Source organism: Aythya fuligula, chromosome 1 (assembly GCF_009819795.1).
Source record: "Aythya fuligula isolate bAytFul2 chromosome 1, bAytFul2.pri, whole genome shotgun sequence".
NCBI lineage: Eukaryota > Metazoa > Chordata > Aves > Anseriformes > Anatidae > Aythya > Aythya fuligula.
In genome coordinates this window covers 97,373,132-97,443,510 of record NC_045559.1, presented here as the reverse complement: position 1 = coordinate 97,443,510, position 70,379 = coordinate 97,373,132, and the positions used below count along the sequence as shown (strand labels likewise).

Here is a 70,379-nt window from a genome sequence, read left to right as displayed (position 1 = left end):
CCAAGCACAGAGGCCAACATCTATCTGCGGGAGATATCACCAGAGACAAAGCAGAATCAATGTTTAAAAGAAAACGTATGGGCTCTAAACAAGGGAAACATAATTCCCCAACAAGAAGTGTCCCTTGTTCCGACCTCTGTGCGGTGCAGACATACAGCCACACCTCTGGAAACCAGCAAGCCTGCCTTTGTCAAGCTACCATCACAATGTAAGCAGACTTCTCCGTGTTCAGGATCCCACGCCCCTGATTCCACCAGACCCGCAATCAGAATACAGGTAGTGTGGTCTCAGTGAGCACATTTTTGAAAGAGATTTTATTTTTTCCAGCAAGTTTTCAATGTGTGAACGTCTTAAATTGCTGGGAACAAAAAAGGAGGAGGGTAATCACAGGCACGATTACAATGTCTATCTGAGAGGTTGCATACTAGGCTTCCAGATCTCTTGCAAGACATGCCACCACTTGAACTCCAGGAGTAATTATCTTTTATGGAGCTTGGCGAGGAGAGAGGGCCTCGACTCATAGTTTGTAACCAAATGGCAAAGTATCTGCGCTACAGGAAAATGATAAAACTCAGGGATCCCAAGCTCCACTTTTAACTTCAGGACCTAGAGATTACAATAAGAGAGGGGCCAACCAAGTCACAGATTGGGCACACCCAGACTAAAGTTTCCTTATCCCTTCAGCTACGCTGCCTTTCCTGGTCTCAAATGATGTGATAGAGCACAGCCTTTTCTTTCTGTTTGCACTGCAGGAGGGTTAGGTGTGCAGGGGGCCACAAAAGGAAGCCTCACTCAGCAAACATTAGGAAATGCCCCAAAATACAAGTGAAACAGCAAGAGGAGAAGAACAGCAAGGTTTTCTAGGTGTGCTCCCTCAGTGCAGCCTTCCTTACTCTGCAGGAAATTCGGCGTGGGACTCTTGCTTGGTGTACCTGATTCAGCTGAAAAAGCAGAAGCCTGGTACAGTTAAGAGCACTTGATAGAAACAACGATAAGAGGGAGCAAAGAAAAAGGAACAATTGATTTAATGCCTTCATTTGTATTTAAATAAATAAAGATGCCAATATAAGGCTCTAGGCACCTTAAGACACAATTAAGGCTACCAAAGAGAAACCAAACTATGTACGGCTCCCAAGCAGCGTGAAATAATTATCCAGAATGTGCTCTGCCACCTCCCAGGGGAAAAGAGACTTGTTCCAGCCCTCCCCGCCTCCCTCCCCAAATGATGCCATTTAACAGTGCGCTTGTCCTGAGGACTTCTGCTGGGAAAGGGGGACAGCACACCCCCGAGTGCCACTGCTGCCCTGCCTGGGACACCCTCGCACCCTCTGCCTACCCGCTGACCGGGGAGGCAGGCAGGAGCTGCTCCTGGTGAGTGCCACTGCTGCCGTGCCGCGTGGGAAGGGGATGCAGCGTGCTGCTGCTTCCCTTTCCCTGGTAGCGCTTAGCAGAAAAAATGTTGGCTCGCCCAAGACCCTGTTGACACTGAAGAATATTGTTGGCCCCAGTAGAACAAGCTGGAGAACTTCTGTGTCCAAACCAAGAAGAGAAAAAAAACCTCAAAGCGATTTCACTAGCAGTTATTTCACTAGCAAGACTGTTACAAGCTCCCAGCTCGTAACATTGTTAGCGTTTCCCCCACCACATTGGGCTTGAACTGTTTCTGTTTCCTATTAACATCCCTTGCCCAAGGCTGCAGCTGCACACACAGCTCTCCTCCCCGGGGCAGGGGCTGGAGCTGGCAGTCCTCGGCGGGACAGCAGCCGCCTTTCCCAGGGAGCAGCCAGCACTCGCAGCGGGGCACCAGCACCACTGCCCGCACCACTCCTTGCAAAAGCAGCTCCAGTAATCACAGAACGGGTTGGGCTGGAAGGGGCCTTAAAGCCCCCCCAGTTCCACCCCCCTGCCATGGGCAGGGACACCTCCCACCAGCCCAGGCTGCCCAAAGCCCCATCCAGCCTGGCCTTGAGCACCTCCAGGAATGGGGCATCCACAGCTTCTCTGGGCAGCCTGGGACAGGGCCTCACCACCCTCAGAGCAAAGAATTTCTTCCCTGTACCTGACCTAAATCTACCCTCTTTTTAACAATTAAAAAAAAAAATCATTACTTTTGTGGAAGAAAAAGCTGTGCCACAGTTCTGGCTCTCTGCTCTAGTTTACGTGTTCCAAACTCATCATGAGCTGGTCCTGTACGAGCCGTGCAGGTGAGGCTGCCATCACCACCTGCCTTGGTAGCCTGGCAGAACTTGAAGGTACAAGGGCAGCTCCTCGGTCTTGAACCACAAGCAGTGGTTTGCCAGGCTAATTCCTACATTGCTTCCACTTTGGCTCTGCCCTCACTCACAGTTTACCTCTGACCACTTGCTCTGCTTTGTCTTGCAGGATGGAGCTACAAAGACAGGATTCTCAACGCTGCAGTTACCTCCGCTTGTCTTCAGATTCTCTGCAGGTTCCCCTCACTCACCGACCACAGCAATACTGGAGCAATCCTCAGGAAGCACGGCAGGGTTCACGAACTAAGACAGTCCTTATCAAAACTGCACGTCACCCAGATGGCAGGTCAGCTGGTGCCCTGAGGAGCCTGTCTGCATGGCCCTGCAGGGTCTGCTACCCCAGTGACGCTGACACCTATGTGACAGTTAGCTCCGCTGCTGCCAACTCTGCACCAGAGCACACAGGCATAGCAGGGCTGGTGGGACGTGAGTCATTTTAGGTCCTAGTCCTGCTTCCTCAATCAGGCAGCATGATTTATGTAGCGAGCCTTATCCTTACTACTTTGTGCACAGCTTCAAAAAGTAAGTATGAATCCCACGGGATCAAGACCTGAGCTAGGGGTTCTGCAGGGCTTCATGGCGTTGCATGGGTATAGAAGCTGAGATCTTCACTGGCACATCCATTCACCCTTTGTGTCACGGTGCCAAGATGCCTCCAATATGCAGAGGGAGCAGGAGGAGGAATGAGTGCCATCCGGAGTTTTGTTTCTGAGGGGGGAATCCGGAGGGCTCACCCTGAAATGGTCTCAGGTACACTTTGCCACCTGTCCCAGAGCGGGGCATGCCTCAGCACACACACTGACATGCTCCCAGCCTGGCAGTCGCCGTGGTGTGTCCCTTCCCTGAGCGCTGACTGACTCCGAGCCTTCTCCTCAAGTTTCCATCAACTGTCAGAAAAGCTCCCACGCCGTTGTCCCTGGTGGCCGGAACTCGCATTCAGCGCTCACAGCCTAGCAGTCCTGCAGGAAGGCAAGCCTCAGTAAAGGAGCTGAATATATTTCCTCCTCACCCAGCAACTATTCTGCTTCCCCTTCTCCTTCTAGGTCCCCAGCCTGACTGCCTCTGCACGCACTGGATATGGGCCCAGCAACGCTCATGTCAGCTGGGAGCACGTGCAGCCGTGACACCAGGAGGCATGATCCCTGATCCCAAACAGCACCAGCTGTCACCACCTCCATCCACTGGGACGCAGCAAAACCGAGTTTTCCTGCTGTGCGTTTTCTGGCTGCCCCTTCCCCACTGGAGCGCTCACAGCCAGCCGGGTCATGTTTGCTCAGCAAGCCCCAGTGCTAATTGGCATCCCAGTGAGGACAAGCTGCAGGCACTGCTCGGCAGCAGCAAGGAAGCAGCAGCCCTCCCGAGCGCCGGGGGAGCTCCTGGCAGCCTCCCCGCAGTCCTCTGGGGAGCAGGCTCAACCCTGCCACGCTCTGCCGGCAGCCGTGGCACAGGTGCCCAGCAGAGCTCCCTAGGGAGCCCCAGCTGCAAGCAGGGGAGGAGGAAAACAAGCCCACACAAAGCAGAGCAGTCAGTGTGGACACACCGGGCCTCCGTGGGAACACGCACCGCAGGAAGCCTTTCCTATCAAACATCTAGCCTTGAAACGGCATGGGCGGCCTTGCCTGGCTCCCTCTGTTCTCTAAACACCGACGGTCCTGATGTCAAAGCTGTGCTTCTTGCCTTGGAAGAGCCCGGTCCATTTCCAGGGTATTTCAGCAGGAATCTTTTCACTGGCTTCAGGGAGGACTGGGATGAGGAGAGAAGCAGAGATGCGGCGCTGCTAGGGAGGAAGCAAGTTCCCTGCAACAAATCCGTTCTGGAAACGGAGATAAAGGAAAAAATCCAGAACGGAACAAACTAACATCTGTAGCTACCTGGCTCCATAATTTTGTCCTTCTATTGTCTCTTTGTGTAACAGTAACCATCAGTGCCCCCGCCAAGGTCAAGGCCTCCCCATACAAGACGCTAAATAGGCATAACAAGCAGCAGTTCCTGCCCTGAGAACTCGACTAAAGAGTGAGGACACGGGGAAGAGAAGCAGGGATGTGACACGACTTGACTTATGGTCACAGGGGCCAGAGGAAGAGCTGGGATGCCAGCACAGGTCTGCCCACCTCCCTTCTCCCTCTCCCAGCAATAAAACCAGCCTGACACTCCTCCACCGCTCCGTGCGGCTGCAAAGTTAATTAGTTAGGTCTGAGAATTAGTTAATTTCCAGGAACGGTTCTTCCATTACAAGCACCACGCAGCAGGCATTTTACATCCACAGCTACAAGAGCAGCCTCTAAGCCCACAGCCCTTTGTCGAGAGCAAAAATAGAAAACAGTCACAGTAAATGGGAAGAGAGTCAGGAACAGAGCGAGGGCAGGGAAAGATGGCTCTGCGAAAGAATGGATGCTTAAAAAATGCCCAATTATCTCCAGAGCCTGCATATACCGCACTTGTTTTGGCACAGCAAGACGATAAGAGGGTGGCTCAGGGCTACACAAAGACAGCTCCAGCAGTTATTTGGATTCAAGCACCTTAGAGTCATTCCTCGGCAATTAGGAGCCCATCCTACCCCACAAGTCACATTGTCCCGTGTTACTTGAGCTGAAGAAGGCCCTCATTGCTCCCATCCCAGCAGGGCTCAGAGGCCCAGCAGAGCAGTCCCATGTTTGCACCTGCTGGGGGGCTGCTGCTGCTGCCCTGAGCTTGTGGACCTTGGGCCTTGGACATGCAGGTGTCCTGCCAGCCAAGAGCCAGGGCACTGAAAACATGGGGCTGCTTCGGGCAGTGAGGGCCTTCGTCTCCTCACCTCAGCTGCTCGGCCTTCCACCTGAGTGCTCGAAACAGCTGCAGGGAGACGACACAAACACCACCCACGGGCTGCCTGGAGTCCTCAGGATAAACACCAGGCTGGCGCAGCCAGATAAAGAAAGAAATCCAAACATGTCCAAGGTCCCTGCTCCCATACGCCTGAGAAGATGCTGAAAACAATCTCCCCACACGATTCTCCTTTTAACGCTGCTAGCTGTTTTGACTGGAAAACGTAACTTGGGAAGAATCTGGGGACATCTTGCTGAACAGAGAGGAGAGCAGCAAAACATCAGAGGATAGAAATCACTTCCCTTGTCACGCAGCCAACACCCAGGAAGACCAGCCTACTGCTGCTCCGGAGGAGGGCTTGGACGGAGAGGAGAGTTTGCATGCTCCGCCACAGGCAGCGGGTTGCTTCGCTAAGGGGATCAAACGCATCATTTACAGCCCTGATTAACAAAGCCAATCTTTTGGTTTCATTGGTCAGGCAGGGGAAATCTCCCAAGTACTCGCACTGCTAAAATAAGATCTTGTTCGCTGGAGATTATGCAGAGCCTTCTCTTTCCAGGCATATTTTGTTAGCAAGGGATTAACTAGGAATGTTGACATTTAAGTTGTTGTCACTGAGCGTTTGAGGCTAAGCGCACATTAATTACAGGGCAGCACAGCTCCCAGCCTCAAAGCTGCTTTTTATGAGGAGGGCACAGGGCTGCGCATCCCCGTGCAGGAGGGGGGACGGACCTACCGGGCACTCCAACAGGGATTTCAGGGGGGCAGAGCCGAGTCCCGTGCTGCAGAGGCAGCCTCGGTTAACACCATATTTAGCTGAACAGGGCAGCTTACACTGATCATGGCCACTGTCTTTTCAGCTGCCCTGGCAGGCAGCAACTGTTCATGTTTGAGGAACTGAGTGTTATTAGAGGTGCTTTTATTGAAGAACCATATTTGTTTCCAAAAGAAAAGGAAAGGGGGGTGAGGGGGAAGGGGGAAAGGAGGATGATACCACTTCAGTGACTTGGTATGTCGCCGTGGTGCTCAGATGATGGGTAACATTCGGGGCGTGCTCTCCTCTCCTCCTGAGAGGTCCTCCCGTCAGTAGCAGGGCCGGGCATCTGAGATAACTCTGAATTAAATCAGCTCAGAATATCAGTACAACCATCCATCACGTCTCATTCACGTTCTCCTTTAAATCTCATCACAATCCAGAAAGGCAGAGGCAGAAATCCCCAGTTTTGTTATCGCCCTGGTGTCTCCAGCACGACCGCATTCAAAAACACCACAAGAGAAATGGTGCCTCGGCGCACAGACATATGGCAGGAACAGAAAGAGCTGCTCCGGTGCAATTGTTCAGCTCCATTTCATGGAGAGAGCTGCACAGAGGGAGGGCTGCGTGGCAGGGAGAGAAACAGAGAAACACGCCGGGCTACACAAGTCTGACAGGGGCAGCGGGGAGGGCAGCGAGCGGGGGGCGCAGGCGAAAGGCGAGCCTCGGGGGCACCGGGGAGTAGGGGATGCAACAGCGTCCCCCCCTCCTAGAAGAAAAATGAAGAAATTAGGAAGGGAAAAAGGCAGGCGAACAGCAGGCGCCCTCCTCCAGCCCCTGGCCGCCCCCGCGGTGGGCACAAGCCCCGGGCCGGGCACCCCCGGGCTGAGAGCGGGGCCGAGCCGCGCCTGCCCCCTGGCGGCCCCGGCCCTGCTGTGGGGCGCCCCGCCGGGAGGACGGGACCCGGAGGCGAGGGACATGGAAAGGGAGCTCTGCTGGAGGAGGAGAGGTGCCACAGCCCTGGCCCCGGGCAGGCAGCAATGCGGCACCGCCACCGGAGAGCGAAGAAGGGGTGCCCGTGTGAGGCAGACATGGGGTTGTGGACATCACCCGCACCGCGCCTCCGCTCTCAGCGGGGGTAAGACGAGGACAACTCATGGGAGCATCCCCTGGGATAAGGGACCAGGGCACTGCGATGGGAGAGGCCACAAGAACCGAACAGGTCTGGCTCTTACCGCAGCAGAGAGGGGCATCTTCCCTCACAGGGACAAGGAGAGGTGGCCACGGCACCCTGAACCATCAGGCAAGCAGTGCGAGCTTCACACCAATTTTTTTTCCTGAAACCTGAAGGTAGGAGAAACTAGATCAAATAGAAGAGAAGCAAAACCATGGCTAACAGAGTTATATTCCACCATCACCCCCCAACTCAGCGGGTTTATAGCACATTAGCATAAGACATATTATCCCTGTGATAAAGCAGGAAGATTAGTTTGGGCAAAGCCAGCCCCCAAAGTGATCTCCTGTCCACGAGGGACTTCCTCACTCCTCCTCCAGGCAACGCGAGCAATTTGAGGGGCAGGTCCATCCCCACAGGGCAAAAAATCACCCTGGGCCCAGGGCTGGGAGTGCTCGTGCCAAACCCAGGCACAGAAGCTCACTGCATCCCAGGGCCTTCCCGCCTGGGTGCAAAGCAGAGAAAGGACGGCGTGTTCGCAGCGGGAGGGTGCAAATTGCCCTTCTGGGAGAGCTGCTCTGCTGATTTCCCTGCAGCTCTGGGGTGGGGGGAAAGACCTCCAGCTGGGGAAGCAGCCAGGAAGGCGAGTATCTGCAATTTCCTAGGGGGAAAGGATTCGGAGTTGAACTGTCTGAGCCTATTAACTGATGCTGGTTCCTGTGGATAGAGACTGGCGCGCTGGTTTGCTGCAAATCGTCTGCTCCCATCCCTAATGTCGCCTTCAGACGCTCGAGCCCAGCCACACGAAACTCCCTTCCTGCTACTCTCTACGGCGTCTGTCTCACTGGCAATTTTATTTTCATAAAGGGAGACCTGAAGGGCGGTTCGCAGCAAATGGAGAGAGCTGTGTCCATTTGCATGGTTGCATAATCATGTTATACATGGATCTTTCAAACACAGGAGAGCAGAGAGAGAGGAGAGAGAGAAAGAGAGAGAGAGAGAGAGAGAGAGAGAGAGAGAAAATCGGAGCATTGCGAGCAGGAGCTAAAAGCCAGATTTCTCGATGAGATCAAGGAATAGATGTAAAGTCAGTCAGATGGAGAAATGCCTGAATAGCTCTTCCAAACAGCTCGGAACATAAACAAAGCAAGATGTTTCTGGGGGTTGGGCTAGGTTTTGTATAAACTCTATTTCCTCTTCCATCATTGAAACCGGATGAGAAGAACAGCCTGTAGCTTGCATCTTTTGCCTCTCCGCCGAGGGCTTACACAGGGCTCATTTTCCAGGGCTGTCAGAGCAGGACCTCTCACAAACACCATATTTACTACGCAGTGAAGGAAAAATCACTCGCATCCACGCTGCTGAATGTGAAACTGAAGCTGAGAATCACTGAGAAGCAGCATTATGCATTCTGGATTACTAAATCATGATTTTACCAGCGTCGGAAACTCTCCCTTTCGGATTTGCCAGTGACCTTTGATTAGCCCAAGCCTCAGCGCAGGGTCACCAGAAACACAGCCCTCGGACAGAAAGCATCACTCGAAACATAAATGTGATTAAACAGAGATGGCAAATTTTCACAGAAATGAAGTATTCTCTCTGAAACAAGGGAAACTGAAAACAGCAAGTGTACTATGTCCTTTCTAAGGATAAGAAATTCGCTTTGAAACACCCAGCTTCCTCCCTGTTGCCCTAAAATTGCACCTCCCCCAGTAACACCGGAACGAATAACAGGGTAACAGAAGGGTAGGAACACTTCCACAAACATTTTGTGGTCCACTTTGTAACTCAAGCACTTCTGCAGAATTTTTTAAAAATCTAGGACATTTACACATCCAAACTGTTTGAAATGTTTAAACATCTGAAGGATTTCTCAGCTGCTTCCTCAAGTGTGAAGTCAAACATAGCCTATCCTGCGGAAGAGGGAGAGTGGGAGGACATGTTTTTTACATGTTGTACCTCCTCGCCTCCTTTGCAGTCTGATTTCTTGCTCAGGGAGTAGGTAATAAATACAGCATTCAAAGGAGCTGTATCCTCAGCCCGAGAGGACGAGGGAACAACAGGTGCCCAATCTGAACGAACCATCTTACCCCTAGGTGCAGAGCTGTCATCGCCAACCCCGAACCCGTTACGCAGAATAAAAGGCTAACGGGAGAGGCACGAGGGCGCCTTCCCTCCCCAAACAACCTGCAGCATATGGCAGCAAGAGCCTGCAGGATTTCCAGTGGCACAAAGCACGACTGCAAGGGGCTGCCTTCCCTTTTACACTTGGGCCTTTTTGCAGCATTCTGGAAGTGTGAAGAGGCACCAGGCGAAATGCAAACCTGGCCCGCTGTACTCACACTAAATTCCTCGACATGTGGCGCCTCATGCGAGTGGGATAGCTGTCAGACATTGCCTCTGAGGACACGTTCCTCAGTGAGCTCACGCTGCTCAGAAAATCCCGGATGTCTCCCAAGCCAGGCAGCTCCCAGTTGCTTCTCTCTGCACCACAGTTGCCTGCTGCAACTGCACCGGGAAAATGTGGGCATTTATCTGTAGCTCCGCGCTCAACGTAGACACAGCTTAGCTAAATGCATCTCTTCACACCCTCACCACAGCCGCACACTCCCAAGAGAAACACTTAAACCTCTCAAAGATTGCAAACAGCCCCTAGAGAGGGACTGGGAAGTAAGCAGAGAGGGATATGTCCACAGCACACACTGCGTGGAGGGGACGGATACCTTGAGTTACCTGTAAACAAAGATGTTCACATTCTGGAAGCAGGCTAGCAGGCACACACAAACGCAGCAAGACAGCTGCAAGCTACTTCACATAAAACTTAATTCATTTGACTCTGAGAAGAATGGTTCTTACAGATTTTGCAGGAAGCAATATATTGCAGAAACATTGCTTAAGGTGAGAGGGACCAACTTACCTGCAACACAAAGATGAACAGGACATTTGCACCAAATTTCCTACTAGTTTTCTGGTTGGGATGTTGGGGGAAGAACGTGATGGAATTTTTTAGTGCAAGAATCTTCCTCTGTGGCCTGGACTGTGCCACATATACCCTGTATGCTGAAACAGGGATCAGGTACTAAGCTTAGGTAAGGTCTGAGCACATGAGGAGAGTACGTACCAAGGAATTCATCACACCAACCAGCCATAGGAATTGTTTCCACTGCAAACTAGCCATCCTGTTGTTCATGATGCATAAGTAGCATAAACACCAGCAGAGAGCTACAAAATCAGCATAAGCCTTGACAGCCAGCAGGGCAGACTCCATGCCAGGATAACTCGGTGAGACAGAGTTGCATGATGCATCCAGCGGAGGAAATGGTTTTCCTGTTTCGAAAAAGTTCACCAGTGTAGATGGAACAGAGGTAGACAAATAGCAAACATCTACGAGACAAACTGCCAGGGGAGTAACGCTGGGTGTAGTGGATCAGCTCTAAAACCAAGCACCTTCAGTCATCTTTCAGTGACACTGATGAGGAAAACACCAAGAGGAGTAACATGGAAGGGCAGGTGGCGTGAAAAGCCTAGGAAAGTGAATACCATTGTCAAGATCTGAATTCCCATTTACGCAATAATTATTTGTTTAATCTACTAGCAAAAAGGACAAAAAAATAATCAGTTTGCAGACACTGGGAACACCCTGTGGAAAAAAAAAAAAAAAAAAAGCACTTCTCAAAAGAAGTTTCCAAACTATGGGCCAGATCTCGTTCAAAGTGACATTTAATCAGAAGAAATAAATGGAACTACTCAGATTTAGTAAGGAAGGGATCCTATTGTTCTGATGTTATTTTGTTTCACTGATGTTACGAGAAATTGGCTCCCTCGGGTTTGGATTTTTAAAGACTGGCACAGGGTAGATATGACAAATAAAGAAAGCCAGTAGGACTATAAATGGAATAGAACTGTAGTTTCCACACTTAGTTATGCATGTATCTTACATTCTTACATACCAGAACAAAAAAAAAAAAAAAGGAAAGGGGGGGGAGAATGCTGTGTTAACAAGGAGTTAGGGCTGAGAGTATGTTAGTAAATCTAGGGTAAGACACATCCCAGAGCACTGTAAACCCTCAGAGCTTAGCATTAAGTTGAAAAAAAAATCTGAAATACAACAGCTCTGGAAATGTACAGCTAAGGGCACCTAGAAGAATGTAATTTTGTTCTACCATGTAACTCGTGACCAAGCATGTGATTACAGTTTATGTTTAAGGCAAGGATTCTACCCTCTCCTGCCAGTGCCCATGGTAGTTCCCCAAGGCAGTGGGAATCCACCTCTGCAATTTCAGATACCTCCATCTTTGGATGCCTCTTCGGTTTAACCTTGAGCCTGAATTGCAAAATTTCCATTCCTAGCACATAAATTAGTCACTTCCATCCATCCACAACATTTTTCTATCAAGTCTACATTTCCATCTGTATCAATGTTTTCCAAATTTCTTCCCTTATTTCACCATTTGAATATTCCAAAGATGTACGCTTCACAAGAGACAAGCTCTGCCATGTCAAAGATCTCACGCTCACCAACCTGTCTCAATAAATACCCGCATGAGTATTTATTTTACTTAACCTTAAACCAAGGCAGCTCAGCTTTGTTGTGTAGACGGTCCCTATATTTTCTTGTTTTTGTGAATTTGTATACAGATAAACAACATTCAGGATCTGACATTTCACTTTGATTGCAAGTTGCTGTAATTAAGAACCAAAGCTTTATGAATTTTAATCATCAGCTGTAAGTGGTACATTATCTCTAGTTCACAATGAAAGCAATCAAGTGGACAAGATATTTTTAGAGACATTACTGTGGTAATATTACATTAAGTAGCGGTTAGTACACTATTTTCACACCCAGTGATTTCACACATTAATGCGGCTATAGATCAGCGTTAATGACAACAGAAAGTTATTTTTCAAGTAGTATGAGAAGGCTGGTTAAAAGAGCTACTGGGGATTTACACTTCAGCAGCAGGAGGGGCACCTCAGCGGGGCTGCAGATGAAGACACTCCAGCAGCAGGGATTGCTTCCACTTCTCCTGGAGACAGAGGCAAAAGCCCCAATTGTCCTGAACGGATGTGGGTTAACAACAGGGGCAGCGTTTTCTTCCTGCTTCTGAACAGCAAAAGCAAGACGGGAGAGGAGAGGAAGGCAAAGTACCCTGATGCTGGCACTTAACCCCAGAGCTGGTGAGAAATCATATACCACATCTCGCCCAAGGCTGCCTCTTAAGCAACACAATACTCCTCCGTTCAAGGAGGGTGCAGTGAAGAGCAAATTAGAAACACCCTAAGGCTTGAAGAAAAAAGGCAGGGAGTCTGGCACATTTTAAAGTTTCAGTGTATGCTACTCCACATGGATATGATACCACTCTCTAGATAAACCTGTAAATATACAGGCCTTGCCTGTCAAGGCAGGAGGGACTAAGGGACGAGGCCCATGGTCCCTGAAGGAGCACATTTATGATAGCACCTTGCTGAAGGACACCAGCTCATCTGAAAACTGTTTGCCTGAAACTAGTGCTAATGAGAAACACTGTTTTCGGAAGACTTTCTTCCTTCTTCCTGGAGTCTCAGATCTGGGATGACAGAAGCAGCTCCAGAAGCCTCACCCCAGACCTGCAGGCCATTTTGTTTTACTACAGAGGTCCTGCGAGGATGGCAGTGCTGGGTTGCAGAGAGCTCAGGAGCTAACTCCACCAGAGAGTATGCTACGTTGTCTGGGTGCCACGGGGCCAGACAACCTGCCACAGCATCTCGGATTCTGTTGAAAAAGCCCTTGTGACCAACCAGTTAATCTCCACAAGCCGTGGCACTTGAGACTGACACCACCCCGGGCAGAACTTGCTGATACCAGCACTGTGACAGAACCTTGCAGTTCAAACCACCTGGTTACACATGCCCGCTGCTGACCACAGGTCGCTTGGTGACTTTATATGGGATCCAGATGCAGTAACATAGTGCCATCTTCTGCCTCTCTCCCTCACACAGCATCTATTACAACCAAATAACTGGCCAGCCCTCAAAATCAGTCCAAAAATTATTGGTCATTGGTGTAGAAAGACTGAACCACCAATGCTTCGGGATATAGAGGAGCATTACAGAAACACTGATTACACTTCATGTACGCAAAAAAAAAAAAAGCATCACTTACATTGTTTGCCTTACCTTTGCTAGCCTTGTACATGCTATTTGTTCTATCGCAACTCAAGCAGCTCTGTCACAAAACAATCTGAAGTCTGAGCATGACCAGAGCTTCAGATCATGTACTGGAAGAGGAATCCTGTATGCTTGAGCAATAGGTAATGTTCTCTGACCTACTCATATGCTACAGAGTTATTTTTTTTTCCTCAAGACCCTATAGAAGCCTTCAGAAAGCAGCATTTAACTATGTAACAGGGGCCTATAGGACATGCTATATTCCCAAACATCTCTGTAGTACATACAAAGATTCTACAACTAAGAAAAAAGGATGTTGAATAGGAAAAGGTCTACCTGAGAAGCTGAGAAAAATACATGCTATTAATATAACTCTACAGAAAAATCTAATATGCTGTTTGCTCATTGTCTAGCTGTTGAGACTCCGCCAGCTTATTTCCATGTGGAAAAGAAAATCAGTATCAGCAAAGTGTTTCTTGACACAGTCTTTAGTTTAAGTCCTGTTTCACTACACACTGTGGGAACACAGACAGGCGGTTTCCCAGTACAGACATCTGAGTCTGCCTTTGGAGCAAGCCCTCTTTTCTCTGCCAAGGCCACGCTCCCAACCTTTTCCCACTGCCCTTGCTGGCCGCAGCTCACCGGCTCCCTGTCCACTGTTCTTCAAACAGATCATTTGAAACAAATGGCTTACCTTGTGCTCAGGCCTGTGGCTTGGGGAGTCTGCTTCATCTGTATCCTCTCCCAGAACAGGAAAGAAAATGCAATTGCTCCTTCATTAGGTCAGAGTAGAGATGATTTACATTTCCATCTATGCCTGTAATTAAAAAGAGATAATGATGATAATAGGAAAACATTAACAATAATAGCATAGACAGGATAAAGTCCATATCTGAGCGAGAGCATTCTTAATAATGTATCTAGACCTGTACACATAGGTCTACACTTACAGCACACGGGGCTTTCTTTAACACTTGCCTTTGGCTTTCCAGAGTCAGTTGTGCGTAAAATGCTAATTTGTTGTCAGCTGGCACACGTAGAGGTGCCTCTGCTAAGTGACAGGGACATGGGGAACAGACACCTTCCTCTCATTCACTTACATCGAAACAAATTCTTCCTCTGTACCTCATATAAATTGGGAATCAAGTCAGTGCCCTGCTTCTAATAGTGCCACACGTGGATGTATCAGAAGATGTGTAAGAATTTTCCCAAGAATCACAAAACCAGTGAGGTGAGAAGTGACCACTCCAAATTGCGTAGTCCAACCCTGCCCAAAGAAGGGTCAACTTAAAGCAGGTCTCACAGGGCTGTACCCAGCCAGATTTTGAATTTTTGTGGATGGAGACTCCATCCCTGTTCCAGTGTTCAACACATACAGTATAAAAAGCATTTCCTTATGTTCAGATGGAGTCTCCTCTTGCCTTTCACCCTTTCACTGCATGCCACATGGAAGTGTCTGCCTGTCTTTACTCCCTTCATGAAGTATTTACACACATTCATGAGATCCCCAAGCCTCCTTTTCTCCAGGCCACACAGTCCCAGCTCTCTCAGCCTTTCCTCATATAAGCACTTCAACTTCTTAACCACCTTTGTGGCCCTTTGGTGGACTCTTTCCAGTACACTCATGTCTGCCTTGTACTGCAGAGCCCAGAGCTAGACACACCACTCCAGATGTCTCAACAGCACTGACTAGATAGGAAAAATCACCTCCCTTGACCTGCTGGTGATGCTCTTCCTAAAGCAGCCCAGGAGCTGTTGGCCTTCTTTGCTGCCAGAAAAATAGTACACTAGGTGATCTTCAAGGTCCATTCCAACCCAAATCATTCTATGGGTGTGTGATGTCAGCTCATGTTTAACACGGTGTCCAAAAAGACCTTCACATCCTTCTCTGCAAAGCTGTTTTCCAGCCTCCTGGCACCCTACCCATACTAGTGGCTTGGGGTTATTCCTGCCCGAGGATAGAGCTTGGTGTTTCAAGCTTTGTTGAACTTCACTCCTGTTAACTCCTGTTGGCCCATTTTCCAGCCAGCAGTGGTCTCTTTGAATGGCAGCACAACCATTTGAATAATCTGCCTTCTGCAGACAGCTCTTCCTGATACCAAAGAGTCAGAGGCTGGCTTAAATCTTGAAGGTACAAGGCATCATTATCTTGAAAACTTCAAGTACTCCTCTTGGCCATTTGAAGGTCTAAGCAGCTTTAGAAGTATGTCTGAGAAGCTCTTAGCTACAAGATCACCATACCATCAGTATGAGATCACTGTATGACTCCAGAGGAAAAAGGAATAATCATGAGAGGTTTTTTTTTTTGTTTTTTTTTTTTTGAAACAAAGCCTTTACAGAATTGCCAAGCTTTCTGTAGAGTTCCAAAAGGCAGGAATTAACAGGGTTTTTTCAACAACCTACCAAGACTATTTTTGTAAAACTCCAGCTTCAAGGCCAGAAGGTGTCTTTGCCTGGTCGTTTTCCAGCAGGGTGACAAAAATAAAGAATTTTCTTGAGCAAGTCATCTTCCTCCTAATGGTTATGGATTTTGCAGCTAGAACACTGATCTTCTACAATCTAGGAGTACGTTTTGCTGTTAGGACTACTCTACGCTTCCCCCAGTCTTTGGATACTTTTCTTCATAACAAACTTTAAACTTGGGACATTTCAAACTCTGAAAGCAAATTGTTCTTGATCAAGTTAGTTGGGGAAGGGGAAAATTTCGTAACCAACTGGTAGTTGCTGCTAGCTCTCTATCATGCTGCAGAGGTGCATCAAGCTAGATTTTTGTAGAGAGCTCTCCCAGAATTTATATTATTGAATATTTTCATTAACGACTAGAATGAAGGAACAGAGACTGAGCTTATTAAACTTTTAGGTGGCACCTTGCTGGGAGTGGCTGCAAATATGCTGGAAAACAGAATTAGTATTCAAAACAGCTTTGATTATCTGAGAAAGTCTGGAAAAAAATGTTATTCAAAAAAAAAAAAGAAGACAAGCAAAATTCTACAGTTGCTTAGGAAAAGTCAGCTATTCAAATGTAGTTGGGGTAGGACTAGCTACACATGAGCTATAATGCCAGCACTGGCATACAGGATGTGCTTACTGTGTAGCCTCTACTACCACCGCATGTCTTCAAGAACAGGGCAAGTGTTGGTCAGGAATGACAAATACAGCTAACCATGCTATTGGAGAGCAGGATGGACAAGAAGGCATCCCAGTGGATCCTTCAGCCCTATTTTCTGAGCTTTCAGTGACACTGTATTTGACGAGAAGTTTCACTGCTTGTTTGGAATGGTGGGCATCCAAACCATGTCCTACCATCACTGACAGACCATCTCCACATCCCTTGAAGCTCTGTGATGACAGGAGGTAAGAAGATAACCAAAAGCTTTTGGAAGTCTCTTCCAGAATCTCTGATCATTAAAAGCCTCTCTCAAATTTTCCCCCTAAATATACTCAAGCTCAGTTTGTAACTTTTCTGTTTTAAGCCTTTTACTTTAATTAGCACTTTCCCCTCACGCTTCCAACTTCCCCAGTCTCAAAATACTTCAGCAACTAACAATGCTGTCAGCCTCGGGATTCATCTTGCGGGAGGACAGAATGAGACAAGTGCTTTTATAGTCTTGTGGCTGCCCTGCACAACACAGCTGCTTGCAGCACATCATTCAAGGGCCTGGATTCCCAGCCCAAGGAGATCCCGCCTGGTCCTGTTACAAGATGCCGTCCCAGCTTCTGCAGAGGAGCCCAGGCCATCTGGCAAACTCTGTGCCAACTGCTTCACATCTCTTCTGGATGCGTATCTCTCTTGTTCCTCAGATTTTCCAGAGCTGGTCATTTTTTACCCTTTATAAATTGTAGGGTTTTCCTGACAGGTGAAGTACAACTATTATTTTTGTAGCACAGGCAGTGTAGGGGTACTCTGATGACGTGCGTTCAAAGTATAACTTATTGCCCACTACAAACTGGTGATTAATCTACAGCAGAACAAAAACAATAACAAATATAGCTTATGGTCTGCAAACAGCCTTAAAAGCTTCTGGGATCTCTGGTGTTTGATGACCTTCTAAAAATTCATATCCTTTCCCAGTCTCCCCTCCACATCTCACATTTTATTTTTCCACATGCAGATACAACTTTTTCTAAACCCACCTCCCTTTCTCTTGGTGGCAGCTCATCCAAGCTGGTCAAGTCCCTGAACTGCTCTCTAATCATCTGTTTTAAAAGAACGTCATAAGATGTGATGCTCTGGTCTTACAACCATTTGAATAGCGTAACGGGATGCAAAGCTACAGTGGAAGACTTGATCTCTAGAAGAGGAATTCCTCTCTGATAACTGTTTAATGCAATGGAACTGCATTAACTGGATTAAGTCAGCCTAGAGTTTCCTCACAGCAAGTTGTTTTCAGAAAGCAGGTTGCTTTCCCCTCTACTCATGTAGACATGGGTACTGAAGAATCCAGCTGGTTCACAGACAAAAAGGTGTGCCAGACCCAAAAGATGCCTACCACAACCAAAGGGCTCAGTGAGATGACAGATTTTTTTAAAACCCCAAAGAAATTCGGACTCCAATTTGCTTCTCCCTGACTTTAACCCAGCTTTGTATGAACCAGACAGAACATTCTAGATGTCCAACTATGAGGGGCATTGCTGTGAACAGGAGATCCTACCCCTGGGAAGGCATAGTAACACCTCGGAGACCTTCCTATCTTGTTAGATATAAAATAAGTTGTCCATCCTACTGCCATTTGAGACTCATCTCTTACAAAGTTTGAGGAAACTAAACTAATCACCATTAGAAAACAAGGGTCAGTTAGTGATAATTAAGTAGCACGGGGATCTATTAAAAAAACTTCGGAAATCAATGTTTACACTATGTAGTTACAAATTAGCTGCAATGGGCATTGTTAAGGAACCATTTTTATAAGACAAACACCGAATGTGTGCACATTAGAAGAGTTCTCCCATGATTAGAAATCACAGCACAACTCATTTTATCCCATCCCTAAATTAGAAACTTAATGCCTCATTTTATTAGCAGAAGGAAATTCTATTACATCCAAGCAACGTTAAGATAGAGAAATGCACTATTTTTTGCAGAGCTGAAAAAAAAAAAAAAAAAAAAAAAAAAAAAAGCAGTTGAAACAAAGCTAGTCAATTACAGTTCAATGCTTCAATGATTTAACAACTTGAATGAATTAACATCTCTGGAGTCACAACCATCTAGGAATTCTCCAGCGACAACGGTTTGCAGGAAGGAAAGGAGTGGAAGCAGCAATGGCAGTGGGAGCGACAAGTGCTGGGGCCTGAGGAGGAAGGGCAGCCCTCTGAACTGTTCCTGTGCAGGAACACGCCGCTTGCTGTCAGTGAGCTAGCAGGCAAGAGGTCCCACAGTCCACACTGTTATGGATTTACTCCGAGCCAGAACCCTGAAGAGCTTCGCATTAATCACTGTCTGATCTCGAGCTATCAGTGCTGGTCTGCACAACGGCACCTCCTGGGAGAGCTTCTGAATATTGCAGCTCCCCGGGCTTGAACTCGCATTCAGCTGCGCTCACCTAATGGGCAATGCCAAGTACATACAAGCTGCCTACTCCTTCAAACAGCCCTGTCCCAGATGTCTGGAGCCACCTCCTGCGTCCTCTGGAAATCCCACAGCATGGCCAGTTAGCAGAAAGCCCACTGTTTCAAGTTGTTTGCTTCTCTGGACTACAGCCACCCTAACCTGATGCATTTATCACCCGAGACCACCACCATGAAAGGCAGCAATTTACACCCTCCCACTGCCCTCTGGGGTTTGGGAAATGAGAATCTATTTCTCCACAGTACACGCTGTCTGCAACAACCTCCTCACACGAGCATGAGGCCTCCACAGAGCACACCTTGTCTGTAATTGCTGCCTCTCGCTGTCACACAAACCATCTGTGAAGCAGCGGCAGTCCCAAGCTACAAAACCCCATGAAGTTTTTCGCTCGACTTTCTGTTTACTCATCTCAGCAAACCCACACAGATGAGATCAGTTTCTGCTAACACAGGCGTGACAACCCATTGCAACTGAGTAGTGATGGAAGTGCAACAGATAGATGGACACTGCCCCCTTTCTGGTGTTTTTTTTTTGACATGGTTTTCCACCAGCGTGGTACATAAAGGCACTGGGACCAGCTGCCATAAACCTCAGCTTGTACTAAACTGTGGTCCACTGATATATACATATTTAATTGCACACCCACACATATATAAAATCCATTGTTAGCAGATACAAGAGTCCCGCTCCCTTATAGTGCCTTCCGAGAAAGGCTTCCCAGAGATATGAAAATGGCTGGGGAGAACTTTCACATCGAGCTGACATGAGACAAAGTCACCTTCCTTCTGGAGGATGAGAGTTTTCCACCAGCATATGCTCCTCCATCTACCCTCACCTGTATTTCTGACCACGGAGGGAGGCAGAGATGGCTCGCATTGCCTTCAGGCTCTAAATGGCTTTCTGTGCCTTTAAACTATTTTCCTGCAGTGGGATCAGTTTTCTTCATGCCTCAAAGAAGTGGTATCTAAATCGTTTTAAACTGAAACAGGGACAGAATAAGCTGTGCAAATCATTTTCTAGCAGAACCTTAATTACATCCTGCAGTGTCTCGTCCTCAGCAAACCACTGGCAATAAAAGTCTGCATTTCATTTGAGAACCGACAGGGCTGGGTTTTTTTGTTTTGTTTTCCCCAATTGACATATACATAATATAGCCTGGGACTTTGTTCCACAGCATTTTTGTCAAAGGCACTAGAGAGTACGCCTGCAACTACTAAATCTTTCTCAGGTTCGCATTCAATTTGCAAGTTATACAACTCTAGCTAAAGAAAGAGACGTTCTGTTTGCAGGAAGGTGTTTGCCAGATCCCCACTGGCAATGGCAAAAAGTGATTTATGATCAGCTTTAGTTAACATGGCCTCTCAAACAGATCTTAAAAAGTCTTTACAGCCATGGCCTAACGCCAAGGCCTTTTCTATAGGAATATAGTCGATTTTAGTTTGTGTCGGTGCCATGCGATGCAAAGGCAAATGGGTTCAATATTGAATGCATCCTTTTGATGAGGGGAAGGACCCGATACCTTCTGAATCTACCACATCTCTCCCCATGCCCTGCCATTACACACCCATACCTTTTCCAGTCTGTTGTTCATTCAGGAATGATTTAATCCCTCATCCATCCCTTGTACAAAATAAATAATAATAACGAAGTCCTAAATTCTTTCTACTCAAAGTAAAGTGGATTTCCTTGTTACCTCTTTAGGGGTACAAATAAAAAGGCTCCAATATATGCCTGACCCCACATTTATAAGTGCACTTACACATACAGTTCACACTAACCAGGTGTCTCCCTTCCTTTTGGGGGCTGCTGTAATCTGTTGCCATTGTGAGAAATTCTTTATAATACTGTCATCGCTGTCACAAGCACCCCCTGGCACATACAAATTCAAGGGGTGAAACCACTGAAGCTCTTGCACCTTCTCTCAAGCAAGAGATGTAGCTGGTTTATTGCTCCCAGCGCATACACAAGCCCTTAGATTGACCCCAGGCTTGAGCTGCTGATGCCTCGCTTTTTCTTGGATCCCCCATCATTTCCATTCCTAAAGCCTGGCCTCTCTTCACAGGCCCTTGGGCTAGCTGAGGGCTGAGTTAATGACTCTCTTTGCTGGCAGATTCAGACAGGGCTTCACCAAGACTGAACTCTGGGTTCTCCTGTGCTTGTTTTGCCCCATCCAGCTCAGTAGCTCTGCAGCCCCTGCAGAACTTCTGAATCCTAGTTTAAGAGCCCAGCCTTTACTGGGTCTCACTCTGGTACTACATTTCTCATGCAGTATGCTCCAGTTGCTCTAACGCTTCCATAATTAGCCTCCTTCGCTTAAAATAATTGAATATTCAGTAGCAAACATCCCAAAGCCAGGTACTGCAGATGTGACCAGATTTCCTGAACCTTACCAGCCACAGGGTGGAGTGTTACAGGACACAGCTCAGAGCCAAGGGGAAAATAAGCTCCACGAGCAGCTCTCCAACAGGAAGCAGTCTTAACTATGTAGAAGCCACATGGCTTCTTATGGTAACGGCTGAGCTCAGCCCCAGAGGCCCCACTAATGCCAATCACAAATTCTGAACCTCAGCAGCTTGCAGAGCTTACTCCCTCCTCCACTGAAGCCACATAACATTTGTGCCTGACTAGCCCCACTGATGGTACATGGGTAAAAGCTATAGGAAGAACCATACCTTAGCTACTTCACATCTACTGGAAGCTTCATTTATAACACCTGGAGATTTTCCCTTTAACTAGCACCACCTTTACTATCTGCACATAAACCTCCTTTAGTTCTCCATACTTCTGGAGACCTTCAATGCAGGTAGGATGACCAGCCTTCACTCATCATTGTCCTGCTCTGAGCAAAACTTCCTGCACTAAAATTGTCCTGCACTAAACAAAACTTGCTCACAGCAAATTAGTGAGTATGGCACAGCACAAACTAGTGCGTAGCACAGCCAGGTCCAGGCAGCTACAGAAAGTCTTGTAAAGGTACCCGGCCCAGATGCTGGGGCTCAAAGATCCTCTTAGAGCACACCACCTTGACAACACAGGAGGAGAGGGGAAGGTAGATTCAAAAGCTCACACTCTCAGAGTCAGAAGAGGTGGTAGTGATGGAATTTGTCTCAACTAATGAGCTTTGGAAGCTGGTAACGCTCTGCCACTTCAAAAGCACTTTGACAGCAAGTGGAATAGGACTGATAAAAAAAACTCACCGTTTTTCAAGGAGTTCAGAAAACCTAGGACTTCCACTTAGCACAAAAGGATGAATTGAGAAAATCCTCCACCAACAGCCCTGCACACACAGGGAGTAGCAAGTAGAAAAGCCTGACTATAGCTTTGAGAGAAACTCAAGATCAAGAAAGAGTGCTTTCCTGAGCTCAGTCTTAGAGCCAGCTTAGAGAACCAAACTCTTTCCCAAGCACCCTTCTTCTAACCTATGTTGAATATGTAAAGCAAGGACACCAGACTTACAGCCAAGTGATTTTCCACTCCAGGCACATGGAACACGATGAAAGTAAATTTGTGGGTGTTTGTGCTTGATTTGGCAGGGAAAAAAAATGAGGGAGGGACTGTGATTGAGGGAAGGTATCAAAGATCAGAGCCAGATGCTCCTTCACAGAGCTCTGGATTTGCAGGAAATTAAGAAGGTAGAGAAGGTGAGGCAAAAGGTGTGTTTGAAGTGAGAGTCAAGGGGTTCTGAAGCCTACAACCATCCAACGTGCTTGGGGGAAACTGCAGCACATGCCAAAACCACACCACAGTAGCCTGGGGTGCTTTCATTATACAAAGCCTGGGAGAGCAGAGACTGTAAATGTAGCTTCAAAAGGAGCTTCATCTTAAAGTCTTAGCTCTCAGGGCCTATTAAACATTTATGCTGACTACCACTCCTACTCTTTGCCTCAGAGAAAGCACCCGAAATAACCTTTGCTACAGAGCAAACTACAACAGTCCTACTGGCTGTGTAACAGACTAGCAGGGAGCTGTGAGAAACAACCAGAAAGAGTGTTGGAACAGCACGCTGATGTCTCCATCAGTGAGCCGGGGAAGAAGCAGGAAAATCTGGTCTGGAACTTGAGGGAGACAGAAAACGATGCTAGAAATAACGGCTGGATTAGTTTTTGTAGAAATGGCTAAGAGTGAGTGAGACCATCAAATACATCAGGCAAATACACGTATTTTGGCAATTTTTGTATCGTGTTACTTACTGAAGGTTCATACTTTTGGGCAAGTCTTAAGGCTAGCCTCCAGTTTGGGATCTACAACTGCTGTAGCTGTAGAAGGGCCAGTAGAGGGAAAAAGTAAGTCCTGTGCAGAAAGGAAAACAGAGGGACCCTAGCAGAAAACAAATTTCCTCTTTCACTCAAAAACTCTTTGGCTATGCAACACAAGTTTGGGATGAGATAGCCAGAAATACTCAAGTTTTTCACTCTAGGAAGCTATTAGTACCGACAGCAGATAATACAACATGCACTTATTCCCTTATACTTCACTCATACAGTCACCCAGCTGGAGCAACTCTCGGAGGACAATGCCAGCTGTACACTCAGGGGTTGTGGTGACCCACAGGTGTCCATGCAGCTGTTCAGAAAGTCCCTCAAAGTCATTTATTTCAATGGATGCACATACAAGCCACTAGTCTTAGCCTGCAAATAGGATCCCCTGTCCTCTAATCATGCAACCATCTGTTGATAATAGCATCTACTGGCCTTGCACAGATTTAGGCAATGCTTGGTGCCCATGTTTATCAGCTCTTGCAGATTCAGCAGAACTACTAATCTCCAGAAATCATCAGTCCTGGGGGAACCTTCAATATTCTTCCTCAGCACATGCTTTTTCTCTTGGGTCTGCTTTCTGGTAACTACATCTCCACCCAAACCTACAGTTACCTACATAACCATTTCAGTCTCACAAAAAAAAAAAAAAAAGCCTTCATACCCAGTTGGTGGCTTGTGTGGCTAATCACTCAGCCTTCACATTATAGATACCAGCTTAATGTAAATGTGTCTCCTTCCTCTTAATGAGGGGCCACAGCACCTCCTCCTGGCATCAAAGAACACCAAAATAAATCTGGACCAGGAAAGATGAAGGTTTAGCATTCACAGTTTGATACAGAGAGACAATGAAGATGGGACAGGCCTTCCCACACTTAACCTGGGAAGAAAGATCAATCAAATGGCCTGGATTCATGTTAGGATAGCGTCTGCTTAGCCCAAAGCACTATAACCTATATTAATTTGGCTGCTTATCAACATGGTTATTATATCCAGCAGTGGATTAATGAGCCTGTCTCCTGAAGGCTGGATAAATACGACTGAGCTGACCGAAACATTAAGCAGGAGGTAGTTCTGAAGACTGTATTCTTAGAAACCATTCTGAATAGAGCAGGTCCTACATAGTACACTGGTGGCACTCAGTCCTATTGTTTCCCTCTTTTCTTTTAGTCCACTTTCCCAAAGCTGCAGAAAAGTTTACACAAACCAATCTCAACTATTATCCCTAAGCAGTAACAGCCATGTCTTAATTCTAAATGATCAAATTGAATAAAGCAGAGGCAACAGCATGGGCTTCTATTTTTCCTTCCTCTTGGGTACTTCCCTGCAGCTCTTTTTGGCTTCCTACCGTGCACAAAGGCAGCAACTGTTACTCTTTGGCCAGAACAAGCCTAGAGCTACTGATGAGTGTTAGTGAAGACAGCTGATAAAACCACCATCTCCAGACATCCTCTGTGGTAAAACCCACCTCCACTCTCTTCATCTGAGATTGCTTCCCCCTCCCCATCCACCCCTGAAGTTATAACAGGAGAAGGAGCCTCTTACTTACAGTCTGGATGAAGTGCTTGATGAATTCAGGTGTCCAGGGAAGTTCCAAAAACCCCTCAGGCTGACTGAGGTCTGCTAGGTACGCAACAGCTGCATAACGCTCATGAGACTCCTGAGCTGTAAATGAGTAAAGCTAAGAGGTTCGGAGGAAGTATCATAAACACACACAGCTCTTCTCTAGGCATTGGTTATTTTTTCAGTAGATGGCCCTGTTTTACTCCAAGTAATGCAGTCGAAGTTCCTGCATTTGAGGAGAAACAGACACCGGGATGGCTGCCGTGCAATAGGCAGGTCTCATGCTGGGGAAACCAGGGTCCTGACAACACTCTCTGCCACATCGGCGCCCTTATTCCTGTGGGTTAAAGCTGCCACGACGTGACCCACGAGAGCCCCACAGAGGGTCGCACACACTGGAGGGCAGCCTCCAGTGACAACCAGCAGCTCCACCACCAGTTTCAGGGGCAGCAGCCACCACTCCCTGTAGGGCAGCAGGGGCAGATTGGGCCCAGGCACCTCAACGCAGCCGCCCCATGGCTCAACACCGCGCCTGGCCACTGCAGGCGACCCGCTCCTGGGAGCACACGGCAGGGGGAGGCACGCAGGACCCTGCCCACCGGGTCCCGGCCACACTCAGCCCTCGGCTGTGGTGGGGGAGCAGCGCCGCCACGGAGCGCGGCCGGGCCGAGGCACGGCAAAAACTACAGCTCCCATGGTGCCCGCCGCCCGCCGCCATTTTGAGGGGGGGGCCAGCGGTGGCCGCGGCCGCCATTTGTAGCCGGGCCGTCTCCGCCCCCCCCGGCGGCACGGCGGCGCCATGGGGCGGGCGGCGCTGCCCCTCTGGGCGCTGCTGGCCCTGGGGGCGCTGCGGGCACCGGCACCGGCACCGGGGGTGGCGGCGGGCGGCCCGGCAGGTGAGCGCGGCTGCAGGGGGGTCGGGCTGGGTGATGCTGGTCCGCTGCGCGGCTGCTGCCAGCCGGAGCACAAGTGCTGCTCGGCACCCGCAGGTCGCCCCGGTGGTTTCACGAATGAGCTTTGGCTTTTCCTTCCTGTGTGTTTCAGATGCCAAATGGAAGACGATAACTGACCGCATTAACAGAGCCGTGGAAGCCTATAAGCCATGTGTAAAGGAGAATTGCAGCTGCCACCAGAGGTGAGTCACTGCTTTCCTTGTTACCGGACAGGACTCTGGCCACGAGCGGGAATACTTCTGGCAGCACTGATGGATGAGAGTTAGCTGTAGAGTATTTGGGCTCTAAAGTATCATATCTGCAGCCATCGTAGATCACAGTGCTTGCAAGAAGGAGATTATTAACGGCATTGTGAGAAATAGGCCTCCATAGTTCTAACAGAAGGTGTGTCCAGCTGCGTATTGATCACAGTCCTTGTTGTCCTCTGCAACTGAACAACATAAACTGTGTCAGCATCTCATACCTGAGTACACAGTAATCCCCCACACAGCTGGTGATATTTCTGTGTTAAAAATCCACTTCTGCCTTCTCTCTCAGTGGGACACTGCTAACAAGTTTTTCTGATGGGCTTTTGAAAGTGGAAGAAATCAAGTACATGCAAAATATTTTAAAATAGGTAGTTTAAGAAGAATCATTACAGAAAGCACATTCATTTGTTCTGATGCTGTGTTGTACCTTGTGCACTGCCTGTGCCTGGACAGGGCTTCCAGTGGGAGAAGGGAGGGGAGAACTGGAAGAGCACTCTTTCTGGGGAGTTTAGTTCACTGCTTGTCAGAACTGGAGTAGCAGTGCGTATTTAACTGCCTGACTTTTGCATGACCTCAGATGGTCCAAGAGAAGCTCATTCAGGAAGTATTCCTCTGCCTTTAGGATTAGGCTTCCAAATGTAGAAATGCAGATGTCCCATTTTCAGACTCCTGTTTAAAAAATAGATGTGCTCATTCATTTTGGAGGTGAGATTGAGCACCAGACTGGCTTTTTAAAATCAGATGAGTCATATTGGGCCAACCATTGGTATACTGTTTGGAGGTTTTGATCTTCATTGCTCTTTATATATTTATGACAAGTCTCTTCTAGTTTAGTCTTCCAGTCTTTTTCCTCAGTTACAATTCAAATACAGCCTAAAGACATCTCCTAATCTTTAAACATACTCTCCACTATCTCCTACCCGCCTTTGGGTATGACTTCCACACCTGCTTCAGAACATGATAATTGATAGTAACAGAAAGTCACAGTTGCTGTGATTCTCCAAACCTAGCTCTCATTACAGCAGCATTTCATTTAAGGGTTGTTTAAAGAGCAGTTTTATTCAGTAGTGACAGGCTTTACAAAAGAATCTGGAAAGATGATACAACATGTATCCACTGTGCAGCTAAAAGACTCTTTTCATTTTGATAGCTGATTTGGAGATATGTAAGTGTGCAGCAGAACACTGAAAGCCAGTACTTTTTCTCAGATAACAGATTCTACTTGTGCCAGGTTTTCTGGTGGCCAAGAACTGAAAAGAACTTTCAGAGACTACTGAAAGGTAGCAATATAGGCGAGAATGACATGGACATGCTGTAAAACTCTCCAACTTTCTTCATGATCTCCAGCTCATTAGATTTGCATCCCTGTCACACAGCTTATCCCGTGATCAGTCCATCTGTACTGGGACAATTCTTTATGTAGTTTACAATTTTGTATCTGATACAGAATAACAGAATTATTGAGGTAGGAGGGGAACCTGTTGAGATCATCAGGTCCAACCTCCTTGTTCAAGCAGGGACACCTAGAGTAAGTTGCCAGGACCATGTACAGCCAAGATATGAATATCTCCAAAGATGTGAACCCCACAACCTCTCTGGGTAACCTGTGCCAGGGTTTGATCATGCTCATAGTGGGTTCACCCCTTATGTATGTGCAGTGTTGTATGAAGCCAAGGCATTGATGCAGTGTCTACCAAAAAGTAGTGGAGTGGTTTTTGTGGCTCTTACAGTCCAGCAGCACTTACTAACTGCTCCAAGCAATTAGATCTGGGAGCCATTACAGTGAATTAATATAAGCTGTATACTCCATCTGTATTTTCTTGTATAGGTTAGGGTTATATTTTCATACTGCATTCCTGGAGCTCACTGGTAATGTGCAGATGTCACAGAACAGACTTTGCTTATGCTTGTTCTCCTGAACTAGCTTTCACTGCATACAGCATTACTGGGTGATCACAGAATCACAGAATCACAGAATTTCCTAGGTTGGAAGAGACCTCAAGGTCATCGAGTCCAACCTCCAACCTAACGCTAGCAGTCCCCACTAAACCATATCCCTAAGCTCTACATCTAAACGTCTTTTGAAGACTTCCAGGGATGGTGACTCCACCACTTCCCTGGGCAGCCTGTTCCAGTGCCTCACAACCCTTTCAGTGAAGAAGTTCTTCCTAACATCTAACCTAAAACTCCCCTGGCTCAACTTAAACCCATTCCCCCTCGTCCTGTCACCAGGCACGTGGGAGAACAGGCCAACCCCCACCTCGCTACAGCCTCCCTTGAGGTACCTAAAAAGAGCGATAAGGTCACCCCTGAGCCTCCTCTTCTCCAGGCTGAACAAGCCCAGCTCCCTCAGCCGCTCCTCGTAGGACTTGTTCTCCAGGCCCCTCACCAGCTTCGTCGCCCTTCTCTGCACCCGCTCAAGCACCTCGATGTCCTTCTTGTAGCGAGGGGCCCAAAACTGAACACAGTACTCGAGGTGCGGCCTCACCAGAGCTGAGTACAGGGGGACGATCACCTCCCTAGCCCTGCTGGTCACACTGTTCCTGATACAAGCCAGGATGCCATTGGCCTTCTTGGCCACCTGAGCACACTGCTGGCTCATATTCAGCCGACTGTCAACCATCACTCCCAGGTCCTTCTCTGCCTGGCAGCTCTCCAACCATTCCTCTCCCAGCCTGTAGCTCTGCTTGGGGTTATTGCGCCCCAGGTGCAGGACCCGGCACTTGGCCTTGTTGAACTTCATGCAGTTGACCTCAGCCCATCGGTGCAGCCTATCCAGATCCTCCTGCAGAGCTTTCCTACCCTCGAGCAGATTGACACACGCGCATAGCTTGGTGTCATCTGCAAACTTACTGAGGGTGCACTCAATGCCCTCGTCCAGATCATCGATGAAGATATTAAAGAGGACCGGCCCCAGCACCGAGCCCTGGGGGACGCCACTAGTGACTGGCCTCCAACTGGACTTGGCTCCATTCACCACGACTCTTTGGGCCCGGCTCTCCAGCCAGTTTCTAACCCAACGAAGCGTGCGCCAGTCCAAGCCAAGAGCAGCCAGTTTCTTAAATCTTCATCTTCTTGATGCTTCTCCTCACAACTAAACTCTTCTTTTCTATGTGCAAATAGCATTTTGTGAGGAATTTGGTCTTGGTTTGGCCCATCATCCTTGGAAATCTTCAAGCTTCAGAACTCTGGTTAAGTGAACTGAAGGCTTTATCCACAACCTGCCAGGGTGTGTAAGGTGTTTTCTAGGATAATGACTACCATTGACAGTGTTGATTTAGCCTGTGCTGGGTTTTCTGTTCAGGCAAACAGCACATAGATCATCAAAGAGCAAAGCTTGGACCTTTGAGTCTCTGAGTAGCGGCTGTTTCAAGTGACTGAAATTGAATCCTCCGATATGCCACGTGTAGCAGAGCTGGGAGCTATATGGAACTTGTCAGAGCTAGAAGCCTCTCCTGTATGTTGCAGTAATTCATGTGCAGTATCCTCCCTGCTGCACTCAGTTCTGGCTGATTGTTTTGTTTCAGTGTCTGGAAGCAGGACCTGGCTCCTTTTCGAGATGGCATTTCCAAGGAGATAATGTCAGATGTGGTGAGCCGCAAGCTCGGGACGCACTACCAAATCGTTAAGAACAAGCTGTACCGTGAGCATGACTGCATGTTCCCTGCAAGGTAAGAGCCGTGCAGAAGATCCTGTCTCCCTAGCTGGGACACAGGAGTACTTCCAGCCCTGCCACATTGAAAGTCACTGAGCACAATGATATTTCATTTCCTTACCAACTCCTTGTCATGGCAGGAGCCTAGAAAATTCTGTATGAGCCTTACATGTGAGCAGGAAGTGAGTGTCATTGTTGCACCTTGGTGTAGAAAGAGCTCGTTGATTCTGGGGTCCCAGAGAAAGCTGCAGACCAAGTCAGGTTTAAGAGGATGGGTTGCTTCACTGGTGTCTATACTGCACTGCGGCTTAGAGGCTGCTGGAGGCAGTCCCCAGCCTGCACCATGGCGTGTCTCAGGCTCACCATCTCTTCTGCTGCTGCACAGAGAGAGGGGCCCGCAAGAGGCTCTGTGATTCTGCTTCTCCTTATGGTTCTTTGCCATATGTGTCATTTCTCCACAGATGTAGTGGAGTCGAGCATTTCCTTCAGGGGATCATCAGCCGCCTCCCTGACATGGAAATGGTGATCAATGTGCGAGACTACCCGCAGGTCCCCAAGTGGATGAAACCCATTGTCCCAGTCTTCTCCTTCAGTAAGGTGAGCACACTATTAAAAGCTGAGCATTTCTGAGACATGCGTGTCCTCCTTTTTCTTGCTAACACATATTTTGGAGGATGGTTCCCCCAAGATTTCCTGTGTGTCAAAATTGCTTGCTCTTTTTCACTCGTTATGCTGCTTTTTGCTTCCAGTTTTCTGGCAGACAGACTTACAGATTTATTTAATAGAACAGTTTTTCCCCTCATTAGCTCCTCTTCCAGGTCAAAAAGTGTACCTCTGCTACAGCAGAATGATGCACAGCTGGATGGGATATGTGCCAGCATCACTGTGATTTGTTACAATGCCTCTGTTAAAATTGTAGCCACAGCTTATCAGCATTGTTAAGGATTTTTCATCATCAGTCAGCTGTCATAGCTGATCTCAGCTAATATGAATATTTCAGCCCTTTTTTTTTTTGGCACCACAGATAACTGTTCCTTATCTTCATTTCTGTAATAGTGCTGTCTCCTGTGAACTCCTTTCCCGTGGATTTCTTTTTCCATCTCCAAACACGCTCATACGCACAGAGGCAGACACACACACAGACATTTGCTCTCTCCTTCTCTATTTCCAGACTGGAGAGAACTCATGTATTTTTTCCTGCCTTTCCATTGTTAAACCTGACTGTAGGCCAGTGCCTCAGCATTTCCAATAAAATGTCCTTACATCTCAAACTTCAGGAAATCTTGCTGTGCCTTAGTGCATGCCCAACATGCCCAAATTCTACAGCTTTGCCACCTAACCCGGATCATGACCCTGTCCTTGGCTGAAGGCCAGCAGACTGTAGGATGCAAATAGAAGCAATAAATCATTTGCTCTTGCAAGCTCTGGCTGTACTTTGATTCTGCTAAATTATAGTATCTTACCCTAAACCCAGGCCTTCAGCTCATGCAGTCTGAACTCTAATGTGATCCACCAGTGCCTAATCCCCAGCCATTCTAAAACTATCTCCAGAATTCCAGCACAGCATTGCAAGTGCTGTCATTCAACAACTTTGTTCACTGCTAGATGTATTAGTAAAGGTGTCTGTCTTGCCCCTGAACCATAGCACATACTTTACTCTCGCCAGCAGAACCCAGATGAATGCAGACCAGGTTGCAGGAGTTTAATCTCTGCAGTCATATTCATCATCCTGCCCCTGGCTCCCTTGCAGGACTCTGCAGGAAACTTGAGTTTCCCAGTCACTGCTGTCCAGTATCTGAACTGTAATCTCAGCCCTGTCCTTAGCTGAAACCCAGTGACCCAGGCACAGCTTTTATTTGCACAGACTGCGTTAGTCCCTGCCAGAATGAGGAGGGTTCAGGATGCTGGTCCATGGTGCTTGAAACATAAGGATTGCAGGATTGTTGTATTCTGCATCTTGTAAGGGTGGTGGCTGGAGTTGTCATGGTTTGTTACCCATGCCTGCTTTTAGCAAGGCTGGGAAGGAGCAGACTGTAGAAGCACACGCTCATTTAAGTTGGAAAGCACCTCAGGAGGTTGTTAAACCACTACACCAGTGCAGCACCTCACTCATAGCAGGACCAACTAGATGGGGGTGCCAGAGGCTGCATCCTGCCCAGTTCTGAGCATTTCCAAGAACAGGGTGTCCATGGCCCCCCTGGGCACATGCCCTAGTGTTTCGCTTCCCTCAGAATGAAAACAGGTTTCCCAGTTTTTAATTGGATTTTTTTTTTTTTTCGTAATCAAAGTCTGTTGCCGCACATTCTGTCTTAGTGCACTTCTGAAAAGAGCCTGCCTCTATCTTCCCTAAATTCTTCCATTAGGTTGCAGAAGACAACATTTAGATTCCTGCAAGCCTTCCTGTGCATGAACAAACCCAGTTCTCAAGTTTCTTTTCATATGTCTTGTGCACCAGCCTCCTTACTACTTTTGTGGACTTGGCTCTCCAGTATTTCCAGGTGACAGGCAGATGGAGAAGTTGGATAGTAAGTTTGTTACTAGTGCAGAGAAGTGCCCTGTAATATAGTTTCATGAAAGAATTTACTCTTAGGTACTGTTTTTCCCCTTGATTAAAAGAGAATTTAAGCATCCAGATAGGAATGAGGAATTGAAATTCTTACATGACTGGGATGTTTGTTACAGTGAATTGTCAAGTGATTTCTGAGAAGGCCGGAATGATACGAAGTACTGGAAACCTAAATGTCAAAGGGCCTAGAAGGGCTTCTGTCACAGAGGAGATAGTAATGCCTCGTAAGTTACGGTCAGTAGAACACACTTTAGAAAGGTATATGGAGCTCAGGTTTTACAATATTTACTAATTAGCTATATCATAGATCTTCTTTGTTACTTTCTAACATGGAATTGCCATGTTATCATGTAGCAAGGCACAGCCTTTTTGAAATCACTGAAACATTTTGGTTGGAAAGGACCTTCAGAAGCCAGTGGCCCACTCAAAGCAGGTATGCCTGCTGAAATACACCGGCTTTCTTCAGCTGTTCATGTGGCCCCTTGCAACCCCATGGTGACCACAAAGCTCTCACGGCTGCTTATGAAGGGAGCAGTGAGGGAGAAACCAGACAGAATGCCCTGAAAGGACATCGCTGCTGGTGGGCTGAGGGAACCGAAGTAAATGCTACTCTTACTCTTAAATTATTCTCGTTTTTCTTAAGACACACGAATACAATGACATCATGTATCCTGCCTGGACGTTTTGGGAAGGAGGACCAGCTGTTTGGCCAATTTACCCAACCGGTTTAGGGCGCTGGGACCTCATGAGAGAGGACCTCAGAAGGTATGTTTTAGAAATGAATATTTTGGGGGAGGCTGAATGGAAAACAAAAATCACAGTGAAAGTCATCTAGCACTGAGTAGCATTAGGGCAGCGTTGAAGTCTTAAGACCATAGGTCTGTCAGTCTGTTATCTGTCCTGCTGCCTCATTAACTACGTACAGCCTATCTGCTGTATAAGAACTCTCCATGGAAACCTTGGATGATGTAACTAAAAGTTATAATTAGCTTCCCTGTTTCCAACACTTTAGTAAGGAATGCAGAGGACAAAGTATGCGCATCGGGCTGTCAGGGCGAGATTACTATCATTTTCAGTGGAACAGGGTTTGTCAATAAAGCAGGAGTTATCTTTTGCCTGCAGAAATCTCCCCTGACACATAGAAATATTTTTCTTTGTTTACACCTGCTTCTCTAGGAGCTGTGTTTTTTTGTTTGTTTGTTTGTTTTTTTACTGCAGAGGTGATCCAGGCTATTTGTGTAAGCTTCTGAAAGGGTAAAGGAAAGCCTTCTTTAGGTCTGCTTTTACTTGAGTATTGTACAATAGAGGAATCTGGAATCATTCCCACAAAGCAAGAATGATTACTGTGCTGAGAGTAAGACAGAATATGTTTCTGATTGGGAGTCTTCCTTTTCACAGGATTTTTGACTATTAGCAGAGTAAGCTGTTTCCCCTGGAGAGTGACAAATAAAGTATGTAACAGTTAATGAACATGGAAACGTAACAAGAAAAAAAACACACAACACCTTGATGTGAAACAGTTAGCATGAGCGTGTGAGGTTGAATGTTTCCTTCTACAAAATCCTAAGCCAAATGTCCTATAATATAATGCAGTGAAGGTTCAAAGTACTTGTTTATCCTTGCTTCACCACTGAGCCCCGCTTATGTCACTGGGTTACAAGCAGATGCAAAGCTTAACCTGCACGGATCAGGCTGGAGATCAGGATGTCAAGCCAAGCGCAACAGAAACGTACAACAAACAGCTCCCTAGAGGGAGGCAGGTGACTGCATTGGCAAAAATAAAGCGTGTGAACAGTTTTTTGAAGAGCTCACAAATTCAAATTGAAATTTATTTGGGGAAATGACGAGCCCCTGTGTTTTCAAAACATGGGGCTTTTTTATTTCTAAGTGGGAAATGATGATGGCTAAAAACTCTGTAGTCATTTTGCACCATCCATAGTCAGCGAAGTAGAGAAAAATAAAGCAACAATGTAAAAAGTGGATTAAAATTTTAGGTTAATTTTAATACCCTTAAAGACTAATGTTTGGTAGGTGTGTGTGTAATTTATTGTTTTCACTGAAAAGTGTTCCGAAAAGTAGCCTATATCATGTGATCTTGACCACAGTATTCACAGGAAAACATATTTCATTGGATCTGGCAGAGAAATTTTCCTGCTATAGTGAAGAAAATGATTTCCATCAAAAACGAAGAATTGTAAAATGAGACCATGCTGTGAAAACTGATGAGATTACTGTTTCATGGTTTTATTAAATCATTTATTGCCATGTATAAACAATATTTCAGATCTGCAGAAAAATGGCCATGGACGAAAAAAATCTCTAAAGGATATTTCCGAGGATCCAGGTGAGCATATCTTCCTAAACAAGTGTAATCTAGAATATCTTCTTTAAAAGTATGGAAAGTGAGACATTTTCTACAGCTACATTTCACCACTGTAAGACTAGTATGCAACTAGTTTATTATAGTAAGCTTAATGTTAGAAACAGAGGTTATTACGGATTTGCTGCTTTATTTCTTAATGAGTCAAGTTTCTTAGAACCAGTTCTTTTGTTCTGTGAAAGGAACTGCAGGTGCATAATGTAAATCTAAAGATTTGATACTGATGAGCACGCCTCTTGCCAATGTGAATACTTTATTCTCTGTGGAAGTGCTTATCAGTGAATCAACAAGTATTCTTCTGTTAGTTACCCGAGTGATGGGGGTTAAGAGGATAGATTATTTTTCTCCCCAGAGACAGTTTGAACCATATTAACCGCTGCTCCTCTCTGTTCCTCCAACATCATTGAGTTTCAGGGTTGGACTTGACATCCTGCTATTAATAGGTAGGTTCAGGAGATGATGAGGAGTGAGCCTCGGGGATGTCATAACCTTGTTTATCGGTAGGGGTCAGAGGGATCAGATCTGGAGATGCTTACCATCTTTTAGCTCTCTCTCACTTAGGGAGCTGAAGTATTTGGCACCCGTCAGGGTAAGGCCTAAAGGAAAGAGCATCTCTGCTGATATGTCCTGGGAATTGCTTAAATAATACCATTAAACGTTTACTGTTTTTTCATAAGTGAAACAAAGAAATGTGGCTTCAGATCATTTTTCTTCTGCTAACATACCCTTGGACAGATGTCTACTGTATGGTAGGCACTCAGTAATGTTTTCTGGGGACACACTGAGGTCAGTTCCATAAAGAGGCAGGGTTTCGAGTCCTGTAGTTGGGTAGCTGTGTCAGGTGAGATGGTTTGGCAATGACTGAGGTCATTTCTTTTGCAGAACAAGCCCTGAGAGAGATCCCCTCATTCTGCTGTCCCGAGAAGACCCAGAACTCGTTGATGCTGAGTACACTAAAAATCAGGCTTGGAAATCTGAGAAGGTGAGTGGGTGTTGCCTCTCCTCTGAGCATGAGGGCCAGAAAGGGTAGCATTGCAAGATGGCTTTGATGATTGAGATGCATCTTGTTGGAGAGCTGAGTGGTGTAGCATGGGGGAGGCTTGCAGGTCTGTTGAGGGTAGGGCTCTCTGGTGAATGAAAGGAAGAGTCTCTAGAGCCTGCCAGGACCACCTTTTTTTTTTTTTTTCTTTCCATCTATGCTTTTTGTTGAAAAAAGCCAGCACAGATAAGAAAATGAACTTATGCCAATCCCCTCCTCTCCCATTACTGAAAAATTAGCCAACTTCCCCTTCTAGCCCCAAGCTGCTTGTGTGTTGCTGTCAGTCTTTCTAAACCTTTTTCTGTCATCCCCATCTCTTTGTCTTGCTGCTGATAGTGTTCTGATAATTGCTGCTGGTAACTTTTTAGCTCCATATTAGTGCACAGTCCAGCTCTCTCCAGACACTCTTGGCTAATCCAGTTACACTTGGCTTCACAGAGTCCATTGTCCCAAGCTGTTTTCAGCTCTGTAGCTGCCAACTAAACATTATCATTTAATGTGTTTGCACTGGCATTTGCTTACAGGCAATGTGTAATTTACTGAACTTTTTTTTTTCTTGTTTGAAGGGCTCCAAATTCTTTATAATACTTCTAAAAGCCCACCAGGGAAGGTTTTCTCAGAAGTGAGATGGAGAGCTTTGAGGCTTCAGATTTATTTGTAACTGAGAAGGAAAATGAGTTTGAAATAACCATATAAAACTTACTTATTTTTTTTAATTCTCTTTACTTTAAGGACACCTTAGGGAAGCCTCCTGCAAAGGAAATTCCACTGGTTGATCACTGCAAATACAAGTAAGAATTTTGAAAAGTAAAGCTGTTCAAGGGCTATGGGCTGTTTCTTTCCTTGCATGGTGCATCGTCTCAATTTATTTTAAGATCTAATTCCAGCAACCAGCTCTGTGCAGACAGGGAGGTTTGTGAACAGACATAGAGCAGCTGAAAATTTGGGAGCTTACTGTGGCCTGTGTCAGTGTCAGCTTTCCCCTGTCAGGTCAGGAGAAATAAAGTGCTTTGGGGAAAGTAAAGATCTTAGATCACTAATTAGCATATAGATAGAAAATACGTTTACTTTTACGTGTTTTTTTTTTTTTTTTTTGAGAAAAACTTTCTATAAATTTTTCTTTATGTTCCTATGTCAAGCTGTGAGTTCAAAATTGTTGCATTTTGGTGCTACGGGGATAGCATTAGTGTCTTCGAGGACATAAGGAAGGAAGGAATCATGTCCTCATATGCATATTGGTGCAAGGGTTGCTGTTGAATGTATATAGTAAAAGAGAAAACCTGGAATATGACTGAGCAGATATAGTACTGATTCATACTTTATATGTTGCTTGGGAGAATGTGGTTTTGATTTACAAAGGATTTTATTTTTTAACTACTTTGGGGAGGCTTTGTTAGTGTAATATTCTCGTGGCTTTCTCTGTAGAAATACAGACTTGGCTTGCGTGTGCTTGTATGTCTAATGTTTTGATTTTTCTTTTGCTTTAAAAGTTTGCATTTAGTTGCAATTCCACCAGCTAGAATGTGCTGTTACAAGAGCTCAGTCACTTGGCTGAAGCTGTGTTTTTGTGCAAATGTGATTGACTTGTCTCATTTTATATTTCACTAGACTGTTGCCCAGATTTCTCCCTTCTGTTACACATAGGCTTCCCCAAACTCCTGATGCCTCCTCAGCCCCTCCATACAGTGTGGGCCAAGACATTCTCTCACACTTTTGTCATAGCCCCATTTAGGAATAATCATCAATAGCTGTTGTCAGCAGCGGCATATGGACTCTGTGGAGTCTGTTATGGGCAACTGTCCCCTACAGTGGTCCCGTGGTGTATTATTGACTTCAGACTGTCATTGGGAAAACACAGGTACGAAAAGAGGGGCTGTAATCACACTACCTAACCTAGAAGCCGCACCTCCATCTGTCCATGGGCTGTGAGACACAGTGTCTGGTAGGCTCAACAGGAATTTCTCACTGTGTCCTTCAGTGCTGTACAGAATTGTATACAGAAGTCTGAGAGCAGCCCTTAGTGACTTGGATGAGGTTACAGGCGATGGGAGACACAGCTTGAAATGGACAGAGGCATTTTCTTGCTTCCACACCACTGTTTACGTTGTTGTTCAGTTAGTGTGCTCCTCATCCCTGCCTCAGGCTCCTATGTAATACAAGGAATGCAAAATAATATCAGATTTACTCCCTTTCACTTACTGCTGAACCAAGTTTAGCTATAGTCCCCATCTCACCCAAAATAGCTGTGTTAAAGGGAGAAATCCCCTCCCCCAGCCCAAAATGTTTGACTTCAAAGATTAGTTCCATGTACTGCAGGGTTTTACCCACAGGAAAAACAGCTTTCCATATAATTGGAGAAACATGGGTATGAAAAAGCAAGAAAGCAAACAAACAAACATGCCTCTGAGATACAGTTTGCAAAGCAAAATCTGTCCCCCTCCCCCAGTCAAGCCCATTTTACTAACTTGGCAGAAAATACTGAAAACAAAATTGTTGATTCTTTGTTATCTGCAAAGTCCATCTGTTTTGTGCTAGCCTGTTTAACCTCCTAGGGTTACATTCCCAAGTTAATATGAAACAATTAGATTCAGATTAAAGCAGGATCCCAGAAGAAAAAAAAAAAAAAAAAAAAAAAAAAGAAAAAAAGGCTGAATAGATATGTCAAAGAAGAACAATGAAAGAAAAAGCTCATTGCAAGACAACAGAATTGGGAAAATCTCCTCATGGGAACAGAGTCTCTGGAGCAGCGTAGAGTCCCAGGAGCAGCATCCATGTTGTGACCTTCCATGCCTTTCTGGCTGTGGTCTGTGAGACAAGCCTTCGTTGGTTTTCCATAAGCAGGTGTCTTTGTTGGAGGTAAAGCTTCACTTGCTAAGTTTTGATAGGCACTGGAAACTCTCCTAGCACCTCCGTAACTCCTTTGCAATGAGGAGCTTCAAATAAATGTGCTCCCTCTTTTAGTGAGAAGTGCTTAGCTTGGTGTGAGAGAGATCCCTATGCCCTCACACGTTCCCTGTGAGAGAAGGTTGATCACTATTCAAAGTCCAGTTTCTTACTGTCTTTCTCCATAAAATGACAGATGTGATCAGCTCTTCTCCTTTCTTCTTTTACAGGTATCTGTTTAATTTCCGGGGAGTGGCTGCCAGTTTCCGTTTGAAACACCTCTTCTTGTGTGGTTCACTCGTCTTTCACGTCGGAGAAGAATGGTTGGAGTTCTTCTACCCCCAGCTGAAGCCTTGGGTCCACTATGTCCCAGTCAGATCAGACCTCTCTGATGTCAGGTGTGAGACCCTAAGAGTGCTCAGCAGGGCACTGCATGCCAGGGGAAAACACTGCTGCGTTTTATTTGGTTTGTATTACATGTACACTAGGAAGAGCCTCCACTCATAGGCATCAGTCAAATGCTCTTGGAGGTCATTTTCTTCTCTCTTTATTACCACACCCGGAGAATCTTTTGCATGTGGTACTTACACAATACAGTTTCACTGGGGTATGTAGGTCTCAGCCTCACTGAAATCAGCAGGCACTACATCCTTAAATATCTTTGCAAGTGGCCACTGCAACATGGATAAGGAGAAGAGGACCATATTACTGGGCTAAAAACATGTCAGCTCCTGGATTTCAGCATGCTGTCCAGGACTTACATGGAACAACTGACAGTGATAAGTATCTTCTGTGCACTGAAATGAGGAGCACCAATCCCTTGCTCAGCTCTAAATCTTTAATCTCATCCTCCACAATATTTTAGCTAAGTTTAGCAATAGTTCTCCACTGAACTAGTTGTTTCATAGCATTTTTTTTGTTATTTTAGGGAGCTGTTGCAGTTTGTAAAGGAAAATGATAACATAGCACAAGAAATTGCAGAGAGGTAAGTCGTGTGTCCTTTCTGTCTGTCAAGCACTCTTATCTAAAACATTTTCTTAGGCAGCTTTTGAAGGGGTTACCTGTCAAAGACAGCCTGGTATTAATAGGGTAAAGTATATTTTTCTTCTGCAATAACAGCAGGAGGGTTGGAAGACTTAATACAAGCAGGGGGAACTGGATAACAAGATTATATGTTTAGGTCTTCGGTTCAGATGTGACCCATGTCAGGAACCCCACTGAAAGCCATCAGAAGTTCAGAGCTTTCGTCTCGGTGTGAAGCGAGTTGACCCCTGGGAACTGTGTCTGCATTATAACTATTATATACCCAGGCCGGCAGGGACTGGCTTCTGAAGCAGCAGGCACCACTGTAGCTCAGGCTGTATCTGATACGTGAAATCTGATATTTATTATCCCAGATAACAAATACCATCTTGAGGATAACAAAAGCACTGCAAGTGTCAGAGCTATGAGACTGAATGAAAGTTGTGAAATTGAAATAGACGGTACAGAGCAATGCGTGTTGTTTCTCATTTGAAAAAAAGCAGAGGAGTGAAAGTTGATACACATATAAAACAGAACCAAAGACTCTTGCAGGAACTGGAAATTGGTTCTGACTGTGCCTTGTGTGTCTCTAGGGGACGCCAATTCATCACTGAACACTTGCAGATGGAGGATGTCTCTTGCTACTGGGAGCATCTGTTGTCAGAATATTCCCAAGCCTTGACTTACAAAGTAAAAAGGAGGAAGAACTACAGTGAGATCACTTCTGAATGGCCAAAAACCGAACTGTAGAGACTTCTTCATTTTTCTCTTCAGCTCAAACTGATCTCTGGAAATCTGAAGATTGGTGTATCTTCTTCCTTGTTCTTAGATCTATTATCCTTTGTACTAAGACTACAGAGAACAGCAATAGGCTAACTTGAAAATTGTTCCCACACAGCCATGCAGTGGGACCCAGTTACTGTTGCCGTAAGAACATTAAGTAGGATGTTGGATTATGGCTATTTAGTGGGGTTGTTATGCCTGTGCCTGGAAGAGCATAGTTAGCATTTGGGACTTTGTTACTACCTGTCTAAGAATGATCCTAAATCCCATTCAGTTAATGAGATGCCTTCATGTTAAATTTACTTGACCTTTTGCTGGGTCCTCTGTACTCACAGGCAAGGTAGTATCCGCTACGCTCAGCTGGGAGATGCACATCTGTTTTTGGCAGTGATCAGTGTTTTCTCATCTGTGTGATGACACTTGGGATATTAGAAGTTCTCTGACAGAAGCAGGTGCTGGGATTTGGGGTAGCCTTTTTAGATAGCTTATAGCTTACTTTTCTGATGTTTGTGTCAGGTTTTTAAAGAGGTTGATGGCAAGGCTTTGATGGGCTGTTAAGAGGACAAATTATCCTTGCACAGATAAATTACCTACCTCATAGGAGAACGTCTGGTGATGATAATGTTACCACAGTACTTAGCCTGAGTAGCAGACAGTCAAGCAGTTGAGATAAGCAGTGTTTGTCCTCTGTTGTGGGGGCAATGAGGTGGATGCATGGCTGTGCAAAACTGAGCCCCTGTTAGCAAGCTCTCACCAGTCCACTGGCCAGATGTCCTGGGACCCTTAAGAACCTAGAGGAAGTATGCACAGAGGTAGATTCAGCTCTTAGGTTCTTTTTCTTTTTTTTTTCTTTTTTTTTTTTTCTTTTATTTTTCCCAGATGTTCACAGATTCTCTGCTCTGATCCCCTTCTGCAACCTTACCAGGGTATTTTACTTTAAAGGGGGTAACACCTCTTCACTCCATCATCATCTTTTCTTTCACCCAGCTGTTATGTTCCTTTTCTGATCTTCCTCAGTCTGTCTGAGGGAATGTCTTCAATCACACAATGGCAGCTATTCGTGATATTATTCATTTTAAGTTCAAGTCACAGGTTCTTTAGGCTGACTGTATTTATGCCAACTACAGGCTGCTCAGCTCATAAGGAGTGCAGTTTCTAAAATGCTCTGTTGCCCCTGAACTGAGAGGCCTGGTATGAAGCAGCACATTCTCTGGCATCCAGATAGGCTTAGTTTCTCCTACTTACTGTTTGCTCGGTAATGTCAAAGCCTTGTATTAAAACAAGTTTTCTAGTGGCAAAGAGCTAGACTGTGCTGGTTCCTAGCCTGTCTAGTCCCCTTCTGCTGTGAGCTGCTTGCCCTTATGCTTTGGGATCACTGCTCCTTCTGTGCTGCAGCTCGTCTGTGTGAGCAGGGTCAGAGTGGCCGCTGTCCCAGATATGTCCTTTGGGTGTCAGTGGACATCTGTCAGTTGAGCACAGTCCTTGGCACTCCTGGCATGTGGGTGCTCAAGTCTTCGGAAGCTGGAGTGCAGAGAAGCAAACTGCTCCTGCTGGCCTGAGCCAGCAGCGTGGGATCCCAGTGTGGCCTCTGCAGCCCCGGTGGGCTCCCTTCATAACCAAGGGCTCCCTTGGTTATGAAGGGAGCCCACTCGTGTCATAGGAAACAGCACAGTAATAGAAGGGATGATAACAGCTCATACTCTTGTCTGTAGTCAGTTTGGATCAGAGAACACGCTACCAAGGACAATAATGCCGAGTACATGCACAACACGAATGCATTTGGAGGCCTCAGCAGCACTGCCAGCCCCTGGTACAGGGAAATAACTGCCAGACCCAGTAGTCAAGCACCAGCTGCTGGAGCAGCGCACCACTTGTGTGACCACTGGCTGGGTTCTCCCAGCGGGCAAAGAAAATAAATTAGGGTATTAAAATAGCTTGATTTCTGAGGAAGAGTTGTATAAGAGTGGAAGGGGTTTTGTGGTCTTGTGTTCTTAGCCAATGAAGAGACAGCAGCCTGAGAAACTGAAACAGCAATGTATACTTTTTTTAAACCATTTTTAATGATGTGCTTTTGGATTAAAATAACCAAAAATGAAGTCTTGTCGGATGCATCATTTCTTAATCAGAATGGTAAGAAAAGGTCTGGATAGCCCCCAGCTGTTTCACCAGAGAAGGTGAAGCGTGTCTTTCTGTTTTTTCCTCTTCGACAGTAATATCTGGGGTGTCTCAGTGGAATCTGTGAAATACTGTCCAAGTCACCACTGCAAGTCCTGGGTGATGCTGACTGAAAACTTTTCCTGGTGGACAGCTTGCACGGGCTGGGCACTTCCCAGCCTGCTTCCCTCCTCGCTGTACCACAACAGCCGCGACCACTCGATCCCCCGGCCGCCGGGCTTTGTAAACAGGACAAGGCCCGAACTGGCCGGCGGTTCCCTTGTAGAGGTGCTGGGACCTCCAGCAGGGCGCGGACTCGTGTGGAGGAGAGGAGCCTTCAGGCTGGGAGCCCCCCGGCTCCCCTCCCGGCGCCTCAGGGGGCGGGCGGCAGCCCGGGACCGAGCCGTGCCCCGCCGGGCGGGCAGGGGGCGCTGCCGCCGCCCCGCAGCGCCGCGGCCATGGCGGGCGGGTTCGGGCGCCCCGCGCCGCCGCCGGAGACGGGCTGGGAGCGGCTGCGGGAGCTGTGGCGGCGCGGGTGAGGGGGGCGAGGGCGGCCCCGGGGCGGGGGGGACCTCCCCGGGGTGGCGGAGGGCGAGGCTTGTCCCGGGGCTGCCGCCGAGCCCGGGGAGGAGGTGGCGTGCCCGTCCCTGCGGGTGCTGAAGGAGAGGCTGGAGCTGGCGCACGGGGACGTGGCTCGGGGGGTGACGGGGTGGCCGGGGGCGGCGGGGCCGGGCGGTCGCGGAGCGCTGCTCCGAGCCTAATGCCGTGACTCTGCGGTTCGTGCCCTCGCAGCGATCAGCAGCAGTACCCGGAGGAGGTGGTGAACATCGTCAAGTCGGCCTTCACCGGCGGCGTGGTGGGCTGGGTGTACGGCGGCGTGCCCGCCTTCCAGCAGGCGCGGAGAGCCTTCATCGAGCGCAGCCAGGGCGAGCTCTTCCAGAACCGAGCCGATGCGGTGGTAGGCACCTCGCCACCCCGGCCCCGGGGATGTGACCGCGGGGAACGGCACAGCTTGCCCCGAGGGATGCGCTGGGCGTCTCCTGCCCCCACAGCGTGCTCGTGGGCCCACAGTTCCTCAAGGAAAGGTTGGGCGTGTTGGCCAAAGCCAAAGCCTGATAGCGTTGGGCCGCTTGGCTTACCTCTCACAGGCGCTGCCCCACAGAGCCAGACACAAAATGCAGTCATATAGAGACTGAAAGCCGTCTCCAGCGCCCACATGCTTGCAGGGCGCTCACTGCCTGCCCTTCCTCGTGGGCAGGCCGGGTGTTTGTTACCTGAGTTATTTGGAAAAAAAAAATCCTTAAAAATCTGCCTAATTTTACATCCATCCCTATTTGGATAGGGTCCCTGACTTTGCTTTCTACAAGGCGTTAGTGTCAGACTATACTCAGTCCTGCAGACTGTCCTTTGTATGTGCACCAGTGCTAAGCACTTACACCATAGTCATGGGAAAAGAGAATTTATTTTCTTTCTTGATATCAGCTGCAATATTTTTAATTATTATGAAGCTTCTTTTTACTGCAGTTTTTAAAAAGCATCTTATTGTCAAACTTCGAAGTGCCAGTGCTAAGCTGTAGAGCTTGATGGCCTCTTAACACTTTAACGTAGAAGGTTATTATTTATGTATTTAAAATATATCAATATATATAATATATAAATATAATACAATAAACATAATAAAATACTATATATAATATAGTATATATATTATATCATTATATTATATTACATATATAATATGTATATACATATATATAATATATATATAATAAATATATATTATATATATTGTAATATATCTTATTATATAATATTATATTATATACTAATATAATGATACATAATATAATATTTATATTTATATAATATATATAAATAAAAATATATATATCAACTCATAATAATTAAAAACTAGTTACCAGTTTGTCCCCTCTTCTCTATTAGTCTCCCATATCATTCTCAGAAAGCTGTTGCTGTCTCCCCCAGATGTGTTGCAGCACATGTTGGTCTTTAGTAAGACCAAGTTGACATTACAAACTGGATTTAATTAATGGTTTTCCTGTTCATGGCTGGGATGAACATGAGCTCCCTTTCCTCTGACGAGGGTTGACTTTGTCTGTACGGGTCAGGGTGCCATTCCCAGTGGTTTGAGTGATGTCAGTCTCACAAACCATCACCTGTACCCTGGAATACAGTGTGGTGGTGCTGGTAAAAAGGAGCAGGTCTGTGACCAGTAACCTTTCTCCTCTCTTGCTCTAGCAATCTGCGCATCGTGCGGGTCTCAGGAGTTTCATCCGCTATGGCTGGCGCTGGAGCTGGAGAGTAGCAGCTTTTGTGGCACTATTCAAGTAAGTGTTTCCTTAGTAGTAATAGTGGGAGGAAAAACTGGCTTAAGTTTGAACATCAGCAGCAAGGAGCCTTCAATGTGTGCAGCTTGTTCGGAGACTGCTCGTTACATCTTGAGGCTCAAAAGACTGTGTTAACAGCGAGTCTGATTGATAAGGTGGAAGTATGAGGAGGATTTAAGCTTTTTTAAATTATCCCAGTACTCTGATGAACCAACACAAAAACAAAACATTGGGAAAGCCCTCTTTGTTACATCTAATCCATACCATTATTGATTTGAACAGTGCTCTTCCCAGTACTTACCGGCTTATGTCTGCTTTTGCTTTATCTCTTCAGTTTGATGTATTTTCACATTTTTATCTGGGAGAGTATTACAAAGTGTTAGCTGTTCCAGAACAACTTTCTATCCCACGCTAATTTTTCTCCTTTTTGTTATGTCTGATTACTCCTAGTTTGTATACAGCAGCATTACTCACAATTCTTTGTGCTTGTCCTCAAGTACTTGCAGATGATTGTCTTGTTACTACGCAGTCATTGATCATCAGACATACCATATGTACGTACCACTTTAGTCCTTCAAATTTTCCTATGCAAATAATGCACAGATAGTGTTCCACTTCTCTGATTTTTCTCCCCAGGACGTGTCAGTGTATTTCTGACATTAAAGTGTCAAACTAGGCATGCTCTTCCTAAAGCCCTTTAAAACAAGCAATATCTCTTCCCTGGCCTGGAAAATGGTAGATATTCATGTAGTTCTAAACCTGTACTAACTGTATCTTTAGGTATGTTGTGTTCAAGATCCCCTTTAGGTTTTCAGATACCAGTAGTATTGACTAGCATTTTTTCCCAGTAAGCTGGCTTTATATTTCTGTCTTTCTTCCTAGTTTTGTACCTTTCTGTATTTATTCCTTGGTTTCTCTTGTGTTTTGTCTCCTTTTGCTGTGGTATCTCTTCTTAGGTTTCATTAGCATGCTCTTTGCTTTCTCTCAGGACTTTTGATTACTTTGGATCTTTCTGCACTAGACGTGCAACCTCACTGTTGTCCACCAGGTGTCTCCCCTGCAATCAGATCCATCGTCCTTTTTCACTACCCCTTTTTGTAAAAAGCTTTGAAGGGAGATGTTTGCCACTCAGTGTTAATTGTTTCCATAAAGTCCAAGTTGAAGATTTTGTCCTGCAGTTGTGTGAATTTCAAGTTACCCATTTTAAAGAGAGATTGTAAGCTTTACATGTACAAAGGCAAGGCTGACATGACAGTGTTGATAAAGAGAGGAAGATTGCTCTTGATGTCATGCAGAGGCTTGCCGATATGCTGGGAAGGATGCAACTACTGAACTGGGAACAGAGAGTGGTTTGGGGCTTAGTTAATGTGTTTGGAGGAGATGGTGTGTCTATCCTGGCTGGAAACCTCATGCTTCAAGAGCGAGTGACCCTGCTGATGCCACAAGTATGACTTAGCTCTGGTGGTAGCTGTATGACTGACTGGCAGGACCTTTGCATTGCTCAGCTCCTTTTAGACTTAAATATATGATGGATTTAAATAAAACTCTTTTATTTACAAAAAGAAAAAAGGCATATCCAAAATCCAGGTCTGGAGGTGGTACTCCCCTGCCTCTGACTGTACAGCTGCATGCAGTGAAGTTACAGAAGTCAAGGCATTTGTGGCTGGTTTGCACGTGCTCTGGACAGGTTGGGAACAGGGCAGTTAGAAGCATCCTGAGGGTGGGCTTAATGAAATCCAGCTTGCTTTCAAGCTGTGGTTTGCTACCTGCCCTGTTCACGTGTAGCTGCTGACTTCTTCTGTGCCTTATCCTTCCAGCTCTGTGAGCGCCAGTCTGTCTGCGTACCGCAATAAAACCACCATCGGTAATTATGCTACAGCAGGAGGTGAGACTGCTATACCTTTGTGTGCTTCTCTGTTTTGGAGCAGAAGTCGTAAACAGAATATCCTAAGCAGGAATCCATCTCTCTTGGGTTTCAGCAGGTCTCTAGCTTCTGGGGTTTGCTTCCTGTTCTCCTGAGCGCCTTTGTGACTTTGCTCAGCTGTTGTCTGCCCTTGTAACAAAGATACCAGTGCTTTTCTGAAACCATTCGGGAGTTCTGTGCTTATTAGTTCGTCTTAAATATTTGTTGGAGTTCCTGTGTGAAAAATGCTTGCATGGCCTAAATGCAACGTGTAGTGCATAACCTGCTCTTTCAACCACCTCTTCAGCAGGGAAAGCATTTCTTATTTCCTCTCTTCATAACAGTTCGGTGCACTGTTTATAAACTACCATTTTCGTGCCAAATTTTGCATGTCTCCTTTTGGCAACAGGTAAGCAATCTGCTTGTTGAGTTTTAGAGGCTTTACTGCCCTTGCAGTTGGGTGCGTGCTTTTCTGTTCTTTTTTGCCTTACATGGCAGCTGCTATTATTAGCTGCTGCTGAATAGAAGGGGAAAAAAAAGTGGTGGGGAGATCATGCTCCAGCCAGGAGAGAACTCAGTTCTAATCTCAGAGTTAACTTTGACATTTTAGCATTTCTTGGGGAGTCTTTCTGAACAAGAAGGAGCTTCGTGCAATGTTTTAGTGCAGAGAGCATGCGGATAAAGACCTGGGGAAGTACTGCAACAGCAGCTCAGCTCTGGCTGTTAAAGTGCCTGCTCCTCAGGCTGCTGTGACTGTATGGTGAGGGGCCTTCCCACTGGCCACAGCGCTTGGTTTCTGCTCTGTTAAAAGTGGACGTCAGCTCATGGAGAGCAGAAACGGGGCAGAGCAGAAATGGGGCAGAGCAGCTCCCTCAGCAGGTCTGCCGTGGCTGGTGAGGGGGCTGTTTATGGTTTCAGTGGTTTTGTGTTTTTTAGGCTTCACAGGAGCCCTCTTCAGAATGCACTTGGGCCTGCAAGGACTGGCCAGTGGCTTCATCTTTGGAACGGCCTTTGGGTAAGCTGTGACTGCCGGTGCGGGGCTGAGTCACGGTGTGTGACTGGCATGGTAGGTGTTAGCTGGCAGCCTCCCACACCGAGCCTTGAATCATAGGTGGGTCTGCAGAAGCTTTCTTCCTCTCTTGCCCTGAGGGGCTTCCTGTATTTTTCTTGGGACCTCAAGATGACGACTTTCTCTTCCAGATGCTTAACTGCTTTTTCTTTCTGGATTTATGTTCTGTTTTTCTCAGTAATAAGAATTCAGTGCATCTTTCTGCTGGTTGCGTTAACTACTATTAAATGGGAAACTATGAGGATGAGTTTAGAAATGACTTCCATGTCCCTTCCTTGGCATGGTCCCTAACGAGCCAATTGGTTGTGCAGTTTGACACCTCTTTTAAGGATCTGTGTTGTCTGGGATTAAGGCCAGGAGTGTAAGAGATGCAGCTTCTGGGCTCCCTTCTCAGCATTGTCAGCAACTGCTCCTCTAGCAGCTCCAAACCCAGAACTGAACACCTGAGGGGTGTTGGATGACCTGATGGCAACTTCTGAACAGCAGGGCACCCAGGGAGCTGTCAGCCAGTAGGTTAGCAATCTGTGTAAAAACGAGAAACAGAAGTTTTCATTCTCATTTCACTCAGTGAAAACACAAGTACCTCCAGAGCCGGACAGAAGTTAAGCAGGGCTATGACTGCCGAAATTATGGATTAGGTTATCTGTAGCTGTTGTTTGGGCATGTTAAGACCTTTCACCCCCTTGCCTTAGGTGTGCCTTCTGGTGGGTAAATTCCAAATAAAATATCAGAGGGGCTACAGTGAGTCACAGCTGAAGACAGGCTGCATTTGGTGGCTGACATTAGAATAGGAGTACCTTAGACTGTGGTGTGATTTGAGTACTGGGGAAAGTTACACTTCAGTGATTTGGTGGCTGGCCCCCGCATGCTCCTTTTACTGTTGCCGGTAAGTTATTACTAATGCGTGTCCCCTGGGTGACTTTTGACTTCTCTCCTTCTTTCTCCAGGATCCCTGCAGGGGGCCTCATAATATTCATCCAAAATCTTGCTGGTGAAACCTTGCAGGAGAAGAGAAATCGTGAGCGCAGGGAGCAGTATGAGCAGAAGTTGGCAGAGTGGTAAGGGACAGTGCTGCCTGTTAAGTCTTGTTAGAGGTGTGTCTAGGTCTGCGTGGCTCAAACGTTGAGAGAAACCGTGACATGCTAGGTTTTGTAAACCTCATTTCTGCTCTTTAATTTTTGGTTTGTTCCACGTCAGTCTGTGAACTGCTGATTTAACCTTCCCAGTGTTTGATGATGCTGTTTACTTTGTAGCAAGTTTTGTTCAGAATTTATGCTCCCCACCCCAGTAACTGCATCCGTTTTTCGCTTTTAGATGTCTGAGGAGACAAGCAGGAGAGGTGGATGTGTCTTAATGCACGTTAGTGTTTCTTTACCAAAACTGAGAGAGGGTAGAACTCTTGCTTTTCCTGTTTTGCTGCCTTCCTTCCATTCCCACTAAACAGAGGAAAAAAGAAGGACAGCTGCTTGGGGAGAAGGGGCTGTGACACTGACTGCATGTAAAACTCACAAATTAGTGCCAGTTCTAGAAGAAACTTCTCTCGAAGAGTTGGGATTCTGCAGGGATGCCTTTGTCAGGAATATGCTTGCCTTCTCTTTACCCTCTCTAGGCAATCCAGGCTTAGTGTGACCGAAGTCTTGGGCCAAATGGAAAGCAACACCCTGGAAGGACCACAGATGGAGATAGGAAAAGAATCTAGGAGCTACTGAGTCTTCCCCATGACAGTCTCTGTCATAAGCAACTACAAAGTATTTTGATTTTGCTTATAAAAGTCTTCAATCAAGGGGTCACGGAAGTCTCCTGTGAGTGCAGGTGTATGCATTGCACCTCTGAAAACGCAGTTTGCCCAAAATATTTTTTGTGGACGTGTGTCACTGCACAAGAGCTCGGAAAGGCCAAACCTCTTCCACTTCAGGAAGTGGACGTGTAGACTCTCCAGACTAGCAAGTGCCAGCTAGGTTTGGCTGGGGATGAGGGCAGCCTCAGGGCGTCTTCTAGAACCTATTGCACTGCTGACAATGTCCAAGCCATTGGCGATGTAGAAATACTGAAGGTAAAGGAGCCTGTTAATAGTTCGGATGCTAACGGTACCCCGATTCCAAAAAACTGGTTGTGTACTGGTGTGAGCTGCTCTACAGACAGCACCCGAGGACCCTGCTGTCAGCACAGCACGAGCAGCCCCAGAGCGAGCGTTCTTCCTGCGCTCACCATCGCCTTCCCACACCTGGACTTTGCCTGGCAGGGACCGATTCTCTTTCGCTGATGGTGGTTTCTTCAGGCTTTTTTACAGAAAAACACACTTGTCTCCTTGACTACTGAGGGTATTTCACAATCAGTGCTGAGGAGGGGTGGAGGAGCTGGGAGAGAGAAGGAAATACCCTGAAAAAGACACGGTTTGAGTTCCTCAGTTAAAGTGTGGCTGAGAGGAGCCACAGAAAGGCTCCTTTTTATTTCTGGTGGTCATGGTGGAAGAATTGGCACCGTGGACAGATTTAACAGCAATAAAAAGTTCTCTAACTTCATTTTAAGGTTGGAAATAAGGGGATTGCCTTTGGGGGAAATGACCTTTGGGGTTCGTGACATTCAATAAAGCCATCTGGCAGCGGTGACTGTGTCCATAATCTCTGCATGCTTAGTACAGCGTTTACATTAGAGAAACACACTGGAGTGATGTCCCACGAGAAGGGTTCCATCTAAGATCCCGCCAGGAAGCAAGTAAGCCTGGTGGCAGTGTCAGACTTCCCCTGCCCAGGCGGTAACAAGAACCAGCAGGGTGCCAGCTCTGTTTATTGTTTAGTACCAGAGGTAACTGTAAGACATTACCTGTGAGTAGGGCTGAAGATAGTTCATCAATGGCCCGCACCTAGAAGGGCCAGGCGGCCTACTGACATTCCCTCAAAGCAGAAGGAAGTCAGAGTCCTGGTCCCCTTTCTTTGTTTTTTTTTTTTTTTTTTTTTTTTTTTTTTTTTTTTTTTTTGTTTTGTTTTTCTCCTATTAAGGAGAATTACACACAGGCAGGGGGGTTCAGGTCTCCTTCCCACCTACTGTTCCACATGGACGCTTTCCTCTGTTACAGATAATTACTGCTGAATGAAATCCGAACGGTTGATTCCACAGCGTGTGTTCCACCCACCCAAAACAAATTTTTGGCACAGCTTGCTTCCAAGAAGGTGTTGTGCTTTCTAACTTCTGAAATGATCATTTTATTTCTTTTAAACACTGTGTAGTTCATTTTTCCTTTGAAGAAGTGCATATGATTCAGGGTTTTCATCACCCAGCTTCGATTTCCCTTTTCTGTGTAAGTGAAGGATGTGAAGAAGCAAGCTATGGAGAGGTCTCTGCCTATTCTGGTTTTAAACTCCAAGTACATCGATGTGATTATCCTCTGCCCCCTCAAAAGACAAAGTAGGCCCTTCTGAGTCACATTTTGCCATCGTAGTTAAACAGGAATGTTTTGTCTTTGTTCTCCTTTTTCTTTTTTTTTCTTTTACATCCCCACCCAGTATCCCACACATTTTATTGTCTGTACCGCAGTTCTCATGACATTTAGCTGTGTCATTGCTCAGTTTTTCTCTATGCCTCTCAGTGCCTATTTGATGTGATACCTAAGGAATACTAATTTTCCTGTGTCTGTGACCATTGATGAGGGGCGTTCCTCCTTGGGAGAGCAGTCAGAGCCAAGATGTAGCAGTCCTATGTGTTTTTTTTCTCCATGTAAGGAACGAAGGAGTGCTCGATGTCCTTACGTAGCCCTTTAGCAAGGGGAAGCACAGACTTTCCATCTACATTCAACTCAAGATGGGCAGCCATTTTTTGCTCTGTTTCCTGCTAAAGGTGGTTCCTCATTTCTTGTACTCAAAGTCACTGTCCAGACTGTGGGAAGAGTTGGTTCAGTGTTCGTCAAACACGAACATAAGTGTTTCCTCACCCCCCACCTCCAGAAAAGCACAATGCAGAAGTTACCAGCTGTCCACTTGCAGGGTAGGTAACAAGTAGCAGGGATGCAGTAGGAACATTTTACGCCAGATTTTGCTTTTGCAGAGAAACTCTCTTTTTGGGGGGAGAAAAGAAAGACCTGCCACACAGCTAAGCTCCTCAGTTAATCCCTGGCAGATCCACAAACATGAGATGTGTGGAAGTTAGGAGTTGGGTACCCGAGTGCTCTTTGTCATCGCTGTTGAGCACACCAAACAGCGTTGGGTCTTGATGCCAGCTGTAGCCAGTGTAATGGTTTCATCAGCCAGCTGCATCACCTACCTTTGTGCTACACAGCCCACGTTTTTAGTAGCTGAGACATGGTGGATGGGGCTTATGAATAATTGAAAGGCTCTACCACTTCCCAGGATGTAGAACAGACATCTTTTATTACTGAGGAAAGGACACCAAGTTCACCATTTCACTTTTAATACAATTAAAGGAGAATTCCTGGAAAAAAAAATGTTATATACAAAATACCTGCGATAAACAAAGCAGCTCACCTGGTACAATGACCCAGATATAAAGCTGAAAAGGTCTCATGGAAACCATTTGTGTGCAATTCACTGAATACAGCACAAAGCAATAGAAAACATGTTTCATAATGTAAGTGCTTAAGGAAAAAAATAAACAACCTGCCCATCAAGAATATAAAAACAAACTGATACTAGACATATTTGTCAGTGAAGGTTTTTGTTTCCTTTTTAAGGAGTTATTTAAAGTGTCACTGGAGTCTGGTGTGATGTAGAAAGGTTTGGCACTGTGCAAAAGACAAACCCTTCTCAAGAGGCCCATGCTATCAGCCAGGAGCAGAAGCAGGGCATGGGACGGTCGCAGGGAAGATGCTGTGTGGGCACCACTGTCAGGGCTGCAGCGTGGGTGGCAAGGTGGAAACATCGGAAATGATCGAAGTTAAAAAGAGGGCATTAGCCTGCAAGAAGCTGGTAGTTTGTGCTGGAAAGAATAAATGTAGGCTGAAAGAAATGGAAACATGAAAAGCACAAGACCGCATTTCCCTGGCAGCCTTCCTGTGGTAAGGTCAGGTTGCTGTTTTGGTAGCGCTGCCTTCTGTGCCACCCCTGTCCTGCCTGCAATGAGTGCACACGTGCAAAGAACATTGGTTCCCTGTCACCTACTGAGGGCCTTGTGGCAAGCTTATCTCCTTTTATCTGTCAAAATCCCCTCAGTACAAATGTTCTGAAGTTCCCATTTCACTTCATAGAATGGGAAGGCGGAAAAATGCTGATGGGGCAGCATGACTCTGCAGGAGTAGAAACAGAGCAGTGTCTTATTTTTCACTAGTGACTCGCCCTGATCCCTTCGCCTCTCATAGCTCAATCCTCTATAAACTGCTGTTAGTGCTCCTGCTTCCTCCAACCATTTTTCTCTCAATATTTACCTGCTAGAAATAAGTGAAATTAATATTTCTGTGCTGCATCCTAGCAAGATAGAGAGTTTGAGCAACAAAACCTCCCACAAAGATGATGGAGTGGCGCTTTCAGACTTTGGTCTACCCTGCTAAAATACGTAAATGAATGAAGCAGTAAGGTAACAGGTACAGCTTGCAGTAGGACAGAACAGAAGGAAAAAACAAAACAGCACTATCATACTTGGGTATAAGTTAGGTTAGCATGCATTGTTAGTATGCATACTCAGGAGTACGAGTTCTCTGAGTTAGGTTAGTATGCATAGTTGCTTAGGAAGCTTGCTGGGGCTTGGGGTTTTTCTCCTCTTTTCCCCTCAAAATGAGAAACCACTTTTTCCTACACAGTAGGCAAGAATATCACCCAGATCAGATGAGTCCTATCCCATGTTAGCATCCTGCAGGGAACTTCCTTCAAGTCCTGGCTGGGTAGAGAGAACGCTGACAGAAAGCAGCAGCATTCAAAGCAAAGTAAATCCCTATGTCACTGTGAGAGACTCCCCCCCAAAAATGGAGACCCATATAACTGTTGTTAGGCAAATGTACAAACACAAGCAGACCCGTATTTATGGAGCAAGGCCCTGACTTAAGTTTCATTCTTGTAGGTACATGTAAGTTAACCGCCGAGTGTTACAGACCTTTAATCTGGGCTTTACAACAAGTGCATGTAGGAAACATATAAAACAAGCATATAAGAGCTTGTATACGTGTACACGTGCGTGTGCTCACGTGCACCACCACCAGTGGGGTGGACTGTGTCAGAAACTGAGTAACTTAATGGAGGAGCTGCGTCTTCATACCTGGCTTGGCAGGGCCATCCTTTCAGGGGAGAAAGGTTATGAGAACTTGTGCCACTGCTGTAGGTAAGCAATATTAGATATCTGTTAGGTGTGCCGTCAGTATTTGTCATTCCCTACAAAGTCTCACAGCGCTGAAAATGAGCATGAGGTGTGTACTTCCACCTCGAGGTGCTTTTTCCTGAAAAGTGTGTGCATTATTGCCGCTTTGGGGAAGAAGGAATATCATATCACATATCCGTAATGGTCAAGTCTAAATCCAGACTCGTCCAGCACAAAGAACAGTACTGGCAAATACCGGCGCGAGGCTGAATATAAGGAGTTGTAGCTGCTCCCAGTTGCACCGTGGAGGTGCAGCCTGACTTGAGACTGTGGTGGGGTCTGGGGCCAGCTCTGCATTATTACAGGGGTAGGTGGATGGGGGCTACCTTCTAGGTCTCTGCAGGCCCCCTGATTTTCGTAAAGGCAGCGTCAGAGTATCCCAAACTCTTGCACTGGCGTGCTGGAGCAGCACAATGCTGACGGCATTCTTCTTCTACCTGTTGTAGGAACATGGAGGGTCCTCCCAGTTGGAATTCCAGCAACCCCATTGTAACAGGACCACCCCACAGCTTCTGTGGCATAGGTGGGTTTTTGTATTCGGTCACAAAGGTTATGCTGTCCGTCTTCTTGAGCAAATTTTTCTACTGCTGTCATCCCCTTCCAGAGAGCCAAAGGGTCAACGCAATAAGCATTGCTGTAGAGAACGGTGGGGACTGCAGTGCAGAATACACAGGATAAGAAACCTGAAGGACACAAGAAAAAAAACATTTTACTGATTTTTTCCCCCTTCTTTTTAATCCCATATGTAAGTCAAAATGTTGCAGACAGGAAAAACTGGGATCACCTGCTATAGTCCACAAGAGGGCTCCTATTACAGTAAAACCAGCTGGTCAGAACTAGACAGCTCAAGATGGGCCCTACTCTGAGCTACCGACTGGCACCTGCTTGCTGTGAAAACCTTTGGACCGTACAGAGGTGCCATCCCTCAGCGGAGAGAGGGTGACTAATGAATGTGCTGCCCTATTTAAGCAGCAATAGGACATGGCTCAGTGCATCGCAAAGTTACGAGATTACAGTCTGCCACTGAGGAAGCAATACGTTGCCCTGATGTACAGCTTCCATCCCTGTCCGCAGACAGCAGCTGTTCCAGTCAATGGAGTTGGGAAATAACAGCAGGTTACAAAAAAAAAAAAAAAAAATGTGTGGAAAACTTTTATGACAAAAGAGGAATGTGGCAGAATGGATTTATCCAGTAGGTGAACTCCCACCCGTGAACAGCACTCACAAAACCCCCCAGGATTCGTGCTAACCAAGGTTTTAGTATCTGTTCCAGATAGGGCCTTCCCCAGAGGAAAATATGAGTGGGTGGTCAAGTTTGGAAATGAGAAAAGTGGCCTGAACGACAGTTTCCCCTTCTTTCAGTCTCAAAAAATTCTAAGCCTTTAGATTACTGCAACACAGCGTGACAAATTCATGACTTCTAGGACTCTACATCTGCTACTCTATGGCATCACCCTGGCAATTCAGCATGCTGAGGGGAGAGCAGGAAATACAGTCGCCTGGATAATGAGACAAGCAGTAACAGTTAGCTGTTAATCTTTCCTTAAGCCTCCTGATTTGGAAAATGTGTTTTTGGAGGACACAGCCCTGAACACAACTGAGTTTTCAAAACAAGGTGTATACAGTCATAAACCCTCGGTAAGCCAGACTGTTCCCCAGCCATTCCTGTACCATCCTTTACAACACCTCATAACAAAAGTAACTCCTTTCAATATTACCGTTTAATATTAGTTAGGTTTTTAATACTAGTGGTTCCTGGGGAAGTCTTAGAGAGGAACAGCAGATGGTATGCTACTCGCAAATGAGTACATTTGTATATAAGTACATCTAACATTTTTCACTAGATAATTTCTAGGAGGCAATGCCCCACAAGCAACATGAGCCTCATCCCATGGCTGGGAAATACCATGAGTCTGAACTGGCAGTAGAGCCCTACCACTTTTATGCTAAGGTGCACACTCATATCAAAACCACGCATGGTTTTGTGAGCTAACATTGCATGAGAATCTATTTTGCCAAGAGAGGAGTGGTGAACAAAATTACCTGCAAATGTGATCTGGTCATACTGATGATGTTTCAGATGTCATTTTAGAGATCGTGGGTGGCTTCATACTTTCCTTCTCATCCTCATCCATTGGGTCTTGATTCTTAGAACAATGAAAACAGGCTGAAAGAGAAGATCCCTCATTAGCACTTGGAATTCGAAGTCAATTGCCATAACGGGAAGAACTTCTTTACCGTGAGGGTGACAGAGCACTACAACAGGCTGCCCAGAGAGGTTGTGGAGTCTCCTGTGGAGGTATTCAAAACCCGTCTGGATGTTATCCTGTGTAATGTGCTCTAGGTGACCCTGCCTGAGCAGGGGGTTGGACCCAATGATCTCTGGAGGTCCTTTCCAACCCCAACCATTCTGTGATTCTGTGAACTGCAGATCAAAGTGTTTGATGCAAACGTCTTCTTCAAGAAAGTAAAGCAAAGAAAACAAAAGTCTTTAAAATCTAGTTATGCCTATTTTTCCTTGGCAGGGCTCATCCCTGCAGTACATCTGAATATGGTTAGCCCACAGACATAGTCTGATCTGATAGAAAGGTCCATTATATAGAGCTGTTATCTATATAGTGTCATGTGGATAAAACTGTTCACATTAGCACAGATCTAGAATGTCGGCCTGATACAAAGACAGGTCGTCACGTGCTAAGATAATGTCTGTAGGGAAACAATGGTAAAAGGTACACGTTACTAAATGCCGCTTACCAAACTCCTCAGATTAGGGGGTGTGAACCTCAACAAAGCACCTACATGTTTTGGTCACCACCACAATCACACATCTGAGAACCCTTATTTCCGTTTTGCTCTCTCTTTCTATTCCCTCCCACACTTCAGCTCCTTGAAGCATGGCTTTTCGAGCTCTGAAGTGACTCTGAGCACCACGGCAGCTCCTGGACCAGCTTTCCCTATGTCAGAGCAGCAGAGATACTCTCAGACCTACTCTGAGCTCCCACATCACCTCCTGAAGGGTGATCTGCACTCTCAGGACAGACATTTCCCTTCCCAGACAGGTGGTAGTGCACAGCAGCGCCGAAGCGCAGCAAGCTGTACAAACTGGGAAGTTGGTTTGAAACGCTAGCCTTGGTTTCTTACATCTCACATGGTCTGGAAAGTGACTGTGCCACCTGACTCGGCAGATCTGCTCCCTGTGAGTGTTAGGAAAATGGGACTAAAAAGGAGTTTATGCAGCTGAGTCTCCTGACAGTGCAGGTGATGTCATTCTACTGCATTGGTATGCTTCCTGCATCTACCTTAAAAGCAATCTGGTTTATATATAAAAGGCTACCTCAGAATGCTAATAGCAGGAGACCTTTTAATTTCCATCCTGCACTTATTTAGAGACAGATGTTTCAATTCCACTTCATTTTTTTTTCCATAACTAGCAGTTCATTGTCCACGCAGCAGCTAACAGCACAGGCTGTGTTGGGTTGTGGTTTTCATGTGTTCAGCATGGTTACTGCTCACCCGTCGACGTGGCTCCAGGGAAGAGCCAGCACTCTGGAGGTGCACAGGTGTGGCTAAGAGGGTTCCTGCCTTCCAGATGCTCCCTTTCTTGGTGATAAAGCACCAAAAGATAATCATCCCAGCCTGATGCAGCGGTCACATTGCTTTTTGAAAGGGTGTGTTTGGCGACGAGGGGAAGAGCACAGCAACACCACCTCCATGCCCTGACTCGTGAGTGACCTTGCTTGAAATTGTAACAGAGGTAACGGAAGACAGGAACATGACAAACTCACGTGTTCCCGAGTGAACCAAGTCCCTGTTGCCTAATGAGCGACCTCTTTCCAGCAGGGGGATGGTTACCGCTGTGACCGTGATGGGCTGTGACGCGCAGACTGGTGGCTTTTGGCCCAAGCGCGCACTGTGTGCTCTCGGTATGGGATTCTTGTCTCCTGCCTCCACTTCCCCAGAGACCTGGCAGAGCTCGATTGGGTGATATTTATAGCACGTTGCACAGCCTGCTGTCTTCCTGCAGGACTGCTTTTCAAAGCTACTAACAGGGCACTGACAGGACGTGTGCTGCTGTTGAGTTTCAGTACCGGCTGGGTGCCAACTTGCCTTTGTACATCCTTTAGATGCCTACCCATGTCTTCAGGGGCTTTCTGGCTAGGCCAGCTTAGACAACACTAGGAGCAACAGCTAGCAGGTAAGATTTTTGAGCCACAAACAAACAAACAAATCTGCTCAGCTGCCACCTAACCCTGAGATGCTTGAGGTCCCTTCTGCAATCAAAAAAATCATGGACACGTTTCAAGTTATTGAAAATTTCATAGCATAGGACCTGGCACCTCACCTCTGCTCTTTTTGGACCAACAAAGAGGACAAATCCATGTCTCCCGATTGGGGTTCTTCTAAAAGTGAGATGTCGCTGTACTAAAGTCCTCCCTGTGGCCCAGCACCATACACTTTTGTAACTTTGGCTCTGTGACTTTTCTGAGGGATTGTCCAAGTAGGGTGTGTGGACAGATCGATCCCATTTTGAAACTGATAGTGCCCAGCTGTATGTATGGTGATGACCGAGATTCTTGGCATCTTCAAGCATCTTAATACATAAAAATGGACCTTTGTGAATCCAGCTCTGTATACCCCTGTTCTCTGGAAATACTCTGATCTGCAGACAAAACCCCCAACAGCTCTGGACTCTCAAACCAGAACGCTTAGTGCTGCATGTGCACAAAATGTAGGAAAGTCCTGAGCTGGACTTAGGTTTTGTGATAGTAGATGCTGCATTAAAAAAAAAAAAAAAAAAAGGAAATGAGAAGAGGTACAAAAATACCTAGTGTGTCAGTACAGTTTCTATAAAAGTGTATTTTACATAGATACTCCATAAACAGAAAGGGACTGTTTCTAGATAAAGGAGCTATACTTACCATGCCTTGGGAAGTATCTTGCTGCTAGGGCGATAGCCAAAAGAAAGATGATAAAGATGATACTTGTAGCAGTAACGACATTATAGGATGGAGGCATGGTAGGGGCAATGCAGTCATTTGTTTTTGCTGAGACAGAAGAAACAAAACATAAGTAAAGGGCCCAACAACATTTTGTCATTTTCATGTAAGAGAAGGTATATGAATTTTGGTGGTTCTGGCCAAATCCTAACTGGGATATCCAACCTGGGATATTCAGCACACATTCAATAAACAAACAGACAAAGCTGGCGCCTAACCTGTAGAGGCCCTCCCATTCCCCCACACTTGCTTTTTGCTGAAATTTTAACACATCCACAGCATCCAATATGCTGGATCTCTGTTCAGGGCAGGATTGAGACAGGCTCATAAACTCCTTTTAAAGAAACTGGTTAGGCTTGGTAGAAAAAACTGAGCCCACATCCAGGAAGTTTCCATTCTTAGTGGGACTCTGCAGTTTTTCTTGCTGCTTTCACCTGGTTTTTGCCTATTTTTTCATCTCTGAATTCACAGGCAATGGAAAACAAGAGGTATTTAATAGGCTGGAGGCGTCAGTCCCATCACAGAAGGAAAAGGGATTGGGGACGGAGTTCAGTTTCAGCAGATCTGTGTCTTTTTGTTTTTCACTGCTGGAGATAACTGTTCTGCTACTCAAAAATGAGAGTAGGTAACAGGTCGTTTGCATACCACACAGGACAACCCTAATTCAATGGAAAGGACACACCAGGTACATGTTCACAGTCTTCAGATTTTCATCTTCTGCTTCTAGTGCAATTAAGCTTCATTCAACTCCTAAGACCCTAGCCTGATCCACTGTACAATCTGGCCCCACTTGTCTCCCACTGTAGGTTTTGCCTCCTGGGTTTACCAGAAGCTATATTAATTCTGTCTAGAACTCTGTGTTCATGGAAAACTCATTTGGCAGACCATTTGCATTGTACCAAAGTGGGACTAGTTACACTTCTTAAAAGCCAAAAGGCAGGGTTTTTGTGGCTGCTGTTCTCATTGCCGATTGCTTCCTTTTCTGAGAACGTGACAACAGTGTATTGTTATTACTACTATTTTTTTTTTGTTGCTCTCCATTTCTATGCAGTATGGTATTTGTAACCTCCTTCTATTATGATCTCTAGGGAGATTATGCGCTACATTCAGTAATAACCAAAATTCATAAAGCACTAGTTTCTGGCATTCGTCCTGAAACTGAATGGCACCTTTCCTCACAAGCCCCTTTGACTTCAGTAAGATTGATGAATAAGGTAAAATTCCCTAGGATAACCAACAGCACTTCACTAGTTTCCCTTGAAGATGCCTGTATCTCTACAGTGAAACCATCAGATCCAGAGACATATTTTAAAATACTTTTTCTGGTAACAACATAAAAAAAAAAAAAAAACAATCCTTTTGGCTTTAAGAATTTTATTGTGCATCTCTTTCTACTGCAAAAACATGTGGACTGTAGCACACTGCTTTGCCTCATGCTGTTTCCACTTGTCCCTCAAGTTTTTCAAGGCACACACTTACCTATTATTTTATCAATTTTAAGCCAAGCACAAGCAATTTTATCCATATGACTTAACCCTATATTTAATATATGTATGAAAGCAGAATTTTGTCTAGACCACAGCTGATGGTTTCTGTCACTAAAGCAAAAAGAAATACGCTTGTTAAATGAGGAAATTGTAAGCACAGCCTGTGGCATTTGAGGCACACACGTTTCTCAAGTTCCTCCATTCAGATACCTGGTCTGTGTCACGCAGTTGGCAGCAAGACCATGCTGGTACAAACAGGCACTGAATGGAGCCGATCCCAACCTGTGTGAGCCACTGAGGCTGTGGGATCTGGCCGCCCTGTCAACCCAGCTGTGGCCCACCACAGAGCAGCAGGAAGCCAGAGCCATGTCTGCTCACCAGAAACAGCTATAACTGTTCCACCATCCCTGCTGTCTTAGAGCCATTGAAATATTTTGGTGTGGAGCTCACAGGTGGGATCATTGGTTGTCCTTGCATGAACAGGTATACAAACATGTACTGCTTTCTCAAAGAGGCAAATTAGCAGGTTCAGCAAAGCATTTTTGTAATACAATTATGGAAACCTACTTAGAAGCAAACTGGTGGACTTGACAAAGCCATTGTATTCAACGGAGCAAGTGAGGTTGATGTCTTTGGTCACGTTGAGATGCAGTTTCCCAGTGACATTGTACGGGCTGAGGCTGGACTCAGACACCCAGGTTGTATTCCAGACGAGGGACCCGTTGTTGAAGAATCCAGAGATTTTGGGTTTGGGGAAACCTCCATAAGAAGAGCATGTTACCACCATCTCCGTTGATTCACAAGTAGTATTAATGACATTTGATGTTATGTTTGGCTCACTGAAGTCAGCTGAAGAAAGAAAGATTGAGAAACCATTCTGTCAGATTCCCCACAGTCCTGGTCACCCATGGTAAAAGTAAAGACTCCCCCATGGGACACTCTCCCTCTGTGGTAATCTGTTTGGCCTTTCTTGTGCCCTAGCATCCTCCCAGCAGCCTTGACAGGATATAGTGTTGACCTTTGCTTCTTTTCCTTCCTGATCACTATTCCAGGTGTCACGAACTTTGTGATGCCACCTCTCCAGTGCTGCTGTTCCTCTCTACATACAGCAGTTTGTGGAGCAACAGCGTCATAAGACTGGACTGAATATGAAGCAGTGGAACAAAAATCTGTATTAGAGTCAATGGCAGACTATTTCCTCCCCCCACACACTCTGCCCTGTTCTTTCTCACCCTGGAGCTCACAGAGGGTCCATCTCTGGTGGGGGGAGAGTTAGTCACACGTTGGCCTCTCAGCCACAATGGCCAGTACCAGAATAAATTATAGTTTCTTTATGAGAGCCCCCAGACGGCCCAGCTGAGAGCAAGACCCAGTCATACTGCTAATTGCAAAAATGCATAGCAATCCATAGGTCCTCCTCTGACGAACACAGACCGTGTTCCCACCAGACTTCTTTTGGCATTGCCATAATTGGTTTTTGGAGCTTTCCCACCCACCCACACAGCTTGTTCCTCTGCTTTAAATGTATTGGTGCAAGTGTTTCTGAGGCTTCATGGTCAAATAGGTGAGAAAACAGGTATGGATGAAGGTGGAGAAAAAGCTGGTTTCATTGTTAGCCTGGATCCCCTTGCCAGTCTGGCTCATTGCATGACTAAACAGTTGCATCGGCACTACTGGGGATGCCTGCGGGTTGCAGTAAGTAGCCTCAGCAGAGGCAAAAAGAGGCACGGGGACTACTTAAGGCAGCACTTCCACGGGACAAAACCTCTGTGGGACCACAGATTGGGCAAGACAGGGACCAGTCAGAAGCAGCAGTTCAATGTGTGGCTCCTGGTGGGTGTGCATCCACTAGTACCACTGCTTCCAAAGGCACCAAACTGCCCCTCTCTCCCTCCCACCCCTGCCAGCTCCAAGTCTGATCACTCCCTACAGCCCCAGCCATGGCCAGGCTACACAGAGAGCTGCAGCATGTTGCTTATTGCACTGCAGAACAGCCCTTTTTGGAGCAGCTACGGTTGTGTCTGCAGTTGCTCCCTGCCTGACTCACACTTTGGCCACATGACTGACAGGACCTGCAGAAGGCAGCCTACAAAGGCAAGGAAATGGGGAGCAGTCCCTTATGGTCATAACATGTCTTCCATGGCCTAAGCTGACCATGAAACCATAGCCTAGGCTACCCAGTAGCTAGTGAAACAGACTTGCTCAACATTGCATGGCCAACCAGTGGCAGACACAGACCCGGCTCTCCTTCCAGGCCCGCTGTTGAGCAATACACTGTTGACATCCAGTTTGACATCTGGAAAGTCCCTTCAAACCTCCCAGTCTGCTTCACCGAAGCTCCCAGATCAGTCATCAGGGCATAACACTGCTCCACCTCTCTCGCTCAGGGTAGCCTGGCTCCAGCTGTGGCAAAGGGAGCTTTCCCTTTGCTGGTTCCCACAATAACTGGTCCCCTCAGCAATACTCTCCTCCACTGCTAGGGAGGGTTCCAGCAGTGCAGCGCCATTTTTTACTTATTGGTTCCCAAAAGGATCACTGAATTTGTCTCATTGCGTGTATGTCCAACATTCATTCACCCAAGTAGGCAGGCAGTGGCCAAACCTCAAGAACTTGTGGTGGCTTTTTTTTTTTCTCCTGACAAATGTTCATTCAAGGTAGGGAATGCTCATTCAGTGGTTGTCTGGAGGATTTCTGGAGCTCTGCTGCTAAAGGTATTCAAATCTGTTTAAATATATATATTTACACACACACACGTTACCAGTATCTCTGCTTTTGGTTGAAACCAACCACGACAAAAACAAGTGGCGCAAGTGGAAAATAATGTCAGCGGAACTTTCTGCAGCCTCCAACAACAGATTCAGATTCGTTTTGAGCAAAGGAACTTGGGTTTTGCCTTTGAGGTAGAAAGCCTCAAGTCTCCAACCTCAGGCCGTGGAGCTGCCGTGCAGCCCGCGCACGGGCCAGCCCCACAGGAGATGCCTCTGGGGCCAAGGAGAAGCAGCATCACCCCGCTCCACCTGTGGCTTGGATGCTTCCCATGCACCGAGGGTCTCAGCTTTGCCCAAAAGACAGCAGGGGGCAGAGGTGGCCCAGGGCACCCAGTGGCAGTGGGACCTGGGAGATGGCCTTTCCCAAGAGGGCGTCATCAAGGGGAGTGTGGTGGTGGGAGAGGAAAGGGCAATTTTCTGTATCTGGGGTGGTTTTGGAAGGACGGGCGGAAGGCTGCCTGAAGGGAAATACAGGGGACTTAACAGACTTTCTGGTGCTGTTTTAGGCTTCCCGATGAAAAGCTACCTGCTACACTATGCCTAAAGCTTCAAGGAGTGCCCTTTTCCCCTAGGGGCTGGTGCCAGAAAGCCTCGGGTGCAGGGAGGCAGCCCACCTACCTGTAACAGAGAGGGACACAGGCGCATCACACACAACACGGGGTGAAAAGTCGTGTGAAATTCTGAGGTTCTGAACCACACACTGGTAAGTGCCATTGTCCAGGATTTCCACAGGGTAGATCCACAGGGTGAGGTTCTTGCTGTCCAGCTCTGTCCGGTTCACGTACTGGTTGTAATCTGGTATCTTCTCCCCCTCCGAGTAGGCCAGCACCACCTCCCTGGTGTTCCTCTGCCAGTAGACCCGGTAGTTGCGCAGGCTTTCCGAGCTGGGGATCTCATAGCAACAAGGCAGGCCGACCTTCTCCCCGACTTTACTCTTGACTTCCTTCGGCAGCGCGCAGCCTGTACGGGGGCAAACAGAAGGCAATGAGACAGGGGTGCAGCCCTGGGGCAGGGCCTGCTGTGGAGAGCTCGCCTATCTCAGCTCTGTCTGCACCCCCTTATCTACCTCACCCCTCGCCCCACCTACAGCTTCAGCTCTCCTTGAGGGGAGGACTGCCTGGGAGGTGCCTTTTTATGTGATGCTCCAGCCCTTCTCACGATCACCAGCAGGCACGCAATGATTTCAGCATGAATTACCAAAAGCAAAGGCAGGAGACTTACTTGCCTGAAAATAAGCTCTGGTGCTGCTTTCAACACCACACCTCAGAGTGAAGAGTTGCCATGATTGTTGGATGAAAGGATAAAAACATACGTGCTCCAGCTGCTGGCTCCTCTGTTCTCCCTTTTCAGAGCTCAGTGTTGGGAAAGTCTCTGCTCTAACTTTGTGGTCCCTGCATCCCAAACATGGCCACAGTGGTTGATTAGACTGGGGGATTTGCTTTTTGATTTTTTTTTTTTTTTTTATATAAACAACACACAAACAGCCTTTTAAGATCCCAGAAGCAGCCCTACGATAACAAACTGTGGTTAGAGCCACACTTTTATCATAATATTAACATGGTATTAGCAAGTAAACATTTTTTCCTAGACTAGCTAAAATGAATTAATATTTTTGAAGGCCCTTGGGCCTCCCTTGGGATTACCTGTAAACCAGCATAGGTATTCCCAAACTCCCTCCTGGCACTCAGCGTACAGGTGTGCACCTTCAGTGACAAGCTGGTGCTCTTGCAAGAGGAAAATACACACGTTACTGCTGACCTTTGACCAAGCTGGCAGTAATCCCACTGCTTCACATTACTACTTCCCTTCCTCTTTCCAGTGGGTGCTCACAGGCACCGGGCTACAGACAACGCAAGGGAGCCACTGAGCCATGGGCTCCTGCAGCCCTGTGCAAGGCCAGGGCAGATGTGTCTGCCTTTGCCTGGGTCTGTGTAGCCTCTGGGGTGATGCTCATCCCCTGCACACCCTAGTCCAGAAGGCCGGGTTGTTTTGGGGTTGCCCTGCTTGCCTAGGCCTCACTGCCTCAGAACTTATCTCCAGTAGAAGGGGGAGACAGACCGACCTCTTGCACTCCACTGACTGACAGCAGAGAAATAAGGAATCAGGCGGATGCAGAGAAGATTCAGACTCCCTCTTCCTTCCCTGCAGAGACCTCAGGAAACACATCTGAGAGGTGCTGGGAAGGCCCTGAACAGGGAGAGCTCCCTGAGTGCAGTGCCAACCACTGGCAGCTGTGAGCCTCAGTTTAGCAGTCCCGAGCCCTGACAGAGCATGAAATGAGCTCCCACCCCGTCCCCCGCGGCACAGCTCTCCCCGTCCCTCCTGCACGCTTCGTGCCAGCTTCATCTCACCACTTCGCTCATCTTCCAAAGGAAAGGAGGTGATAGTTTCTGACACAATTTCCCCCCACCTGTACTTCCCCTTAAAATGCATCGTAGGCATGACTACAGCCAGACTGGGGCACGGCGCGGGCCCACTCAGCCCACTGACCTGTGGCAGAAAGCCACTGGCCCAAAAGCATAGAAAAAGCAGTTCTTGCACGCTACACGGGATGAGACCTGGCATACCCCAACATGTGGCAGTCACAAATTTAGGGGCTCCCTGACGTTGGCAGCTTATTGCTACTGCTGGAGCTATCTTCCACAAATAGGCTCTGCCCCTTCAGGAACACATGTATATTTTTGGCTTCTGCAGCAAAACTCCCATGGCGGTGGGTTACATGACTTGATTACATGCTGTGTGAAAAAGCATTTCCTTCTGGTTACTTTAAAAGCGACCCATTTGGGATGGTGATTCTTGAAGTTCCTCCTGCTGTGCACTTGTGTGTGTGTCTGTGTGTGTTTTTCCTCGACCACTTCTTTGCCTGTTCTCACAGTTCAGCTCTTACTATTGCTGGCGAGACCTCCAGGAGCAGCCAGGAAAGCTTTGGGACTGTGGATCCTGGTGATAACAATGTAGTTGAGTGTGTATTTTCTATTTTCTTTTGCAGCAATAGGGGAAGAGTAGGCGTACAGTAAATGTCAGTGAGACATCGCATCATGAGTTGCATGAGGTTCTCCGCGCCTTGCCCCAAAGAGTCTCCTTTGCGACCAAAAGGAGAACAAAAACCTCCTCGGCAGTACATGTGCAGGGGCTGGAAACTCCTGCTGATGTCACATCTACCCTTACAAGGCTCTGCACCCTTGAAACTGCAACCTGAATGCTGCAGGCCTGAAGGAACCAAGGTCCATGAAGAGTCATTCAGTCCCACAAAAGTCCCCTTTCACTTTAAAGGTGAACTGCAAAGCAAAAATGAAAACTCAGTTCTGTCCCATTTCTGTGCTGAATGCTCTCCATAACCAGGCTGCGGGGGAGGTATCCACCATGGAAATAATTTTTAATGACTTTTCTAGAAAAAGAAATAAACCACCCTCCTGCACACCGCGAAGCCTGCCTGCTCACTGGGCACTCACGTTGCTCCTCCGCTGGCAGCCCACGGTGCTGAACCAAGGAAAGGGCTGACCAAACAGCAGAACAAGTGTGTTTCATTCAAACTACTCCTAAACACAACAGGGCTGGTTAGAAGAGAAAGGTGAATTTAGAGGAAAAGCATCCTTCCTTGTTCACTCTGAAACGGAGGGCGGAAAGGCTGTTGAGCTCCCGTTTTTTAAGAAGAGTCTTTAACAATCTTTAATTCTTAACAAAACCTTTAACTAAATTTCCCCCTTTCCTTCATCCCTTGCAGCAGCCAGGTTTCAGAAATTCCCCCGGCCACAGAGAGCTTGGTTCTGCTGGCCAGGCTGCACAGGAGAGCGGCTTGCCTCTGGGGCAGAGCACTGCTGAGACATTTGCCTGTAAAAGGCAGCGAAAGACCACACAAGGCTTTAGAGGAGCAGGGTCGGGCTGCTGGAAACTTCAGTTAATTCCCTGGGAAAGGAGAGCCCGAAGCCATCTCCTTCCCTTCCACCCACCACTTCTCTATCCTGCTGAGCCATTTTGACATTTTTTTTGGCCTCACCTTGTGTCACCTCACTCCACACACAACCCACAAGGCAAGCCACACAGAGGGAAAGGTCCTTCGTGGTGGACCTGGAGTCCCTTGCCCCTCTGAGTAAGCAGCACGTAAGACAGTGTACCTGTACATTTTTCCAGATGACACTTCTACGAAAAGCTCTGTCAGGCTTTTATATTAGTTTAAAAATTGAGAAATTTTGAAGAGCTGAGTCTTTAAAGGACTGGACACTCCCCATTGGTCTTTTCTTTACCCCAGAAAATTTTACCAGTGAGCGATCAGATTCTTTCAAGGATTTCCATGAAGATAAAACTCAGCAAATATCCTGTGCTACACTTGAACACTGGAAGAAATACCTTATATGTCATCTAACCCACACTGTGAATATACTGAAAATAGCCCAACAGATGCTCAGATAACTCCTGCGTGGAGACACTGGGACAAAATCACTGCCTCACTCTGCATTTCACTACAAAGACTCCATGAAATGAGAAAGACCAGATGAAACAGAGAAAAGCAGGTGCTGCCAGCCCTCTTCAGAGAGCCTGGGACTGGCTACTAACATGCACACAAGTGCCTGGGAAGCCTCTGAGGGTCCTGCTGCCCAGGCTTGATTTCAGCATGCAGGAAGGTCTCAGCACACAGAGAAAGGAGGAATGCTCCTTTCCCCTTTCATAAACTCCAGCCCAGCCCTCGGTAATGAATTAATTACTGCTGCTATCCATCCCTCAGCTGTTCTGCACTGCTCTGGCAAAGAGAAGCAGCTGTGAACCGAATTTGGTTCACGGTGTCACAGTTTAGCTGGTGTCACGGTGACCTTCTGGTAGGTCCTGTTCACTTACTCATCCCAGATGTGGTGAGGGAGGAGGGTTAAGGGCATCCTGAAGAAAAGCTGCCACACACTTCATCTGGCAGCGGCTCCATTCCAGCTCATTGCCTCACACATGCTCACACTTGGCAAGTGTGCCCACAGCAGGGCAGAGCTGGGATTGATCCTACTTTACGATGTCATGTCAGGCCTGAGACAGGGAGCGGGGGCAAAGAGGTTTTCTAAAAGTTCAGCTCTGCTTGGTTTTGAGCCATAACTTGGGAGTGCCCTGCTCAGCAGTTTCAGCTGTGCTTCCTACCTTTGTGTGCTTCCATCCTCACAGCCACGCTCCTGCTGAGCAAAGCACCAACCTTGCTTAGCCCAGCCTTATACAGCTCAATTTGGCAACAGCATTCATGTCCCTGGCATATCTTTTGACTTCTTATGCCCCACTCCTTCAGCTGCCTTTTTTCCATTTAATGTTATTATTATTTATTATTTTTAATTTTGTTTCTTTTTCAGAGGAGAAATCCTTGGAATCATGAAGCAGCTGTGAAAAGCAGAGGAGACCTTTCTGCATCTACAGACAGCAAGACAGCACATCTCAGGGGATGTGCACTAAGCCCATTTTTCCAGCAGGCTGTTAACCCGGGGCCCTAGTGATGACGAATCGGAAAGTATCAATCTTATTTGTCTCCCTGATGACACCTTGGTAAGAAGTTATGTGCTGTGGGCAATGCTCGCTTCAGAGAAGCTCACATGGCTGTCCCAACATGTGTGCTGTCAGGTGTGGGCTTGGTTTCTCGGACACGCACCGCTCCCATCAGGTCCTGCCAAAGCCTTCCTCCTTCTGACTAGAGTTGCATTGGCAGGTTCCTGACAAAAACACCAGAAACTTAACTTCACTCCCTCTTGGTTATCTTTATGCCATGGAAACCAGGCAGAAGGAGCTGAGAGGATGCTCTGCGACTAAGTCGCTGCTCTGACAAAAACCTAGCCTTGAAGAAACTCCACGGATCATGAAAACTTCCACTATCTGCAATTAGCAACTGAGAAGGCGAAAGGGAATCTGAAGTACTTTGGTGAAGGGGCTCACTGCAACACTGGGGCAACTCCAGACAGCCGGTCCTCCTCCCCCCTGCTCCTGCCCTGCCCGAGTCCTGTTTCGGAACTTCTCGAGATAAAAATCTGCTGCTCTCTGAGTCACGAGTGCCTCGCGCTGGGACAAGCCCACCGCTTGGGTATGTCCAGTCTGCTTTGCTTATAAGATGAGTAAGATTGCAACTCTTCACATCACAAGTCAGTTGGCAAATTTCTGATCTTGGTGCTAGCCAGGAGGTCGCCTCCGAGCACGGAGCTGGAGAGGAGAAGTCAAAGGACTTGGGGGGGACAGTGATGATGACTAAATAATTTCTGAATATCCTCCCATTTGCCGCAGAGCCCTCTGCATGGATGTTGCTTGGGGAGGAAAAGAAGGAGGGCTTGCTTACCTCCCGTCGGTGCATAGCAGGAGGGACGCTGGGGATGGGGACATTTCTGACTTGGGGAAAGGAGGGAAGGGAAGAGTCTTTCCAAGCCTTCCCCCTTTCTCCGTTCCCTGCACTGGGAGTGGGTGACCCAGCTAGATGAAAAAGGGCAGGGGAAACACAAAATCTGGATGTCCTTGGAGGATTTGCATATTTTAGTTCCTTTCAAGCTCAGATCCGTGCATCTGGCTCAGCACTCTTACAATTTCCCAGTTCAGGACAGAAACTAGATGTGGCAGTTGTGTAAGACAGGCCTTTGGGGGAGATTTGTAGCACATGAAGACAAAAATAAATTTGTTAATTTTTTTTTTTCCCCTGGAGCCTTTGTCCCTTGCTGACTGGATCTCTTTGTACTTCCTCTATATTTATCTCCCAGCTGAAGATGTCCTCAGATCATTCTCTGAATTCCTCCAGCACCTCTGCCATCAGTACTGCTGTCCTCACAGCAAACCTTTTGAAGTCAAGGTCCCCCCACTGCTTAAGGCCCCCATTTTCTTCGGTGCTCACTAAATGTCGCTGCCTCACATGCTCCCCACGTAGCCAGCCCCTCTTGAAACTAACAGGAGGTGAAAACGCCCAGTGACCAGGAAAATCAAGTGTTACACCTCTCACATAAGAATTAGAGAAGTCGCAGTTTTTATTTGTCTGAAGTGCTTGCCTGTCGCCACAGCAATATGTATGTACCTGTGCTGTGACTAAGCCGCAGGCCTGCCAGCACAAATCCTGTTCACACACCGCAGTCCCTGCTCCAGCACTAACTCAGCAGCGCTCTGCAGATGGTGAGCTTGTCACAGCCCCTCGGCTGGAGCAAAGATTGAACAGCCCTGGATAAAAGCGTCGCCTGGCAAGCGGATATTAAAGAGAAGGATGGCTAACCAAAGCAGAACAGAGCGGCCCAGGGGTGTCTGAAAGCTGCAGAAACCACAGAGGGAGTGAAATGATGCTTCGGCAGGGACTGCTCGG

At 46.7% G+C, this 70,379-nt stretch overlaps 3 protein-coding genes across 3 annotated transcripts; 2 read left to right on the top strand and 1 right to left on the bottom strand.

Moving 5' to 3' along the window:
- Window positions 1–25,337: 25,337 nt before the first annotated feature.
- On the top strand, window positions 25,338–42,138 carry POGLUT1 (protein O-glucosyltransferase 1). The gene is made up of 11 exons (XM_032203576.1): window positions 25,338–25,434; window positions 25,583–25,673; window positions 29,267–29,410; window positions 29,856–29,991; window positions 32,604–32,725; window positions 34,245–34,304; window positions 35,223–35,322; window positions 36,112–36,170; window positions 38,493–38,660; window positions 39,191–39,247; window positions 39,879–42,138. The coding sequence occupies exons 1-11, from the start codon at window positions 25,338–25,340 to the stop codon at window positions 40,033–40,035; spliced, it is 1,191 nt and encodes a 396-aa protein (XP_032059467.1). The 3' UTR covers window positions 40,036–42,138.
- A 542-nt stretch (window positions 42,139–42,680) lies between these two features.
- Window positions 42,681–50,151, top strand: TIMMDC1 (translocase of inner mitochondrial membrane domain containing 1). Its single transcript, XM_032194945.1, has 7 exons — window positions 42,681–42,757; window positions 43,015–43,180; window positions 44,482–44,570; window positions 46,388–46,455; window positions 47,410–47,488; window positions 48,490–48,600; window positions 49,152–50,151. The coding sequence occupies exons 1-7, from the start codon at window positions 42,681–42,683 to the stop codon at window positions 49,249–49,251; spliced, it is 690 nt and encodes a 229-aa protein (XP_032050836.1). The 3' UTR covers window positions 49,252–50,151.
- Window positions 50,152–54,286: 4,135 nt separating this feature from the next.
- LOC116493399 (T-lymphocyte activation antigen CD80-like) lies at window positions 54,287–65,524 on the bottom strand. The gene is made up of 6 exons (XM_032194814.1): window positions 65,443–65,524; window positions 63,710–64,051; window positions 60,891–61,172; window positions 58,759–58,884; window positions 55,883–56,006; window positions 54,287–54,522 (listed from the first exon to the last, which is right to left on the bottom strand). Exons 1-5 carry the CDS (start codon window positions 65,522–65,524, stop codon window positions 55,900–55,902), a joined length of 939 nt encoding a protein of 312 aa, XP_032050705.1. The 3' UTR covers window positions 54,287–54,522; window positions 55,883–55,899.
- Window positions 65,525–70,379: the final 4,855 nt, after the last annotated feature.

Coding starts and splice junctions, on each gene's coding strand:
- LOC116493399 (XM_032194814.1), bottom strand. CDS start 65,524: ATGCATTTTAAGGGGAAGTACAGGTGGGGGGAAATTGTGTCAGAAACT. Junction 64,052..65,442: donor TTTGGAAGATGAGCGAAGTG/GTGAGATGAAGC, acceptor GCCCCCGTACAG/GCTGCGCGCTGCCGAAGGAA. Junction 58,885..60,890: donor GTCCACCAGTTTGCTTCTAA/GTAGGTTTCCAT, acceptor CTTCTGTCTCAG/CAAAAACAAATGACTGCATT.
- TIMMDC1 (XM_032194945.1), top strand. CDS start 42,681: ATGGCGGGCGGGTTCGGGCGCCCCGCGCCGCCGCCGGAGACGGGCTGG. Junction 43,181..44,481: donor AGAACCGAGCCGATGCGGTG/GTAGGCACCTCG, acceptor CTCTTGCTCTAG/CAATCTGCGCATCGTGCGGG. Junction 44,571..46,387: donor GCTTTTGTGGCACTATTCAA/GTAAGTGTTTCC, acceptor TTATCCTTCCAG/CTCTGTGAGCGCCAGTCTGT.
- POGLUT1 (XM_032203576.1), top strand. CDS start 25,338: ATGGGGCGGGCGGCGCTGCCCCTCTGGGCGCTGCTGGCCCTGGGGGCG. Junction 34,305..35,222: donor GGATATTTCCGAGGATCCAG/GTGAGCATATCT, acceptor TTTCTTTTGCAG/AACAAGCCCTGAGAGAGATC. Junction 38,661..39,190: donor TCAGACCTCTCTGATGTCAG/GTGTGAGACCCT, acceptor TTGTTATTTTAG/GGAGCTGTTGCAGTTTGTAA.